The following is a 60,948-nucleotide window of genomic DNA, read 5'->3' on the forward strand; positions in this document are numbered from 1 at the left end:
TCAAAGCAGCCTGCAGTATCCATAGAGAATTGGCATGGCAACCATGAACTGATTCAGAGGCCCAATCAGATAGCCTGGGTGCACACAGTGGCAGCTAGAGCGGACTGCCTGTTCCATTTACTGATTCCACACTGCCTAACTGCCAGGCCTAACCTATGGTAGGGAAGGGGCTGTAAATACCCACCAAGCTGGGCCCCCTTTGATCCCTTGACTAGTCCAGGCTGAACCTGTTAGGTGGGAAAAGGATTGGGCCATTCTAGAGAAGGAGAATCAACGGAGCAAAAGACACACGGTATCTGAAAGGACGTGGTGCTGTCTTCAGATTTAGACCAATAACGTGCTGTGGAGGGTTTAAGGGGTGGAATGGCTAGAGGAGAGGTGGGAAAGATAAACTATAGCCAGCTTATCATGGGCCTTATATGTCATTATAAGGGGTTAAGACTGTCCTATGGGTAGTGGAAACCATTAAGGGTTTGTTTGTTTGTTTGTTTGTTTTTAGATTTTATTGATTTATTTTTAGAGAGAGGGGAAGGGAGGGAGAAAGAGAAGGAGAGAAACATCTATCAGCTGCCTCTGTCACACCCCCAACTGGGGACCTGGTCCGCAACCCAGGCATGTGCCCTGACCAGGAATCAAGGGAATCCAATCGGTGAGCCTTTGCCTTGTGAGATGATGCCCAACCCACTGAGCCATTCTGGTCAGGGCCCTTAAGGGTTTTCAATGGGGGAGTGCTGGTGTCAGATGTGTGGTTTGGGAGCTCACTCCCCAGCAGTCACACCAAAAGTAGATTAGGGACTGGGAAGAGAAGAGGCAGAATGACAAACTGTGTATAGCCCAAGTAGGGTCTGTAAGATGAGGCCAGTGGCACAAGGAATAAGAGAAGATGTGAGAGGCAGTTAAGATGTAGATTCTACAACAGGACTTGATGTCTGATTGCAGGGAGGTGAAGGAGCCCAAGATAATTGGACATTTCCTTCTCCTTCTTTGACTAGCAGATTCCTAATCATTCAAGACTCAGCTCAAATGTCATTTACTGTGTGAAGCTTTCAAGTCTCTCCCCTCCGCCACCCCTCCCCCAGTCCCTCAGCAAGAATGAGTCTCCCTCCCCTGCGGAATCTCTGCTGTACGTTGCAGTGTGTGTTGATTAGAGTCCTTACCAAATTGCGTGGTAGTTCCTTGCATAACCTTAATAGATAGAAGATGCTGAGCCTGTTTGATTAAGGGCAGTAGGGAGAGGATATAGGCACATGCCAAGGTTCAGCAGCTTGAAAGTGGAGTGGCCGCTCAGTGAGACTAGAGCAGAGAATGAGGTGGGAGGAGGTCGTGCTAGGAGGCAAGACAGACGGGGCAGGTTAGGGCCAGTTCGTGGAGGGTCTCGTATACTGTGCACAGAAGTTTGCACAGCAGTTTGAACTCTCAGCCATCACATGCAGGAACCCTTGTGACTTCAAAGCTAGACTCCTTGCTAGACTACAGGCAACTCTGTCCTCATAATTACAGGCCCACCGTGGAGATTTTCAGGAGATCCAGGTCAGGACACACCTTTGCCTAGATAGACGCATTAAGGCTGATGGTCAGCTATGGAAGAAACAGCAGTGATTTGATGGTGGACTTCAAGGAAAAAGGGTAATTTACACAGGATGGCGACAACAGATGTCCATTCCAACTGAAGTCTCTGAGAAGTCTGTACAGTACAGACTGAGAGTATGGCCTGCTGCCTACCTGTGTGACTTCGGTTAAGTTCCTTGGCCACTCTGCCTCAGTTTCCTCATCTGTCATAAAACGATAGCCCCTATGTCACAGGGCTGCAATGAGGATTAAAGGCACTGATTATATATACAGTAAAGCACTTGGGGGAGCCCCCAGTTGCTAGTAAGTTCTGTGCAAGTGCATGCTGTTCAGATTTCATTTCCCTCTGCCATCCTGCAGCTATTCATCAACTTTCTCAAACACTGAGCTGAACTCTTTGCCGCACCTAATGAATGTGCTTTCTTTCTTTCTTTCTTTCTTTTATTTTTATTTTCAGAGAGAGTGGAAAGGAGGGAGAAAGAGAGGGAGAGAAACATTGATGTGCAAGACATACATCAATCGGTTGCCTCTCACACACTGCCAACCAGGGACCAGGCCCGCAACCCAGGCATGTGCCCCGACCTTTGGGTTTGCAGGCTGGCATTCAATCCACTGATCCACTGAGCCATACCAGCCAGGGCTTCACATGCTTTCTTGACTGTTTAGTCATCAATTGTGACATGTGTGTGTGCTTAAGTGAACAAACCTTGCCCTGGCTGGTGTGGCTCAGTAGATTGAGTGCCAACCTGCAAACCAAACGATTGCTGGTTCAATTCCCAGTCAGGGCACATGCCTGGGTTCTGGGCCAGGTGCCCAGTTGAGGGTGTGCAAGAGGCAACCATACATTGATGTTTCTCTCCCTCTCCCTCCCCTTCCCGTCTCTCTAAAAATAAGATAAATAAAATCTTTCTTAAAAAACAAAACAAGCCTGCATGTTTGCATACTTATGTCACTGTACATGTGACCATGTTTGTGTATATATGTGACAGGGTGTCTGTGAAGGGCATCTTAATGCTTATAAATGCAGTTTTAATGGAAAGGGTGTGTCTTAATCAAAATATAGTCTGAAACTTTATTATCAGACCTAGAAATCACTTAGGTGGATGAAAGGAAAGGAGACTGTTTATGAAGCACAGTCTGGACCAGATTTGGTGCTAAATTAAGCACTTACATACACAATTTCAGCAATGGCAAGGTAGCTATTACTGTACCCAGACATGTAGATGATGGAATGGAAGTTCAGAGAGGGTAGGTGGCATGTCCAAAGCTGCAGAGCTAGAATTATGTAGACTTGGGCTAATCCCAAATCTGTGCTGTCTCCTCTGTACCAAAGTAACCAGTTTATGCTGCATTAGGGAGTGTTTCAGGACATAGGGGTGGGGGAGGGTGGGAGAAGCTCACTATGAAATAACATTCCTAGATATGAACCTGCTAGAAAACAAAGTGTGCATTTGTGGATCCTTAAGGTCAACGGTAAGGAATGGTGGTGGTTTCAAAAGCTTATCTTGATTTAGAGGCTTGGAGGGTAGGGGTTCTGAATAACGGTCTCTCCCCATCTGCCCTGCACTCCCCAAATTGCCTTGCTTCATGAGGATGGACAATTTCTAGATCCTGCTCCAGGCAGAGATCTCCAGAGATGCCCTTTCGCTTGCAGGCTGACCTGCCCTGTGTGAGCGCAGGGCAGCTCCTTCCTCAACTTTCACCAACTTGCCAAGGCATGCCTGGTTTTCCAGTCATAGCCCTCTCCCCCCTGTCCCTCCCCCCACCTTGCCTTGAAGGGACAAAGCCTTTCATTCCACAATTAGAGATAAAAGTCTTGAAATGCAGATGCCTTGGAGAATTCATGCCAACTAAAACGCATTCCCACTAAAATATAATCAGCAAGCCGCTGCCCAAATCTTTCTCTTCAGCACATTGTGTGCCCTCCTTCAGGCCCGGCTGATAATGTGGACAATAAAAGCTAATGTTTGGTTTTTGTTTTTGAAATTGTTGACACTATTACAGATGTCTCCATTTCTTCCCCCTTTGCCTGCCTCCACCCAGCCCCACTCTCCCTTTCCTGTGGCCATCACCGCACTGTTGTCTGCATCTGTGGGTTCTGCATATATGTTCTTTGGCTGATCCTTCACCTTCTTTCATCCAGTGCCCCCTCCCCTCTCCTCTGACAACTGTCTGTTCCATGTGTCCGTGCCTCTGTTTCCATTTTGTTCCTCAGTGAATTTTGTTCGTTAGATTCCACATGTAAGTCAGATCATAGGGCAATTAAGCACTGGCTGTGTGCTGGGCACTGCGCTAACCAGTAGCTCCCTTAATCCTCACCACTGGTTGAGGTAAGCACCATGATTTGTCCCCGTTTATAGATGAGGAAACTGAGGGCCACATAGGTTAAGTAACTTGCCCAGGCCACACAACTAGGAAAGAAAGGGCTGAGCCAGGAAATGAGCTCATGTCTGTTAGATGCCGAAGGCAAAGCGCGGAATAGTTCTGCTCCCCTGCATCCCTGTTACTGGCCTCCTGGATTTCCTCAGCACCCGGTTCTCCTCCACCTCACCCAGACATGCTAGAGTCACCTTGAAACATGAAGCATAGCCCTGGCTGGTGTGGCTCAGTCTCTTGGCGAGGACTGAGGGCTTCCCCAGGATGCTGGACTTTTGTTGCTAAAACTAGGAAGGTCCTGGGCCAACCGAGATGGTCGGTCCCCCTAGCGGAGTTTGCCATGGCATTCAAAGCCTTTTACAACCTGATCCCTATTTTCCCAGCAACACCTCTTGCCACTGCTCACCCTTTTCCCTGCACTCTCTCCACCACCTCTGCAGCCCAATCACCCTTCCCCGAAGACACTCCATGTTCCCACACCCCTCCGTGCCTTTGTGCACACTGCTCCCTGCACCTCTATTGTGCCTGACAAACTATGCCCACTTTTCACAAAAACCAAGCTCCCACGCCACCTCTGGGGTCTTGCTTTCCTGATGGAGAAGGAGTAACCATCACAATTCTACCCAGGGTCAAGACCAAGGTGAGGTGCCTTGGCTGGTGTGGCTCAGTGGATCGAATGCCGGCCTGCAAACCGAAAGGTTGCTGGTTCGATTCCCAGTCAGGGCACGTGCCTGGGTTACAGACCAGGTACTTGGTTGCGGGCAGGTGAGAATGCGTGGCCCTGGCAGTGAGCACCTCCTTGCCTGTTGGCCCCTAGGCTCTTTGACTGCCCTGTCCTTGTCCCAGCCCTGGTCCTCCCTATCAGACTAGGGACTTCTCAAGAGCAGACTCCAAGTTCTTACTCATCTTTATATCCCCAGTAACTAGCACATGGCAGGGCACGGGCTAGAAATCTAGTTGAACAAATGACATCAGAAGCTTCTCTGTTCCAGCAGGGGGAGGAGCTAGGAGAGCCAGGTGGGTTTGCGCCCTGTTGAGGACAGGAGAGGGAGAAGGCAAATTTCATAGCCCTCATCTTGGCCTGGGGTATGAAGACAGCTTGTCATCGGGCCGTTCTGCCTTGGGCATCTGGCAGCTGTGGGGCTTCTCCCACTTCTCTGGTCTCTCCCTCTCACTTCTTTTCTCTGGTTAACTGGAGATATTCTCCAAGGCACCATTTATTTTGGTCCTCTTCTCCCTTCATTCTATTCCCCCCTCAGTGATCTTGTCCACTTCCAGAGCTTCAACTAGGAGCTTTCTGCAGGTGACTTCTAAATTGACACCTCATGCATTATGCTAAGTGAAATAAGTCAGAAACAGACAAATACTGTGTGATCTTATATGTGCAGTCTAAAGAAGCTGAACTCATGAAACAGAGAGTAAAATGATGGTTTCCAGAAGCTGCGGGGATATAGATTAAATCCAGAGATGTTGATCAAAGGGTACAAACTTCCAGTTATAAGATGAATAAGTTCTGGGGACTTAATGAACACCACGGTGACTATAGTTAACAATACAGTATTATATACTGGAAAGTTGCTAAGAAAGTAGATCTACAATGTTCTCACTGCAAAAAGAAAAGGCAATTACATGATAGGAGGATGGGGGTGTTAGCCAATGCCACTGGATGGTCATCGTTTTGCCACATGTGTGTCAAATCAAGTCAACATGGTGTACACTTTGAATGTGGGCAGTGTTATATTTCAATGTTATCTCAACAAAGCTGAAAAAAAATGTCTGAAACTCATCTGAATCCATTCTCTTTTCCTTCTGTACCCCCACAGCCCCATTGAAGAAGCCCCCATAAGTCTCAGTCACACTCTTTTCACTGATCTCCTGGCCTTCAGAACTGCTTCCACCCCCACCCATCATATTGTTCTAGGGATCTCCTCCCTAAAGCAACAGATTTGATCCTGGATTCTGTAATTAATTCCCTGGCTGGAAAATCTCAGCCTTTGACTGTGCTGATCCCCAACTCCTCCCACTTACTCTTTGAGGCCCAGGTCAAACACCACCTCCCTGTAATCTTAAAATGAGTTCCTTATCCTCTGCTCTCCTACAGCACTAGATAATTTCTTCCTGCATCTTACAACTATGCACCAGTCTGTCCTCGCTGTAGCCTGGGAACCTGCTGGGGACGGTTTCATGGTCTAATTAATCTTTGTCTTCTCTGAATCTAGGTCCTTAAACATAGTAGGTCCTGAAGAGATAGCTGTGGAATATTTTTTCCCTTAGCTGTCTGGAAACGTGTTATAAAAAGGATCATATTCCTAGTGGATTCCTTCAGCGAGGTAGGTAAAAAATGACTCTCAAACAGAGGTGGGACACTTCACTTCTTCATGCCTTCAGAGATCCAAAGCTGCCTGGGATGGCTCCTACGTATCCCCCACCCCTCCAAACACTGCTCTGCCTCCCCCAGGAAAGGCAAAAGACAATTTTTAACTCTTTATTTGAAACAAACAATTCCAGAGACAGGTTAGTCGTGACAACAGTTTCTCACTACAACACACGGCGGGCATGGCTCACTGAAGGGATAGGCCAGGCACCTCAGAACAATATATACATTTTAAACAGTGGCTAAACTGGTGACAGTTATAAAAACACAAAAAGGAGGCCGGGGAACAGCAAAGCCAACAGGAAAAGAACCAGGCACCCCCTTTGCCAGACGCTAACAGTTCTCTGAAACTACAAAGGCAAAATGGAGAAGAGAAAATAGATGTAGGTAGTGGGGACAGGCAGGGCCCAAGTCCACAGCTCCCCTCTCTCCTCAAACCACAGGTTCTAACCCCATAGACTTAGCCTGACTCTGATGGTGCAAGAACAAGAGTGGGGAACCCAGCCCCAGCCCAAGTCAGAAGGTAGTTTTTGCCTTGGGAACTGTGTCCATTGAACTAAAGGGAGGCGGTTACAGAAGGGGGCTAAGCATGTTGACACATGGCTCATGCCAACCTAAGATGGCAGAGAGACAAACACAAAAACCAAGGGGACAAAAGTCTGTTCCCCATACTTAAGTCATTCTCTGCCTTTGAAAAAAAGAAAGCATGTGGAAGTTAAATGGCAGCACCAAGGGTTGGTGCTTGCAGGGCTGGAGAGGGGGAACGAGGAGGCCAGGGGGTTCCAACAACCAGTTATCTCACGGGAGGGGAAGAGTGTCTCAGCTCTGTATTTTAGGTAAATGGTCCCCCTCGTTACTTTCTGAGTTTCTTTCACGTCTCTCTTACAAGCCCCTTTAGTGTGGTACTGGGGAGGAGTAGAGAAGGGAGTGGGCACAGGGCAGAGAAGGCAGCTGGGTTCTTCCCTTGGCCAAACCTAGGAACAAGGGGCTTTACCTATGTGGGATGGGCCAGGAAACCCAAAGCCAACAGGATCACCAGAGCTATTAACACTCCATCCAGAGTCTGGCCCCAGGAGAAGGGGTTTACTCTGAAGCATAAAGAAAACGGCCTCGCTGGTTTTTGCCTATCATTGGGAGTCCAGCCCCCAAGTACAGACGACTGGGGCCCCGTGGTTGTCAAGTGGTATGAAAGAAGGTAGAAGCCAGGGGTTCCTAGGGAAGGCAGGGAATGGATGAGTAGAAAAGGGCAGTCGTGGCCCTTCAGAATGAGTAGCATTGGTTCCTGGGCCAGTCACTCTGGGGACGTGGTCACAGGCCAGACATTGGTGTGATAAGATGGATATGTTCAGTCCAGGTCCTCATCCCCGGTACGCCCCAGCTCCTCATAGATCTCACGCACAGCCAGAATGCGATTGAGCATGCTCTCCAACATGCTTCGATCCATGGGGATCACGGAGTACCAGAGAGGCGACTCGGCAATGCAAGACCGCTCGGGTTGCAAGTAGAAGACATCGTTGCGAGTCCGGAGGCTTTCAGGGCTGCAATGGTGGTGGTGGTGGGGGAACAGATCAGTACCGGGTCACAGCAGATCCCTTGGATCCCCCTGCTCATGCCATCCCTGCACATGGGCCAACTCACCATTTTGACAGATAGAACTCATAGAACTTGACCGGGCAGCGGAGGGGATTCATGCGGTTCTCACGCTGCTCTAAGATCGGGGCTTCGTCTTCTCTCTTCCGTTTTCCAGGACCCATGTCTGTAGAGGAGGCAAATGAGCCAAACTAGCTAAAAGCAATCTCAACAAACCACTGAATGCACAGTCCAGGGCGCAGTGGGAAGGCCTCAGGACACACAATACAGACTCACAAAGGAATAAAGGCAGCGGAAGAGCCACCCAGTCTCCCCACACCAACCAAACTGCAGGGCTGTTGCTCTGCTCACCGCCCCCACCTCCGTTCACACGGTTCAAGCCTTGCTTTACAGTCTTCCCCAAGTTGATTTGCTGGAGAAGTGATCTCAGAAGTTGTCCACACAAACCGACAGAACAGGCCCTGGTGCAATGCTGGGCTTGCCTTCTGGGACAGAGAAACCACATGGCCCCAAACCCCCAGGACACTAATCCAGGTAGAGGCTCAGGTCCAGAGAAGGGGTCCTGGGAACTGCACTCCAGTGGGTCAGGCTTTCAGGGCCGGACCAGAAACCGAGGTGCAGTTCCTGTTACGCCCAACAGCAAAGATCCTTGGAAAGACTGTCCTTCACCCTGTCAGCAATCTCCCACAGCCTGTCACATGCCCAACAGCTTCCCACCTGTCCACTCCCTGCCCCCCCAAAAGTAGGCCAAGTAAGTCAAGTGCCTTGAAATGAGGAAAGGCGGGAAGCAGACAGCTCAGTGACCCTCCCTATTTATGCAACGGCCACTGCCTGTCAGATTGAAACACCAGTCATTTTTATATGTTCTGTAAACACAGGAATGGAAGGACAGGAAAGGTAGTGACAAAGAGCCAAACTGGCAGTCAAGGTGTGGCACGGGAGAGGAGCGCAGAGGAGGGGGTAGCCTCATACCTCGCCCTTTCCTCTGGCGGACAGGGGCGTAGTAGCGGATGCTGACCACCTTGGTGGTGCCCCGAGGCGTGGTACACTTGCGGGACTGTCGCACCACGTTGGTGAACGAGAGCTGCATGTGTTCCTCAGCTGTCTGCAGCCCAAAAAACTTAGTGTTGAAGAACATAAGGGTGTTGAGCAGGACAAAGGGGGAGTAGACGCCCAGCTGCTTGCACTCCCAAAGGTGCTCTTCCTCCACACGGGAGAACACGGTGTCTGCAATGGTGAAGCAGGAAAGGCTGGTCAGGAGCGAGCCCCTCCCCAAGCCTGGCCACCTCTTTTATTATTATTACTATTTTTAGTATTGTTATTATTATTTAATGCTTATTTCAGCCTTATTCCCAAGCCTGGCCACTTCTGATCCCAGATGTCCCCCCCAGCCCCCATCAGCATCTCCATTCAGTAAGTGACCATTGTGTATGAAACCCCAGCAGCTGCTACATTACACAGCAGGACTGGATGGGGTTTTTTTTAAATATAGTTACCACCTGCATTTAGAGCTTCTCTCAACACCCTCAGGTTACAGGCAGGTAGGTGTGAACTTTGAGGAGTCCCGCAACTTCTTTTTTTTCAATTACCACCGAAATTCAAGCCAACTTTTGTGGTTCCAGAAATAGTTGTTCAGATCTAAGTCTTGATTCCCCTTCCTCGTGTTCAAGGTCGAGAGCTCCACACCCTCTGGCTCTAAACCTTGAGGCACCCAGATACATGTCCCTGCCCTCAGACCCTCTGTGAAGAGTGGCCGGTCCAACCCGCCCAGGACTCTCGGGATGGTGTATCTGAAGAATGGAGGAAAGGGTGTAGGGGTTGCCAAGTCCCTGTGCCTTACTGTTGGGGAGGAGTGTGGGCTGCCAGGTACTCAGAGATTTGTTGAGTTCTTGAACAAAAGTCAGGTAGTAAAGGTCCGTGAAAATGTTCACCATTCGATTATTTTCTAGCAAGTACTGGAGGAATAAAAAAAAGACACACATAAAGCTAGACTCTAGGCCCTCGAGGGGGGAAAAAAAAAAAAAAAAGGAGACTGATTTCAAAGGCCCCAGGCACAGCCACCTTGACAATTAGGAGATGGGGGAAATAGCTGCCTGATTACATGACCCGGAGTGCTTTTCGCCAGGTACACCTGCCACTGTAAGGTACCAAGGCCCTGCTGGAAGGGGAGGAAGCTTGGAGGAAATGCGTCACAGCAGGTTCTGCACAAGCCCAGAGCCCTTGCCAGGTAATGACGCATGGCTGACCTTTCCCAGTAGGAACGACATGTTACACGCAAGAAGCCCAGCTCTCCCCACCCCTCCCTGCCTGGAACAGGTTTGAGGATTACTGAGGAGACCCAGAAAGAAAGAGCAATGAAGACTGCTCCTTGGCCGCCGATCCTGGAACACAGCTTTGATTTTAGAGGAGTCCTGACATAAGTTGTCCTGCCTAGAGGAGGAGACAACAGGCTGCCTGCTCAGGGTAGCACATGAAGTGAGGAACAGGGCGTTGGACAGAATCATTTCTGGTGGGACCCTGCCTGCTACAAAGCTGTGTTCACAGTGACTGCAAGTGAGGGTGTATGCAAGGGGTACCTGTTGGATGCCGAGACACAGATAGTAGATACTGTCAGGTTCATATCGTTCACCATTGGGCCGAGTGATTTCTCTCACAAACTGGGCCAGACCGTAGTTGAGCTCAGCAGCTGAGCACGCCAGAATATCTTCTTTGATACGCATGGGTTTGGCTGCAGGGATACGTAGTGGAGGTGCACAGGGTTACGGACACTTCGCACAGAGTTTCCCACAGCTCTACCGCTAACTCCTTCGGGCCTGAGTCACATCCCGCTCCAGAACACACCGCCCACTGATGGCCAAAGGAGCCCTACAAGCCTCGAAACCTAGTGGGCCCTGGCCCTTATGCTGCAACTCCTCCCCATGTTCACGGGACACTCTTAAGTGATCACAGCCTTATCACTCCCAGACATCTTCAGCTGAATCACAGCTTGGCCCCTTCCCCTCGTCCCCTGCCCCAGCCCTTCCTTCCCTGGGTACATACGGCCAAAGCGCAGCTCGTCCCCCTTGCTGGTTTCCCCATTGGCGTATTTCGATTGCACCCAGCACTTCCAAGCATTGACACCGTATGAATAGTTGAGTCCAGTACAGCTTGGCTGGCTGCTCATGGAGTCCCGGGAACAGCTCTCCGAAAGCACCAGCCGCTTTTGACCCTGGAGGGGAAAAGAAATTGGGGGGTGGTGGGTAGAGGAGGTAAAGCCAGGAGCACCGCGGAAACAAGTCAGGACAGTGTTATCACCAGGGCAGTGGAGGACTGGTGTCAGAACACAGCAAGCTTCCATAGCACAGAGCCCCAGGAACAGCGCTGGTGACTTTGGGAACCGGGGAGAGAACAAAGTTGCGCTGTTATCTTCATACTCACGGAGATGGAGAAAGGAGGTCGGTCAGGGAAGGTCAAATTAAAGCTGCTCACTTGGCTATGAAAGCACCCCTCCCGTCTGGGCCTTTGAGCCTCCATCCCTCTTCTGTGCATACAACAGTCCCAGCCCTCACCTTCCTCATGGTCCGGGGAAGATCTTGTTCAGTAGACACGTCCTCGGGCCCTACCAGGCCACAGTCAAAGAGGAAGTCTACACTGGGGTTAATGTCCAAAGGATCTGTTAGGGCGGAAAGGAAGCAAACCAATTTTTAAGATCTCAACCCTGTAGGCCTCCCACCCTACCCCTGCTACTTGCGCACCGGACTGGAGATGAGCCCCCCAGGCAGCTCCAACTGCGCTCAGTAAGAACCGGCAAAGCCAGAGCAAGGACGTGCTCAGAGGCACACAAATGCAAAATCTAACAACCATGAGAAAGCTCCTGTCACTACTGAGTTGCACACTCAAACGTGCTCAAAATGGTCAATTTCACGTTAGGTGTTTTACCACAATTAAAACAAAACAAGGCTCAAGTGTCAAATCGGGCACCTGCCCTGGTGTCTCTGCCACCACTGTCCCGTGAGAGCCTTTTGTCGCTGGGTCACAAGGAGCACTGTTAGAGTCATGTTCAGGGTCACCAAAAAGACTCCTTTCCTTATGGCACCAATGCCACTGTACTCAGTGGGCATGCCTCGAATACCACTCACTCTTGGGGAAGTCTGCCTCCAAGTCTTGCCCGGGCTCATCCAAGACATTGGCCATCTTGACAGCCATGGCCAGAACATCATCTCGAGCTGGCCCAAACAGGTCACAGTCTTCCAGCAGTCCCTCTGCACTCTGGTTGCTCACAAGATCTGGGAGGCAGAGAAGTTGGCTTAGTCACTGCAGCCCCTACCCAGCTCCCTCACAGGCTTTTAGGGGCCGATTCCAACAATTTTCCCATCCCACTAGGTCCCAAGGCCGCCCCTCTCCAGCCCCTTAGGCAGAGATAGACTAGTAGAACCCTGACTCCCTCATCGGCGCTGTCCAGGGCGTACCACACAAGTCAGATGAGGCCTTGTCTAACTCTTCAGCCTCTGCAATCATTTCTGCCATGGCCAGGATGTCGGCCTCCAACGGATTGGAAGGGATCTTCACCTTCAGCTCCTCAATGGTCTCCACAATCTTGTCTGTGTTCTCCAAGGTAGTGGGCAGGAACATGGGCACAGGCACCTGGAGACAGGAACCCCAGCTCAACGGCAGGACCAAAGCAGGAGGGTGAGAGCGGCAGGTGGAGAGAGTAAATGGCAGGGGCGGGTCAGCCCCAGATGCGACACTTACCGGGATAGGCATGGAGAAAGGCACCGGGACTTTCTGGCAGTACAGATGCATAGGCACTGGCACGAAGATGGGCACTGGGATGGGCAGCACGATCACCTGCGGCTTCCACTCTTCTGCCGACAAGAAAGGGGTCTTCACATGCAACCCAGGACCTGGTGCTTGCCTGTCATCCCCAATGCTCTGACACGTGCTCAAGTGTCATGAAACTGCCCTTGCATCAAAGGTGGGGAGTCACTTCTGTGATTCTAGGACAGCCATATCCATGATACCCCCCGGTCGAGCTCCTAGGCCCAGGATGGCGGAATACAGCCTGTGGTGTCTAGATGCCCTGGCTCACCTGTCTGACTCCCTTTGGATTTCATCTCCACCTTGCAGGAGACCCCTCGATTCTGCATCAGAGGCTTACACATGGCAGCTTTGTTTTTGCGCGGGGTGGCTGGGGGTGGTGTGGGGGGAGTAGGGGTGGACGCATTAGGAGCCAACCGGATCTTCACAGGGATCTGCAGACAACGGAATGTTAGTGTCACCGACTGCTAGACCCTCCTCTGGGACCCATCCTCCCTTCTGGCTTTTGCCCTGACCTTGCCCAGATTCCCATTTTCCTGGGGGGTCTTCACTGTATTGCTGTTCTCCACTTTGGTTTGAGAGGGTGTCTGGGGCTTCGACTCAGGAGTCTGACCTGTATATGGAAACAAACGAATGTTTCCCTCTGTGGTACCAGCTCTCCGTTTTTATCAGCCTGTTCCAGGTAAGCTTCCACGAAGAGGTGCATCCGATGTGAATGGGACGTCTAGTGTTTCTCCTGCTCACCACCCCCGGCCTAGTCTTCTCTAGGCCCCAGGCATAGCGGCCAAGAAGCTTCTTTGCTCGTGGCCACCACAGACAATGAAAGATTACATTTCCCCAATAACCCATCATTTGAGCCCTTCCATTGACCGGCCCACGGGAGTTTGGTAACCCCGGAGCGGCAGAGGGGCTAGGAAAACGTTCTTGAAATGACAATTATCTTCAGTCTCACTGAAGGTGGAGCTTCTGCTGACACTTCCTTCTCTCCAAAAACTAACCATAGCCCCTACGTGCCCCATCATACCTGGGTAGGTACCCATTCCCTAGCTCTGGAAACCTTTAAACAAGACTCCCCCACCCAGTACCTGCACAGTACCAGGCGCTCAGGCCAGGGATGAAATGAAAGCAAGAGAGGAGGAAGAGAGGGGCTGAGCCCAGGATTGGAGGGTCCAGGCCAATTCTAACAGAGCACGCGCCCTGCCCGGGACTCACTGTTCAGGAGGCTCTCGGGCCCGCTCTGGGTGTCCAGGTTGGGTTGGTTCTGCTGGCTATAGAAGCGCAGCAGACACTGTTGGTTACAGAAATGACGGATCTGCCCGCGCCAGTGGATTGTCTCCAGCAGCTTCCCCTGGCGTTTGCAGGCATGGCACCGGGCAGCCTGTGGGCATCGACAGGACAGTCAGACCTGCCTCGGAAAAGCACACTGGGCCCTTTGCCCCGGGATAAGCCACGATGACCCCTCTTCGGGGCTGGGCCAGCTGGAGCCCCCTCCCTGAGATTGGCCCACACCCAATCTCGGTACAACAGCTTGAGTTCCCTGCCACCTTCTCCACTCTTTCTGCCCCTCTTACCTTGCAGTACCACAGTAGGTACTTGCTCTTACAGTCCTCGCTGCAGAAGTCCCAGGTGCTGCCATCCAGCTGCTCGGTGACTCCGCGCTGGCAGGTCTGGGAGCAGTAAGTACAAGTGATACAGCACAATCCCAGCTTCTTAGTGAAGTCCTGTTTGTACAGCAGCACACAGCCTGGAAAGAGTGAAGAGACACAGAGATCTGCATTGGCCACGAGACTCCCACATTTTCAAGGCGGTGTGCCTGAAACCTCTCTCCCACAGCCCCTGGGGCTCAAAACCCTAGGAGGGACAGGGACAGAGCATCCTGAGGCGAAGGCCCCTGCCCAGGGGACCAACTCCCGAGCCCTCTTCCTTTGTCTGCCATTCTCCCCGCGGTGAGGTCCAGCGCCTCCGGCCCCTTCCCCATTTCCTTACCTTCGCTGCAGAAGCTCTTCTCCACCCCGCTGAATCGGAGCTTCTCATGCAGCAGTTTCTCCTGCCGGCAGTGCTCACACTGGGACACCACACCCCGAAGCCGCTTGAAGTCCTCGCAGCAATCCCGGCAGCAGAACTGGAACACCTGATTCTGGGATGGGGTCACAGGGTGGGGAGGAGAGTGCTATGACTTCTGGGCCTGGCGAGAGCCAAACACAAGGACCCCTTCAGACAGCTGTCTGGTCACGTGGCAATATGTGGGCGGGGGGGGGGGGGTCTTACCTGCCAGTCCAAGACCTCAGGCTTGCCACTGAAGAGGCTGTGGCAGTAGTGACAGTTCAGGTGAATACCCCCCTCAGGGTTTGTGCGCTGGAGGGAAGGAAGACAAGTAAGGGAGGGGCAAGAGGTGTGTGATGGTGCTGGTGGGGAGGGGAAGTCAGGCTTGTTCTTGGCTCTGCCCGGGCCTATCTACCCCAGTTCTCATCCCCTCTCTATGGCCACACCCTTTATCCCTGGTCCAGGGTCTGAAGTACCTGGAACTTGCTCCAGCAGCTGGGGCTGCAGAATTGGTAGACCGTGCGATCAACCTTGTTGTAGTAACAGGGGTCAGAGAGGCTGCGGCGGCAGAAGCTGCAGGGTCGGGGAGGGCCTGGGGCATAGAGAGAAAGGGAGAGAGAGAAAGAGAAAGAGAGAGAGAGAGAGAGAAAGAAAGAGAGAGAGGGAGAGAGAGAGTGCACACAGAAAGTGTAAGGCAGTGCAGAGATGGAACAGGAAATCCACGGGAAGATGTGGTTGGGGCTGAGGTCAGGCAGCAGGGGTTACTTTAAAAGAGGGGAGTATGGGGAGGTGGGTAGAAGGAAGGCCAGCAGGGGTCTCAGAGAAGAGGGCTTTGCACCTACCAGTGAGCCCTGCCTGCTTCACTTTGTAAGAGGTGGTACAGCAGAGGGAACAGAACAAGCTCGTCTTGCCATTACGATCCACATGTGATAGCATCTCAAAGTTCTTACACAGGGTCTTGCACCAGACACAGGGGTACACACGTGTGTTTTTCTGTGAGGATGGGGAAGGAGAGGCTGAGGCGGGATTTGTCCCTTCACCTTTATTTTTTAACTTTTTAAAACATGAAATATTGCAAGCATACAAAAAAAGCATAATGATGATATAACAAAGACCTGTGTATCCACCAGCCAGCTTCAAAAAATAAAACATAACAGATACAATTGAAGCCCCTTTATTTGTTTTATTCCTCCCAGCCCTCGACCCGTTGGGCACCTTTATTTATCACCCAAGAACCGCACCCCCGTCCACAGCCCTCTAACGCACTACTCCCTCGGCCCCACCTTCTTGTATGCCCCCAAGCAGGTTGTGTTGCAGAACCGCTTTTGTTGGCCCTCATGGAAGAGGAGCTCGGGGCCAGGGCTGCCGGTCTTGGTGTAGATGTAGGCCCCACACTGGTCACAGCAGTTGGTTTTCAGTCCCTTGTTGGCCCGGAATTTGGAGAAGCAAGTATCGCTGCAGAGCCGGTGCACCACGCTGCCATTGCTCACCTCGTGCTGGACCTGCCACACACACACACACACACCCTGAGCTCAGGCCGGACCACCGCCACCCACCCCAGCACAAGGACAGCCCACCCCACCTCACCCTAGACCTTCACAGCAGACATTGTGCCCAGGGACCCCCCAACCTGCATATCAGGCTGCCGGCTTGCTGGTGAGGTCCTGGGAGGCAAGGAAGGCCAGCTGCACACATCCTGGAGGCGCTCTAACCTTGAATACACTCCCTCGCGATGGCTGCCTTCCCCCGCCCCCCAACTCCCCTCCTCCACAGGGCCTGGCCCCTGCAGCCCCAGGATTGCAGGGGCAGGTCAGGGCTGGCCAGGCTCTGTAAACCAGCGCCCTTCGAGCGTCCTCACCTCTCCGGTCTTCTGGCATATGCTGCAGCGAGTGGCATCGGCAGGGTCCCCAGCCTGGGGGATTGGGCGCTGCTGCTGAGCCTCATACAGAGAGAGGCAGACAGACGTGCAGAACTCGTGGAAAGAGCCTCCTGAGCCGGTCTGCGCCACAACCAGGTCCTTGGTGTTCCAGATTTCCCTGCAAGTGGGAACAGGTTTGGAACATCACTCATTCCATCCGCTTCCACCCCTTCTCTGGGATCAATGTCCACAGAGCCAAATGCTCTCCGACCCCCTCCCCAAACTGCCTCTGTCTCCCAGCACAGTCTCTGCCTCGCCCCGCACTCCTGGCCTGACGCCTGCCCACCCCCCACCCCCCAGCACGCCCACGTACTTCTTGCAGAAGGTACAGGTCTTCTTGCCCGAGGGCTTCTTGGAGAAGGTGGTGAGACAGGACGAGGAGCAGAAGAGCTGAGGCAGCCCCTTGCGCTGGTAGGCCGTCTGCCCCTTCTGTAGCGGCGTCCGGCAATGCGCGCAGGTCATCTTGGTGCCCGCGGATGAGCGCCCCGCCCTCTGGGCCACGCTGGAGCGCAGGGACATGCGAGGGGAGCGCCGGGGCCGGAAGGGCACAAAGTCCTCATCGTTGGGGTCATCTACCATGGCGTCAGAGTCCTCATCTGACACTGGAACTGAGGAGGGGGAGGGAGGGGCCATGAGGAAAGGCGCCCCCTAGACCAGGTCTGCCAGCCATCCCCAGACCAACAGGTAGCTCTGCTGCTCCTGGGGTCCTCCTTAGCTCTTATCTTTACTCCCCACCCCCACCACACCACACCGGTGTCTTAGGTCACTGGTGTCACTCTCCCTGAGGGAGAGCTCTAAGTGGGGAGATTCTTCAGGACAGGGATGGCACAGCTGAAACAGGAAACTCCATTCTCACTGCTCTTGTTTTCAATCTCCCCCACTGCCCCTGGTTCCCATGCCAACCCAGAGCAGAAACAGGCACGTCACTCTCTGCATGGAGCCAGGAGATGCATGACGGCCACTTCCCACTCATCCCCCTGGGTCACACTTCCTCAAGTCCTACTCACTGCTCTCAGTGGAATCCACAACCTCAGGTTTTGGAGGTTCTACTCTTCTAACGCGCTCGCTTCTCTTCTGCACCTTGGAAACATGGGGAGGGAAGGAAAGCTGACACCAGGGGCAGGCTAAAGGGCCAGCTGCACTAGCAGGGCGTTTAGGAGGGTATGGTGGGGGGCAGGGAGAGTAGGGACCCTAGGCCCAGCCCGCAGGAGGAGGGGAGAAAAGGAGGCTGGACTTCGCCTTAAGAAGCAGGAGAGACACAAGAGCTCCCTCCCTCCTCCTAGCCCTCCTCACACACACCCTCCACAGAACAACATCTGGGAGGGAAAATGAAGGGTCTGTCCTCCCCAGCGCTATAGGGGGAAGCAGACTCCTTGCAATCCCCTCCCCCCTCACCCTCTCAGGCGGCTTCTCACTCGCTTTCCCCATCAGGCCATCTCCTGCAAAGGAAGCAGAAAGCAGCCTGAATCTTCAGCCTGCCCTCACACCCCCTCCCTGGCCCAGCCTCCGTCACTATTCCTGGGGAAGCACTTACTCAAAACTGAAAGGGGAAAACTCGAGTGCCTGTGGCTTCTTGGGGCCCCTCTCAGGGTTACCTCAAGCTCTGTACCAAGGGGAGGCTGGTGGTGCAGCTACTCTCCAAGGGGAAACAAAATTCCTACCCTTCCCACCAGTTTTCTGTCCCAGTCGCTGGGAGCTGAGGACACGCAGGTGACATACCTTTCATTGAGACTGTCTAGCTTCCCAACAAAAACTAATGCAACCCCCAAAGGTAGGTAGCAACGGGAGAAGGCAAGTCCCCTGGGCTCAGGTGGTTATGTAAGCACTAAGACCCTGGCCACAGCCTGGCAGAGGCACACCACTAGGCAGAACCGGGGTGGGGGTGGGGGGTGGATGAGAGCCCCTCCAAGTCTAGGCTGGCCCTCCCCATTCAGACTCAATCCCAGGCCCTGCATTGCTACCATTCCCACGATTCATGATGCTGTTGCTTGTTGCTGGCTCCAGAACCTGGTCATCATCGTTCATCAAGCCCAGAATCCCCACTCTCATTTGAAACAAAATAGCAGCTGGAAAGATCTTAGAACCAAGAAGCCTAGAGTCCTCCCCAAATCCTGCAGGAACGACTTCCTACCAAACACTCCCTGGGGTTTTAAAAAAAAGGGGGGGAGGGAACCTCTCCCACTAAATCTCCTAACCTACCCCCTGAAATCTCACCATTTCTCCCCCACAGCAGCTAAGCTTCCCCGACCCCTACCTGCCTTCAGCTTCTTCACCACCTCTTCTGCCTTCTAAACCCCCAACTCCTTCTCCAAACACATCCTTCCTGTCTCTCCGCCCTCATCCTCTTCCCCGACTTCTTCCCCAAATGCACACAGCAGCCCCTCCTTACCCGCACCTTCTCTCCAGCTTTCCTTCTCCAGCTGAGTACGCAACCTACCTGGTAAGGACGGGTGTGCAGGGGGGCTACGGCCCCCAGGTTTGGTCTGAGAACTGTTGATTCCATCCCCCAGAGTCTCACCCACTGAAGGGCTGGGGGGGCCATTTGGGCTCTGTGGCTGCCCTTGGGGAAGCTCCTCCTCCTGCCCAGAGGAGCCCCTTCTCCCTGTAGCTATGGAGGTGGTTTCCTCCTCTTCAATATGTGGGGACTGAAGGGTTATTGGAGAATCTGGAGCCAAAGGTTCTAGTAGCCCCTCAGGTGGAGAGGAATTTGCCCCAGTCCCTGGGTCACGAGGCACCACCTCAGGGGTCTGGCTTCCTGGTCCAGCTACTAGGGTCTGATCTCCTGCGTCCCATGCAAGGGTCTCCTCAGGACTATGGTCCACCTCTGGAGGGGACGGGGCTTTATAGAGCAGCCCCCCCAGCCCCAGCAGCTCAGTGGCTCCATCCAGGACTCCAGGGTCTTTTTCCAGGCCAGCAGGGGTATCAAGCAGGTCCAGGGCTCCTGAGGACGGAGAAGGGCCAGGGGGGACCCATCCTCGAGTTGGGGCAGTCTGGGATTCCAGTAGGTCCTCTCCAAACTCCATGTCTACTGGAAGGTCTCCAGCCAGGGGCTTCTCTGGCAGGGTCAATGGGTCAAACGGACTGGGGAAATCACTGGGGTCCATGAGGATGGCTGGATATGGGCTGTAGATTAGGGGTAAAAGAAGGGGCAGAAGAGGTGGTCTTCACCAGAATCCCTTCTTTATAGGTTCTGGGACACACCCCATAATCCACTTGGGTTTCTCACGAACAGCCCCCACCGCAAACGACAAGCACTTCCACAGGCTTTGGTCCAAACGACCACTCCCCCCCCCCTTCACCACAAACAGCGCCCCCTGTGGGGAGAGGCTTCCCCCCCTGGCCCTGCGCCCACACTCACCCGGCACTCGTGGGCTCTACCCACCCGCCTGCCCCCGCCACCCCACTGCAACTCCTACTTTCCCTCCCTCCTTACCTTTCGGCCCCCCCAACTCGGGCTCAACGCCCCATTAGAGTCTCCTAGAACCTTTGCCACTTAGTAGCTTTTCTCGCCGCCCCCGCATATCAGTTTCCACCCCCTCCACTCGCTCTTAGAGCCCCCCCCAACTCCCCAGTCTCTACCCACCCTGTCTGGCCCCACTCACCCTCCCCGCGCTGTACGGTCCCCCTCAGCCCTTCCCTCGCCACCACAAATTGCCTTCCCTAACCCCTCCCCCCCCGTTACCTTTCAGGGTCGCCCACTTCCTCAGCCCCGTCACCCTTTCCTATTGCTCCCTCAGTTCTCCTTCTCCTGTTGCCCACCCCCCACCTTAGGCATTTACAGGAAGACATTTTGGAGCTACGAATTCTCCTCAGACCCCCCCCTCTCCCGGCTCCTGCGATATCCCGCCTGCAGGTTCGGTTCGGCTTGAAGAGGCCCGACCCCTACCTGCGGCAGGGTTAGTGTAACGGCTATAAGCCTAGAACTGCAGACAGAGACGGCCCCGCGCTCCTTCTCCACCTCCCTCCCCAGCAGCCGGGACAGGGGTCGCGGCCCCTTTAAATGGCAGCGCCGCTCACCGTGCCTAGCGTTCTGCACCAGGCGGGCGGGAGGCACCAGCAACCAACCCCATTGGCTGACTCCGGGTGGGGGCTCGCGAGACAGCGCCGGCCCCCGGCGCGAGACTCCCAGCCCAGTGGCCGCCTGGAAATTGCGGAGTGGAGTCTAGTTATTGGAGGTGGAGCTTGAGCCCCCGCCCGGGGCCCCGTTAGTTGAAGAGGAAAAGATAGGCTCTGGAGCTTTGAAGCCCGCCCCCGGGAAAGGCGGCACCCCCTTGCACCGGGGGGTCGAGTACACTAACCCACAAAAAATAGATCTACGCACCTGCTTCCCTTACCTGGCTCAAGAGTCTGCCCCCCCACCTCACACCCGTGCCCGCCCTACCTCCAGGAGCCCACTCTACCCGTGGTCCCCTCCTCTCATTCAAATGGTTCCCGGTCCCCTCCCCCTCCCCGTGTCTCTCTTCGCTTCCCACTCGTGTTCAATCCCCCGGCGTCCGCCCCCCTCAACAGTCCCTACCTACGCCATGCAGCAAGCGCCTGCCAAGATTACCCTTCCCCCAACCCCACCTCTCCGGGGCCCGCCCCCTGGGCGACTGTTGGGGTAATGAGTGACAGCAGAGGGTTGGGGGGAGGCAGGGACCCAGCCCTCACGTGCCCCTCCTCCCCTTGTCTGCAGCCTCGGGCCCCCCTAACCATTCTGAGAGTCATAGTTGTGGGATGTCTTAAGCTTACACTCCAGCCACCCAGGGCGGGTTAAATGGCCCTAGCACAGTGACAACGCCTATGCAGTAACCGTTACTGCCCGATGACTCCAAAACCAGGTCCTGCAAAGACACTCCCCCCACTCCCTCAAGGGTCTTAGGGTAAGTTCTGCGATGTTCTCCCTGAGTCTTCCTGCGGCGGCTCCCTGCGTTATCTCCTCAGTAGTTTACCTCACCAAGCCTGGCGGCTCTCCTTCGTCCTTTCTCTCTCTCTCTCTCTTTCTCTCTCTCTCCCTCTCCCTCTCTGTCTCTCTCTCCCTCCCTCTCTTTCTTTCAGTCCCGGTCGATCTCTTTCCTCATCCCCCCCACCCCTCTCCTTGGCGCGTACTCTCTCTCCGGGTCTCTTTTTGTCTTGGTCTCTGTCTCTCTGCCTCTCTTACGCACGAACGCGCAGGCGCGCGCGCGCACACCCCCGCTTCCCTCCAGGATAGTCCTTAGCATGTGGGTGTGGCTGAGGTTGAGGCTAAAGTGGGGTAGGGGGAATGGGCACCGGCATTAGGCCTGCTAGCTTTAAAATCTGTGTGCCAGGATCCATTCTCGGTCCCCATTGTAGTTTGAGCACTTTACAATCCCCGCACCCCACTTTCCTCCTCCAACACCTAAGGACTGAGGAGCATTTAGTATCTGAGATACTAGTGGAGGCTCAGGCTGGAACGGAGTCCTGCCACAGATTTCGGAACTAGAAGGTCTGGTGTGTCCAGTGCACACTCGAGCCTGCCTCTTTGCTCTGGGCCTTTCTTCCTTCCCACACTAAGCCTTTCCTAGCCTTACAGTCCTGGGAGTTTTATCCGCCCTTGTCTCACTCACTTTCCCAGAAACCTTATCCTTCCAGACTCCCCACATGGCCTTGAGGTTATCTTTGCTCTGTTCTTATGCACAGAGATAAAACCAAGAGTTTTCCCAAACTCAGCTTTCTCTTTATCTTTTTTCTTTATTTTTATTGTTGACACTACAGCAGATGTCCCCATTAGCTTTCTCTTTATCTTAAGCAGTATTCCGTGTACCTACCTATCTTCCGCCCTCTACTTAACTTCTAAGTCCCTGTTTCTCCCTTTGAGATTTCAGTTTATTCCTTCTCAGTTGAGATGCCTCTTTCATTTGTGTATTGCCTGCCCTTCTCAACACATGCTTGGATCCTTGGCCACTCTGAGTATGGAGAATGCCTGGTTTCCAGTTGAGGTGAAACATCTGAGGGGGGGGGCCTTAATGGTATGTTAATAATTCAGAGACAGCATAGTTGCATAAAACTGGCTGGGTTCTGGAGAGAGAAACCAGGATTCTAATCTCAGTTCTGCCCACTTTTTAACCAGTTGACTTTGGACAAGTCACTTGTCAAATCACCAGGTCTTAGTTTTCTCTTCTTTAGAAAGAGATGAGAAAACAACCTAAATGTCCCATCATATGGGAGCTCTGTACTTTCAGCTCATTTTTGTTGTAAACATAAAACTGCTCTAAAATATAAAGTCTGTTTAAAAAACGTAACAACACACGGAAATGCGCCTGATGCATTTTCAGAAAGGAGTTAAAATATGATACTTAGTAGGGAAATTCTATATATATGTACACATAGAAAAAGACTAGAAGGAAATAATGGAGATAATACCTCACAGGGATGCTATTAAGATTCAGTGGGCCGGAGAGGGTGGGAGGGCTCGCGGACAGGCCACCTCCTGGCGGACAGGCCACCTCCTGGCGGGCAGGTGGTGAGGCCTAGATCAAACAGCTGACTTCACCCCGCCTCCTCTTCTCCTGCCTCCAAAAAAAAAAAAGAGCCTAAGTGAGATATACACCTCTCTGACATATATAGCAAAGCAAGTGTTTAATACATACTGGTTACTATTTTCATTATAAGAGAAATATATCTGACTTCGTTGACTTCATGCATGGTCTGGGACTTCACACCCTGGAGCCCTCATATTCTTAATATGATGTTGTTTTTTGCCTTTGACTAAGCCAACAGTGCCCACAGTTCATACATTTAAGTACATATCAGTCACAAATTAAAGGCTCTAACAAAGAACGGACTGATTTTGTAAGGGAGTGTATAGGTATGAGTGTTGTCTGCCATTCACTCCTGTCTTCAGCCTTGATTTTTACAGTTACTACTTTGTGCTCATTCCCTTGTTGTTTAACATTTATAAAGCACTCCTTAAATGCTGTAACCACTACAAGGCGGGGCAAAAGTAGGTCAACGGTTTTTTGTATGGAAAATAATACCATAATTAATAAATAACAAGAATAAACTCTTTTGCATACCCGCAAATGTAAACCTATTTTGGCCCCGCCCTGTATATGACATAAAAACTCAGTCCCTGTCCTCTAGAGAACCCTTCCATTTTAATTATATATTTTCTAATTACAAAAACATAAATAAATGTTCACTGTAAAAATTTTGGAAACCATAGAAAGTCTGAAGAAGAAAACAATAATCACTTATATCCTACCTATCAGACTTGGAAATGACCATGGCTCTTTTTGATGCATATCCTTTCAGTCCTTTTTTTGCATACATATTTTACAAAATTGGAATTATCTTGTACAATATGCTCTACAACATAATTGCAGTGGTTGTATATTGTTCAAGCATTTGGATGCACCATGTTTTATTTATCTAATTACTGCTGGATGTCAAATTTTCACTTTCTCATGACAGACAAGTCTACGTATAACTTGGTCAAACAAATGGAGGCACTGTTCAGCAGCCATTGATTAGAGTAAGGGTCACTCTTTAAAACTAACTCTGGAAAGACATGGATTCTTTTTTAATTTATTTTTTCAATTACAGTTGACATTCAATATTATATTCGTTTCAGGTGCAGAGCATAGTGGTTAGACATTTATATAACTTGCAAAGTGATCCCCCTGATAAGTCTAGTACCCTCCCCCAACACCATACATAGTTATTACAATGTTATTGACGATATTCCCTGTGCTGTGTGCCTTCCATCCCTGTGACTAGAGAGTATTAAGTGAAATAACTCAGTGAAAGACAAATAGCATATATGCGAAATCTAAAACACAAAATAAACAAAACAGAAACCAACTCATAGACACAGAGAGCAAGCTGATGGTTGTCAGACAGAAGGGGGTGTTGTGGGGCTGAGTAAAAAAGATGAAGGGATTAAAAAGTACAAATTGACATGAACAGTGGTGTGAGGATTCACTGTGGGAGTGGGGGGTGGGCTGGGTGGAAGGGGGCAAAGGGGTAAAAATTGGGACAACTGTATAGCATAAAATCGACTGTGGTAATGGTTGCACATTTTCATCATTTAAAAAAGAAACCTGGCCCTGGCTGTTATGGCTCAGTAGACTGAGTGCCGGCCGGCGAACCAAAAGGTCTCTGGTTTGATTTCCAGTTGGGGCACATGCCTGGGTTGCAGGCCAGGTCCCTGGTTGGGGGCATGCAAGAGGCAACTGATCACACATCAGTGTTTCTCTCCCTCCCTTCCCCTCTCTAAAAATAAACAAATAAAATCTTTTTAAAAGTTTAAAAATAAAAAAATAAAAAAGAAACCTGTACCCTTTAGCTATCTTCCCCTATCTCCCCATCCCCCATAGCCTATGCAAGCACTATTCCTTCTCCATCGATTTACCTATTCTGGACATTTCATATAAAAGGAATCATAATATGTGATCTTTTGTGACTGGCTTTTTTCACTTAACATAATATTTTCAAGGCCCATCCACATTGTAGCTAGCTAGCATGTATGAAAACTACATTCTGTATCACGACTGAATAATATGCCATTGGATGGATATACCATAATTTGTTTAACCATTCATTAGTTGATGTACCTTTTGGCTATATTGGATAATATTTATACATTCACATATATGTTTCTATGTGAACATAGGTTTTCAGTTCTCTTGGATAAATAACGAGGAGTGGAATTTCTGGATCATATGGTAAATTTGTGTTGATTTTTTTATTGATGAGAGAAGAACATTGATTTGTTGTTCCACTTATTTATGTATTCATTGGTTGCTTTTTGTATATGTGCCCTGACTGGAGATTGGAACCACAACCTTGGAGTATTATGACAACGCTCTAACCAACTGAGCTACCCTGCCAGGGCCTGGTAACTTGATGTTTAAATTGTTTGAGTAACTGCCAGACTCTCCTCCGAAGTAGCTGCACTATTTTATATGTCCATCAACAGAGTTCCAGTTTCTCCACATCCTTGCTAACCCTTGTTATCTGATTAATCAAAGTCCACTTATTTAGATCTTCTTGAATTTCTTTCCACAATATTTTGTAGTTTTCAGAGTATAAATTTGCACTTCTTTTGTTAAATGTTCTTAAGCATTTTATTATCTTTCATGTTATTGCAAATATCCCTTAATTTAGCTTTCAGATTGTTCATTGCAAGTGTATAGCAATGCAATTGAGTTTTGTATGTTGAGCTTGTATCCTGAAACACTGCTTGTTTATTATTTCTCACTTTTTAGTGGTTTCCTTAGGATTTTCTACATACAAGACCATGTCATCTGCAAATAGAGATAGTTTTACTTCTTCCTTTCTATTTTGGATAACTTTTATTTCTTTTTCTTGCCAATTGCCCTGGCTAGAACCTCTAGTACAATGTTGGATATAGGTGACATCCACTTATAGTTCTTAAAACAGTCTTGCACACTAGGCCATTCACTTTTTTTTTTCTTTTTCTTTTGTTTAAAAAAATTTTTTTTTTTTTTTAGAGAGAGAGGGGAAGGGAGGGAGAAAGAGAGGGAGAGAAACATAGATGCCTCTCAAATGCACCCTGCCCAGGAACCAAACTTGCAACCCAAGCACGTGCCCTGACCGGGAATTGAACCGGCGACCCCCCACTTCACAGGACAGCACCCAACCAACTGAGCCATGCTGATCAGGGCCATTCACTTTTTCTTGATTGACGCTTCCTATTTATCTAGTTATTTGGGAATTTACTGAGGACAGTAATCAATCTTAGTATTGATAGGCCACATATTATTATGTTCAGTACCTTGAAAGTATTCAATAAGTATTATCTGACTGATAATGATAGTAATTAGAAAATAGCCCTGGCTGGTGCGGCTTAGTGGATCGAGCGCCAGCCTGTAAACTGAAAGGTTGCTGGTTCGATTCCCGATCAGGGCATATGCCTGGGTTGCAGGCCAGGTCCCCAGTTAGGGGCATGTAAGTAAGACAATGTTTCTCTCCCTCTTTCTCCTTCCCTTCCCCTCTCTAAAAATAAATTTAAAAAAAAACTTTAAAAAAAAAAGAGAAAATAATGACCTCTCAGAGCCTCCCTTGGGCCCTTTTCTTATGTGGCTTGGCTGACTCCTCTCACCTTGAACTCAACTTGACCAAAACTGTACTGATTGACTTTCTCCCAACGGTGCTCTTCCTCCTATATTTCCTATCCTGGTCAGTGGCACAACCAGACAACCAGGCACCCAAAACAGGAACTTGGGAATCATTCTAGTCTTCTTCTACTTACCTCCATACATTTAATTGGTTATTATGTCTGCTTGATCCTACCTTCCAAATATTTAGATTTGGTTTCCTCTTTTCTATCCCTACAATCACTGCCTTAGTTCAGGTCTTTCTCATCTTTCACCTGAAATTATTTACTTGTGTGTTCTAACATGTGTCCCTATCTCTTAGCTTATCTCCTCCAATCTTTTCTACACACCGTTGCCAGGGGGATTGTGGTAAGCTGAATGATGCACCCCCAATGATATCCCTGTCCTAATTCCTGGAGCCTGTGAATGTTACCTTATACGGCAAAAAAAAAAAAAAGTAGGACTCTGCAGATGTGATTAAGTTAAAAATCTTCAGATAGGGAGATTGTCAAGATAGGCCCTAAATGTAATGACAAGTGTTCCTGTAAGGGAGGCAGAGGGAGATCTGACACACAAAAAGGAAAAGGCCATGTGACCACAAAGGCAGAGATGGAAGTGATGCAGCCACATGTCAAGGAATGCCGCCAGAATCTACCAAAGGCTGGAAAAGACAAGAAACAGTCTCCCCTGGAGCCTTCTGAAGGGTTGTGGCCCTGCCAACACTTTGATTTAAGTCCAGTGATACTGATTTCAGACTTCTGGCTTCCAGAACTATGAAAGAATAAATTTCTGCTATTTTAAGCCACTGAGTTTGTGGCAATTTTTCACAGCAGCCTTAGGACATGAATGCAGTGATCTTTCTGAAGTTCAAACCTATCACACATGGAACAAATTTACTCTCTTTATCTCTGTCTTTCAGTCTGTTTGTCTCTCTTTATGTATCTATCTGTACCTATAGATATGAACCCCCTACATACACACACAAGTACATATATGTGATAGATAGTCTGGAAGAAAATATACCATAATGTTAACAGTTATTTCAACATAGTTATTTCAACATAGTGGGATTATGAGGCTTTTTATACTTTGGTGTATTTTCAAGTTTTTCCCCTCAAAAAGCATATATTACTTTTATAAACAGAAAAGACAATATAAGTTATTATTTTTTAAAGCCCTTCAATGTCCCCCCATCACCTACAGATTAAAGTACAAACTTAGAAGCATGGTACAGGCCCTTAATGATTTGGCCTAAGCCTATCCCTCTAGTCTAATTTCCTATTACTCAGCCTCCCACTTCTCTTCACCCATGACAAGTTACCTGGTTATTCTGCCTCATTAGGGATAGATGCTCCACGCTTAATCAGATTTCTAGGTGCTTCACCTACTGCCAGGTCTGCTCATGAAGCCCAACTGAAATAATCATCACTATAGTTATGGTTATGTTTACAGTTGTGGTTATGGTTACGGTTAGAAAAAGGGTAGGGGAGGGGAGAAAGGCTTGATGCTCCATTCTCTGTGATAACAGAATTGTAGCCAGGTACTCGTTTCCATGATAACCAGGAAAACCAGCAGTTCAAACACCACCATTTTTCCTAAGATTTACAGAGATTCAACAGATGTCATTCCCACCATAGGTACATTGTAGATCTCCAGATGAGACTGATCCTGTATTCTGTAGGACACCAATCACCTTCATTTTGTCAGTAACACCTAACTAGCCCTGTGGTTGATCAAGGGCTACAAGGCTCAACTGATAGGTCTTTGTAGTTAATTCCCACTAATTATGGGTGTGACTTTAACCTCTTGGTTAAGACCCAATTCAAAGGTGCTCTTTCCTGTAAAGACATTCCTGATCCTCTCAAGCAGAGCCTCACTTCCTTTGAGTTAGCCCTGTACCTCTAATATGCTATTGTTATTTTATTTGCTGACAGCAGTGAAATTATTTGTTTTCATTAACATTTCCCTGCTTATGTTGTGATTGCCTTGAGGAGATACACAAATGATGTACACTTTTGAATCTATAGTACCTTTTTAATAAATTTTCCCCACAACAGATATTAAAAACCATCATGTGGTACATAACACTAAAAAATCCCTATAAGTCTTTATGTATTTATACGGAAAGATAGCTAAAGTATTTTTAGTGAAGTCATGACTCAGAAAAGTATGTATAGCTTAATCCTACATATATAAAAAAAGTATAAACATTTCTGATTGATCAGGACAGTACAAACATAGATAATATAAATGCAAGAAAGCAGTCATAATAGTAACCATTGGAATACATAAAGAGACTTTTCTCTTTATACTGTTAGGTATTGTTTGATTTTCTTTCCATGAGCAGGAATAAAGATGTCTTTTTCAGAAAAGATAGAGGTAAAATTTCTTTTTACATACTAGAGGTGATATTATCAAAAAGTTTGGGCACCACTGGTCTAGATAGTATGCTCAATTATGGTAACCACTAGCTATATATGACTAAATTTTAGCTAATTAAAATGAAATAGAAATAATTCCATTCCTCAGTCACACTAGTCATATTTTAAGCCCTCAATGGTCACATAAGGCCAGTAGTAGCTACTGTACTGAATAGAGCAGACACAGAACATTTCTATCATCGCAGGAGGCTCTATGGGATAGTGCAGGTCTAGTTCACTGTGTCCCCACATAAGGTGGAGCCAGTTGGGACACCCAAAATCCAGAGTGTGAATTAGTTAATTAGTGGGAATTAACCACAAAGACCTATGAGTTAAGCCTCATAGCCATTGGTTAACCACAGGGCAAGATGGTGTCCTACAGAATATAGAATCGGTCTCATCTGGAGATCTACAATGTACCCATGGCGGGGATGACACCTGTTGAATTTCTGTAAATCTTGGGAACAATAGTGGTGTTTGGACTGCTGGTTTTTCTGGTTACCATGGAAATGAGTACCTGGCTACAATTCTGTGTCATCACAGAGAATAGGGAATCAATCCTTCTTCCCCTCTCCACCCCTTTTTATAACCATAACCATAGTGATGATTATTTCAGTTGGGCTTCATGAGCAGACCTGGCAGCAGGCGAAGCACCTAGAAATCTGATTAAGCATGAAGTTAATAGAATGCAAGTCCTAATGAGGAAGTGTGAAAAGGAAACATGGCGGGGCCTTTTTTCAGTAGGAAAAGGCTAGATCTACACAGACTACAATGACTCTTACACTCATTCCTTGCACAGGCGCAGTGCAGGACTCCTCAGATCACGCATAACACGCACATTTTCTCTACTTCTCTCTCTCTTTCCATTTTCCTCTCTCTCCCTTTTTCCCCCCCTCTCATTTCCCCCTCCCATCATTTGGTCTTCCAGTCTTTCCGTTAGCCCGTTTACGTCTCCTTCCGAGACTCCATCCCCCCTCACCTCTTCCTTTTTGGTGTCAAGAGGACGCAACTAGCGCGTGCGCATTAGGTACAAAGCCTCGCTCTTTGTCCCCCATCTGTCGTTCACACGAACCTAAGTCTTTCGCATCCGACAGCCAATAGGATCCTAGAAATGGCGGAAAACTGATTCTGCCTCTGAAGATGAACCTTGATGGACAGTTCAGATAACCAATCGAGAATGGCCCTTTGTACCCCTGGGGAGGTACCGAGCTCTGTCGTCTCGTTTCCGGCCACCGCGCGCTCTTTTCTTGGGACGGTAGAGGCCGTGTAGCGTCGCCGTTACTCTGAGAAGAGAACAGTCGGTAGAGGGTGAGTTTGGGGACGACTTACTTCTCGTTTGAGGGAGGAGTAGGATTTTCCGCGACAATCGGTGAAGGAAGAGGCTAGGGCAAGGCTACGATTGGAGGGAGGCTGGCGGCTCGTTCCGAGGCCCTTTGAGGCCTTGTCTGCGCCGCCTCATGCCGCCTCACGCCGCCTCACGGGCTTACCGGCCCACCCGCGCGCGGGGCCTTATCGCAGTCAAACTGGACCCCCGCCGCGTTTCTTTGTGCAACGTGGCCTCGAATCTTAGCCCTGTCAGTAGCTCCCTGGCCCTTGTGCCGCGTGGGCCTGAGGGTGTGGGGTCTCTCAGCCCAAAGCCCTGGAGTGGCGGCCGGAGGAGGAGGCGCTTTGTGGGGCGCCCCTCCCCTCGGCCTCCTGAGGCCTTGAATTCCGAATGAGCAACTGGGCCCCCGTAGCGATGTTTCTTTGTCAAAACTCTTATTAGCTAGGAAGTTCATCTGCTGGTCCAGACCCCGCGGCTTTCGTCCTCAGGTTCCTGTACTCCCCCTTCCCTTTTTTTTTTTTTTAAGTCTTGTTGCCTGGCTACTCGACCCAGGCGTAGCATCACTTTTTAAAAAATGAAGCAATTTTACGCATTTTTTTTATCTAGTATTTTCCACTTGGAGAAATGATTGTCGTAAGGTGACACCTTTCTTTGTGTTCTTCACAGAGAAGTCAAGGTTAGAGAAGACTGAGAGGCACTTCACTATCTTAAATCTAGGTTGAGGCAGGTGTAGGGTAGCCAGATAAAATATAGGATGCCGTTAAATTTGAATTTCACATAGACAGCGAATTGTTTTTTAGTATACGTTGCATGGGGTTTATACGCAAAAAATTAATTCATTCTTAGTCGTAAATTAAAATTTTACTATGTTGTGTATTTTTATTTGGTAAATCTGCTAACTAGTTGGGGGGGACACCTGCTAGATTTATACTGTCTTTGTCCTTCCTTGTTATTAAATAAAAGGTCCTAAGAAACTCTTGGGGGGGGGGGGGACATTACCATGTCGGTGTATTCTACACCTTTCAGGCTGGTCCATATCCAGGAGGCCATCTCAGTCTGGTAGATTTTTACCAGATTTTCCCTGCTGTTTCCACTGAAAAAGTTGATTCTTAGCCTGAAAATTAAGGTGACATTAATTATTTAGAGTTCAGATATGTGTGATATAGTACTTGGTCCTGTACATAAACGTTTGTGCCAGGTATCCCCAGTCTTTCTAAACCAACAATGCATATTTTCTCAAGCAAGTCCTTCATCAGGGTCAGTTTTTTTGGACAGAAATGCTTGCTGCTGATCTCTGTTCCTCTTCTCAGAGGTCCCATGGTTAGGGAACAGTTAATTTATTACTCAGAGATTTCTGCACATATGTCCAAGTTCTACTGGGGCTCATCATCAGAAATAGGTGATTTTATACCAGATTACTTAGTCTTCACTATTGAATGCCTGCTTGGGAAAGAACAAACTAAAGGAGAGATTATAAAGGTTAAAATTATGGTTATATTTATTTAAAAAAAACAAAAGTAGGGAATCTGGTTATACAAGTGATTTTTGCTAGAATCCAAAAGAGTGGAGGAAGAATGTAATTAATGACATTTGTCTAACCCACCATATGTAGAAATAAGCCTAATGGCTGCCAGCAGAACAAGTGTCTGCTGTGTACATGATCTCATGTAGTCCTTAAAATAACCCAACCCTGTGAATTAAGATATTGTTACCCCCATCTTGCAGGTGAGGAAACTGAGGCTCAGAAGTTAGGTGACGGGACTAGTAAGTTTGTTGGACTCTTGAAATTGAGGTGAGTTTGATTACAAAGCTTGTTTGTATAGTGGTGAGTAAAAGATTTTCCATTCTGTGCTCCATCACCCTGTGTGACCTTGGATGGGTATCATTTTTTTCAGAAGTGTAGTAGTTGTGAATATTAAATGAGATAATGCAGACTTAGCACAGTGCCTGATATATAATGGTGGATAAATATCTTGTATTATCACCTTAACCAGCAAGCTACACCTTCTAAAATCAAAACTAACCTCCCTTGAAGTAATCTTAAATGATTTAGAACATCCTACCACTTTATTCTCAAAGAGGCAGGTCATTCCTACTAAGAGGTTGTAAAATAGCTTTTTTTTTCTTCTTTTTTTTTTATTGTTTATTCTATTATAGTTGTCCCAATTTTTTCCCTTTTGCCCCCTCCACCCACCCCACCCCTAAAATGGCCTTTTTGAAATGAAATGATGAGGTATGGGTAAGAGTTAAATGTAGAGTAAGAGGGTCCTTGGATTCTAGCCAGAGATAGGAAGACGTGGTTGAAGAAATGGCTGTAAAGATAATTCAGGTTTCTGTTAATAGGCCAGGTAGGGGTCAGGGAAGGGAGAGGTAGGTGTTTAATAGCTGGGACTCAAATAGGAAAAGATATGATTCTAATGCCCACCTTACTCTGCCCCCAACTGTTGCTGGGGCAGACTTTAAATTTTGTATGTTTTTATTTCTTTTGCACATTTTATTTTTAAATCATGATTTTCCTTTTTTTTTTTACAAAAGGTATTCCACTTACTGTGAAACTGTTACACCTATTCATGGCATTTAAAATTGCTGCAACTTTTTGACAACAGTGTGCACTGTGTGACAAGTCACAGATGCACTTACTCTGTTTTTACCCTAAGGAAATAATTAAGCACAAAGACACTTGCTGCAACATTATAATGGGGAAACGTTAAAAACAACCTTAATGTTTCATAGTAGAGAGTAATTAAGTAGTTTAGTAATCCATATGAGCTTTATGTGGCTGTTAAAAAGTATAATTATGTTGACACTGTAGAAATGCAGAAAAGCTGAATATACAATGGTGCATTATGATTATAGCCATTGAACTGATAATATATGTTTTAGAAAGTAAAGCAAAAATGGGGGTGCTGGTGGAGGGGAGCAAAGGGGGAAAAATTGGAACTATTGTAACAATTAATAAAATATACTTAAAAAAAGATAAGCTGTATAGAAAAAACTTGACGTGATAAAAGAAAACTTAACTGCAGTTTTGAAATCAGCATGCCCGTTTAAGTCTAAAACAGCTGAAAAATCTAACTCAATAGGAACTATGTTAAAAATTTTTCCCCTGTGATTGGTGGAAATGTAGACAGGTGCAGCCACTGCAGAAATCAATAATCAAAAAGTTAAAAGTGGATATGCCTAGCAATTCCACTTCTGGGAAGATATCCTAAGAATCACAAGACATTAATTCAAAAGAATTTATGCACCCTTATGTTCACTGTAGCGTTACTTATAAACTAAGATCTAGAAACAACCCAAATACTCATCAGTTGATAAGTGGATATAAAGGATCAAAACTATGAACATTAAAATGAAAACTGCATCACAAGAACCAACAACAGAAGTGAGGGAATCGAAACAAAGGCAAACTAAATAGGCAACGAGAGTGGAAAAAGAACTATAGGTATGGGGAGCATATTGGGGGGAGGTCAGCAGGGAGGGGGAAGGGAGATGGTATAGGAATTAAGAAGCATAGTAGGAGGGAATGGAGTAGACAGGAAGAGGTTGAGAAGAAATAAAAGCAAAAATGGAAATAGTGAGAGGAAAATTTGCTTAGGGCTGTGCTTCAAGATTTAGCTATGAGCACTGTTTATAATGGTGAAAAATTAGAAAAATAAGTGTCTAGCACAGCAGTGGCTTGGCTGACAGCTGAATACCATGTCTACTAACAATGTAGAAGATTTAGTGACATGAAAACTGTAAGTCATATGTCCTAAAGTAAGACAAAGCATTAAAAAACTACTATAAAATAGTTTTTATAATATCCTGTTTAGAGTACCTACAACTATGTAAATCAGTTACTGGAAGGACATATACCAGAATGTTAACAGCGACTTTTTTAGTACTGGGTGTTTGGGTAACAAAGAAGTATTTTGTCATAAGTGCTTATTAATAAGAAACATAAAATTGATGAAGTGACATAAATGAGAAAATTTAAGTTGGGGTTTAAATGGCAACTTTCCAGTGAGGCTTACCTTGCAACTCTATTTAAAATTGCTGTCCTCTACCTTTCACTCTACCCATTTTGCCCCCCCCCTTTTAACACCTATTCTTAAGTACTATATAATTTAATTATTAAGTATATTGTTTTATCTCTTACTAGAGGGTAAGATCCCAGAAGGGTAAAAATCTTTGCTCTGTTCATTGATGCACCCCAAACACCTAGAATAGTACCTAGCAAGTAGTAGGCATTCAGTGAATATTTATTTGTTGAATGAAATAGTAACAAAAGTTAGTAAAAAAAATTATCAATAACCTACAGGCAGGGCAGCTATCATTTTTGACTACCTTCTGTTCCTTGTCTACATTCATGCATTTAAAAAAATCCTTTCCCTCTTAAAGCATCAACATTTTTCATGTTTACATGGTCTTCGTAATTTTTAATGCTGTGTAACATTCCACTGTATAGATATAGTATAATTTATTGAAAATTGTGCCCCCAATTTTGGGTATGTAAGTAATATTTATTTTGTTATAACAAAATGAATATTTCATGTATGTGATTTAAAAAAATTTTTTTAAAGATTTTATTAATATTCAAACCAGTAGACTTTGTTTATTTGTTTATTTTATTTTTAGACAGAGGGGAAAGGAGAAAGAGAGGGAGAGAAACATCACTGTGTGGTTGCCTCTCACTCGTGCCCCCAACTGGGGACCTGACATGCAACCTAGGCATGTGCCCTGACTGGGAATCAAACCAGCGACACTTGGCTCGCAGGCCGACGCTCAATCCACTGAGCCACAGCAGCCAGGCTGATTTTAAAATTTTAAAGTTATATTCTTAGGGTGAATTTCTAGAAATAGAATTTCTGAGTTAAAGAATATGAACTTCTCGATAGCTTTTGTTACCTGTTGTGTTATGAGACAATATTTGGATAGTAGAGTATTTCATCAATGTTCCCAGTTTTGGTGGGGTATGATATCAAAGATATTAAGAAAGTTTTTACTGTCTACATGTAAAAGTATTTTCATATGTCACTTACCCAGAATAACAATTATCAAGCTTTTGTCACACTTTCTCCACCAATGGAATATAACTTGTACTATTTTAAAGGAATCATATAATGTTGACACAGTATTCACAAAAAGATCATTTTTTATATCTTGCCTTTAGCTAAATTTGACTAGAGGGTCTTGTGTTTAGGGGAAAGGATTCAGAATTGACTTGGCCTTTTTATTTCATTTACTAAAGAGCTATCCTTGGATGCCAAAGTCTGTCCTCAGTTTGTTAAACTCATCAGTTAGAAAATTTGCAGTTTAAAACCATCAGCTTTTGAATTCAATCCGAATTGTACCAGGGCTTTCCTTTTTGTTTTCTTTTAATCTTATGTTTGTATATTTGTCTTTTTGTATTTGTTGCTCTTACTGCTTTGGTAGTCATTTATCTTTCCATTATGATTAACAATATTTACTGAGTGCTTACTATATATGTCACTACTTGAACTACTGTTTTCACATATTTATTAATTGTCATTGCCACCTCGAGAGGCAGGTACTTATTATACTCCTTATAACAGCTTAAGAGACTGATGCAGAAGTGATTTACTAAGTCGTACATAAATAATACTAGGACCATGCTTGAAACCTACATGTGTCTAACTCTACAGCCCATACTTTTCCTGCTGTTCATTCCCTAGTATCTAGTGTAGGTTAGGACTGTGCAAGGTGCCAGAGAAGAGCAAGACTTACTAGTTCTTGTCCCTGTGATAACTAGAATCTATTTGTCATTGTGTTTTTTAATGTGCTTTAATATTATGATAGGGCCAGTTTTTTAGGGGGTAGGTTCTCTTGGGAAGGTAGTTTCCTATTATGTGTAAAATTATTGAACTAGAAGATTCCTCAGGTCATTCCTAGTACAAGCTGTTCTCGTCTGGTACTTGTCTAGTTTCTATGTGCCACATAACTGCCAACGCCTGGTTGTCTTCTATATTGTATTTTTCAATGTACTCCTTTGCCATACTAGTTCAAAATAACCAATTGTTTGGACCTGGCAAAAGCCAGGATAGCAAAGGTGACTGACTGATTGCATCGTTAGCACCGAATGTATTTGACAGTTCATATTTTATTTTTAGGGTTCAAAAATGCAGAGCAATAAAACCTTTAACTTGGAGAAGCAAAACCATGCTCCAAGGAAGCATCATCAGCATCACCACCAGCAGCACCACCAGCCGCAACAGCCCCAGCAGCCCCAGCAACCCCAGCAGCAGCAGCAGCCGCCGCCACCAATCCCTGCAAACGGGCAGCAAGCCAGCAGCCAAAGTGAGTGCATGCTAAGTGACAGGGAGGAGATAGGCTCGCTCTTGGGGATGGGTTCTTGGATTTTAGATTAGTCTTTTGGGATTATAAAAAAAAAAAAAATAGGGCTTTGTTCTTCTCTATTTACCTCTTAATACTTCTTAGGCTAGAAAAGGGCTAATTCTGTGAGACCAAGGAGCAGACATGTTGTAGGATAACAGTTGAATAGCGGTCGCTTTGCTCTGTTTACACATTTTATTGTTAAACAGATGTCTGCATGTTTTACCTCAGAGCTTAGTTTCTTAGGGGTCAACTGGTAGTTAAGGAATATATAGAACAAATCTTTCAGACTTAATGGAGGAGGAGTCTGGTACTGGGTATTATTACACTTTTAGCTAGGGCCTGTGCCAGCCCATTTTTAATCCGTGGAAAGCCTTTAAAGGTATGTTCTCAGTTGTGCAGCAAACTTTGAACATGTAAGACTAGAACCTACCTCAACCCTCTTTATTTCCAGAGATTTCTACAAAGAGGACACTTTTCTAATTCATTTCTTTACATTTTGTTACCCCCAAGCGTGAAAGAATGGGAACTCTTAAGGTTATGAAGATTGGTGAGACTGGGAAACGGAGCAATTATGTTTTACATTTAAAAATCTGTCCCTTCTCACATAGAATTCCTTGACTTGCATAATTTTCTTTTTGGCCAATAGCTCCTGTATTGTCTTTCTGTCTGTGACTTAGTCCAGGTTGGGTACTGGCCCACAGTACAGCTGTTGAGACATCCCTCCAGCTCTCTTTATGCTGCTTTCACATTCTAAGGTACAATTTAAGGATAAGTGGTTAGTGGATAGATTGCATTGAGAAATAGTGTTCACTTTTCCACAGCAATTAGGTTTCCTACTCTAGCAGTTAGTTGTAGCTCTTTGAGAATGACCGTAAATCTCTTTGCTCAGTCTTTGATTGACTGTGTCTTCTCTCAGATGAAGGCTTGACTATTGACCTGAAGAATTTTAGAAAACCAGGGGAGAAGACCTTCACCCAACGTAGCCGGCTCTTTGTGGGCAACCTGCCTCCTGACATCACGGAGGAGGAAATGAGGAAACTATTTGAGAAATATGGGAAGGCGGGCGAAGTCTTCATTCATAAGGATAAGGGCTTTGGCTTTATCCGCTTGGTAAGAAACTGTAGGCTTATAGAGCAAAGCTGGAGAATGATAGGTATGGAAAATTAGGCAGTAAATAATTCTCAGATGGTCTCTTTAAAACCTTGTAGGTTTTTGTTTTGTTTCAAGAATAACAGGTTTATTTGCCTAAGATACTAGGGCTGAAGTAGAGTTAGGCCCTTTGGAACTTTTTTAATTAGGAAATTTTAAACTTACAGAAGTAGACAGAATAGTATATCAAACCTGTACATACTACTCAGCATCAGGAATTAGCAACTCATAGTTCATCTTGCTTTATCTATACTCTTCCCCTACTTACTACCTCTCATAAATATTTTAGTATGTTAGGGGTTTTTTTTTTTTCCCCAGGAAAAATGGGAAAAGGTTTTTATTTTAGTAATGGTCAGAGTTTATATAATTTATTTTCAGAGTCCTTCTACACATATTGTCTCACTTAAGACTTTTTAAAACCATAAGGGGACAGTTTTATTTTTGTATATATTTTTTAATGTAATTGTGCTAAAATACACATAACATCAAATTTATCATCTCAATTATTTTTTAAGTATAGATCTTCTTAAAAAAACTAATTTGATTTAGGAAACGTGTTAAGTGTATGGGGGGCAGAGTCCTAGGCATTATTCGTCTTCATTAATAAGGAACATGATGTGGTCAGAGCTAGTATTCCTTCCAGATCTACCACTCACTCAAGACTATATAGGCAAGTCATGTTCTCTGGGGCTCAGATTCCTCTTTAGTAATAGGAAGGGGGTCCCATCAAGGTCTGTGGTTCTAAAGAGGCCTCTTGGAGGACAGAAATGATTCTGGTTAACTTTTATATAGCTAGCTGAAATTTAAATATTCTAGCTACTGTGTTGTAAGGGTAGGTTTTAGGCTGGTCATTGTTGTCCACATGATCTGTTACCACTTGGGAGAATAATCTGTGATACTGACGACCATGTAAATGTTACTAACTTTTAGGATTTCCAGTTGGCTTATTGCAAGGCTGTCAGAGCAATTATGCTAGCCAGAGAGTTAATTGAAATACAATTGCATTCTCCCCGTTCTATCCATGTTTCTTGGTATGCTTATAGCCAGGCTCCTGTTATTTTGAGACATTTTTGTATTGAGCTATGCTACTTTAGACTCTTGATAACTGTGCAGTTGTTCTGTCAAACTGAGTTATTGTCACTTCACTCTGCTTCCTAGGAAACAAGAACCCTAGCGGAGATTGCTAAAGTGGAGCTGGACAACATGCCACTCCGCGGAAAGCAGCTGCGTGTGCGCTTTGCCTGCCATAGTGCATCCCTTACCGTTAGAAACCTTCCTCAGTATGTGTCCAACGAACTGCTGGAGGAAGCCTTTTCTGTGTTCGGCCAGGTGGAGAGGGCCGTAGTCATAGTGGATGATCGAGGAAGGCCCTCAGGAAAAGGCATTGTTGAATTCTCAGGGAAGCCAGCTGCTCGGAAAGCTCTGGACAGATGCAGTGAAGGCTCCTTCCTGCTAACTACGTGAGTGAGGGGTCGTTTGCAGAAATAGACCTTAGATAGCTACCTCTTTTGTGGTCTGGGGAGGTAAGGTAGCCTTTAGGAACCCTATTCCTTTGTTCATGTAAAAACTGTTGATACTAACATAACACAGCTTTCTAGTAGGGTTTTCAATGCAATCTTAAATTGATGTAAGTAGTGTAAGGATTAAGAAATAAGCTTTTCAGTCCTTTAGTGGGTCATTTAATCAGTGTTAAATCTCCCCTTTGAAGTTTTATAACTCTGAAAGCTGTTTTTGTTTTGCATGCAACATCTTAGTGTTTACTTCAAGTATTAGGGCTGCACTTAAGTACCATATCTGCTTGCTTTGACCATCTTTTTTAAAGCTGCATTCAGAGATCTGAAGCTTGACTTGAATGCTATCAACCCCAGATTCCACATAATGCTATTAAAAGGAGTTTGTTACTTGGAACTGGGTATAAAATCCCTTCAGAAGTTTAATTGTCTAGCCCTGGCCACTGCAGCTCAGTGGATTGAACGCTGACCTGTGAACCAGAGGGTTGCCAGTTCGGTTCCCAGTCAGGGCACATTGCCTGGGTTGCGGGTCAGGTCCCCAGTTAGGGGCATGTGAGAGGCAGCTGGTTGATGTGTCTGTCTTTCACAACATCGATGTTTCTTTCCCTCTCTTTCAAAAAAGTAAAATAATAAAGTTTAATTATCTAGTCCTGACTTCTAAAACTAGTTCATTGTGTCAGTGGCAGATGTAGAGAGGAAGCCTAGTGTATGGTATAATTTGATCTTTCTTTTTCCCAGTTTTCCTCGGCCTGTGACTGTGGAGCCTATGGACCAGTTAGATGATGAAGAGGGACTTCCAGAGAAGCTGGTTATAAAGAACCAGCAATTTCACAAGTATGTGGTCCTGACAGATTCCCTGTTAGGTGTTTGTTCTTAAGGAGGCTTGTAAAAGGATGTGTAAATGAGGCGGGTCTTTGCTGTATGTGTTCACCGGCAGCCATTATCTTGGCCCTCAGGAGGAATGCACTGCTTAGTTTGAATCTTGGACAAAGTTTTAGTAACCCAGGGACCTTGTCCTTAGGGAGCGGGAGCAGCCACCGAGATTTGCACAGCCTGGCTCCTTTGAGTATGAGTATGCCATGCGCTGGAAGGCACTCATTGAGATGGAGAAACAGCAGCAGGACCAAGTGGACCGCAACATCAAGGAAGCTCGCGAGAAGCTGGAGATGGAGATGGAGGCTGCTCGCCATGAGCACCAGGTCATGCTCATGAGGCAGGGTGAGTATAGTCCTGTAAGTCTTAAAACTAGAAGAAGAACAAAATAACTTTTCCCTGGAGTTTCTTTGTATCGATCAGAGAAAGGCCTAAACCTGTACTTTTATTCTCTGAAATATTTTGTTGATCTTGGTAGGCAGATGAGCTTGGAGATGTGGCAGAGAATACTGGATTCTGTGGAGAAGGAAATAATAGGTTTGGCTTTATTTTTGGAATCTGGATACCTCGGATGGCCACTCAGGGATTATATATCCCCTTTGCTTTCTAGATCTTTAATTATGGAAAATTATTGGGCCCATATGAGGAGAATGAAGAATACTCTTAATCAGTCTGTTGTTTTTCTAGATTTGATGAGGCGTCAGGAAGAACTTCGGAGGATGGAAGAGCTGCACAACCAAGAAGTGCAAAAACGAAAGCAGCTAGAGCTCAGGTAACTCCTCTCAGCCCCTCAGCCCCTTTGGTCTGACACCTCTAAAGGGAAGTGTCTCACTCCTGCTTCCTACCACCGTGCCACCTTGTGCATTTCTAAATATGTTGGCAAACATTTTCTGGCTGTTTTTGAAGTTCTCCCTTTGGAGAGGAGATGTTTCAGCTGCCTGTGGTTCTGGGAATTATTCAGGGCTACACTGAAGAGAAAGCAGCTGAGTGCTGGTCTTCTAAGGCTCCTTTGAGAAAGGAGGACTTTTTTCCCTGAGGGACATAATCTGGGTTGCTTAAGGGCTGGTGGGCACATTTAACATTGAGTTTCCTGGAGAACTATGATTCCCTTGGCTGAGTCCTCTATTATCTGCTCAAGTTCTGCAATGCCTCTGCTTAAATACCTTGGCGACTCTCTGTGTAGGCAGGAGGAGGAGCGCAGGCGCCGTGAGGAAGAAATGCGGCGACAGCAGGAAGAAATGATGCGGCGACAGCAGGAAGGATTCAAGGGAACCTTCCCTGATGCGGTATAACTCCTTTGTGCCCATGATGTACCAGGCCAGTCATGATATGACAAAGCCACCATGAATTGTCTACCACTAGGGCTGTACAGTACACCAGGTTATGATCATTTTTTTCCAGTCTGAAAGTCCTTTTAAAAAGAATTCACAGGAAGGAAAGGTAAGGTTTGAAGGTGAGCTCTTTTTGCTCCAGAGGCAATTTAGGATGAACATCTGGGGCCAGTATGTGCTGTTTAGACTCACTGGCTGCAGGATGAGGTATATCCAGTTCCGCAGCAGCCTTGATTAGCCATTGCTGTCCTTGCAGTTTTACAGTTTGGAGCAGTAGAAGAAATCAACTGTCCCCTTTCCTTCCAGCTCTCCTGCACCTAAGAGGAGACTCTGACTTGGGCCCTATTAGCTGATTTTGAACGCACTGCATAACTTATGAGGAGCTGTTGGTGTTCCTCAGCTTGGTCTCAGTGCGCTTGGGATTTGTTCTCACTATCTGCTTCCCTTAGTGTATGGTCCTCAATAGATTGTGGTAGAATGCAGTGCTGTCTTAGACTTTCTTTAGTGTTCCTTTGTTTTTCAGAGAGAGCAGGAGATACGGATGGGCCAGATGGCTATGGGAGGTAAGGAATCAGGAGGTTAATGCTCTGATTTCCTTTTTTGTCTCATCTCTGGTGAGCTATATAGCTTCTCTCGTAGAGTCCAAATTTAAGGGGTTCACATTTCTGAGAGCATCATTTTTGGGGGGTGGGGTAAATATGTCTTAGCCCAAGGATCTTGTTGAACTGTTTCCTTTAGCACAGAAAGAGACCAACAATATCTGTCCACTGTACTGATCACAGTACTCTGTTTTAGGTGCTATGGGCATAAACAACAGAGGTGCCATGCCCCCTGCTCCTGTGCCTGCTGGCACCCCAGCTCCTCCAGGACCTGCCACTATGATGCCAGATGGAACCTTGGGATTGGTAATAAACTGCAGGGCCTTAGAGTAACTTTAAATGGTGATAGAAGAAAGGGCTTTGCCTCCACAGCCCCTGGGCCTGCCGCAATTTCGCTGCAGATATCAGTGTTTAGAACCCCTGTTACTCATTCAGTGTAGCCTGGAGACCTTTATTTTTGAATCTTAGGCAAACCCAGTCTCAACTATACTTTATTAAGAGTAAGCAGATGCTTCTGATGGGCCAGTCCTTTTTTTATTTTATTTTTTTTAGATTTTATTTATTTATTTTGAGAGGAAGGGAGGGAGAAAGAGAGAGAAACATCAATGTGTGGTTGCCTTTCGAACACCCACAACTGGGGACCTGGCCTGCAACCCAGGCATGTGCCCTGCCTGGGAATTGAACTGGTGACCTTTTGGTTCACAGGCCAGCACTCAGTCCACTGAGCCATAGCAGCCAGGGCTGGTGGGCCAGTCTTACTGCTCTGTTGCTACCCTGGATGAACAGGTGCTTTTTTGATGAGCAGGCAATGAAGGCTAGGCATTATCATATAAAGTGGATCTGAATTCAAAAGGCTGAAGTAGTTTTAGTTCTCGTGTCAAAAATGTTAAAGCTGGATAGGTTTCAGGTTGCTTAAAGAGTGATGGCCTGCCCTTGTCCATTTACCTAGTTCAGGAAAAAAGATGTAGGTAGAACTTACCCATCCTGGGGATTTAGTATGTACTTTTGCTTAGGCAGTAAAATAGGGATAAAAAGTTAAAGCTAGCATGGTTGTGTGGCTCTGTAATTCAGGCAACCTTCCTTTCAGGGACGTCTATCCACTAGAGTTTAGGACAGGCTTAGGAACGACCAGCATCAGGAGCCTTGAAACACTGGGTGGAGGTGGCCTCCGAGCAAGGGACTGCAGATGGGTGGGAAGCTTAGGACATAGGTTATATGGTAATGTTACTCTCTTTTTCCCTTTAAGACCCCACCAACTACCGAACGCTTCGGCCAGGCTGCTGCAATGGAAGGAATAGGGGCAATTGGTGGAACCCCGCCTGCATTCAACCGTGCAGCTCCTGGAGCTGAATTTGCTCCCAACAAACGTCGCCGATACTAATAAAATTGCATTGTCTAGTTTCCCAAAACCCTTAAAAGAAGGACCCTTTTTGGACTAGCCGGAATTCTATCCTGGAAAAGTGTTAGGGATTCTTCCCAATAGTTAGGTCTTCCCTGCCTGTACTACTCTAGGGAGTATGCTGGAGCCAGAGGGCAAGGGAGGGGCGATATTTATCTAATGAGTTTTGTGTGAAATATCGTTTAATCATATCTGTGTGGTGCATTCCTGAAGTTTCATGTGATTATTGAGGGCCTGGGAGGGAGGGAACAATGACAAAGCGGATCCAGTTAGAGCCCCCATTAATCTTGATCATTCCATTCTTTGTTTATCCTGTTCTATTTGCTTTCTCATTCTTAAATCCCCCAACCCCGGAGACACTGCCACAAGTACCACAGAAACCACAAGCATCCCCCGATGACCTTAGGCCCATCACTCCGTTCACTCCCAGGTGGGAATTCAGGCAAGAGTCCACAGAGGCCACAGATAACATACATACGGTTCTGTTATATCCCATATATTATCCCTTCATGTCCTAAGGAAGACATTTTCTCTTAGAGATTTTCATTTTAGTATATCTTTTAAGATCTTGTGTTAACTTGCCTCCATCTTTTTCTTGGGTAAGGGCAACCCAGGAATGGCCCTTCTGTGTCTGATGTTGCTGTTCACAGCTTGATAGGCCTAGTACAATCTTGGGAACAGGGTTGCTGTACAATGAAGTGTCAGACAGTAGCTCTTAGCCTTGCCTATCCTAGGTAGTAACGCTGTGCTTTTTTTTTTTTTTTAATTGGTGTACCATGTTTGATTCGTCCTTGATACCTCTGGAGTTTTTCTGGAAAAATGGAGCAGCAATGAATTATTAAAGTACATTTTAAGCCTTTTAATTTTCTGTGCTGTTTTTTAAGGGGAAGGGAGGGAGGGGAGTTCTGTCTTGGGAGATGAGCAGTATGTTTTCTGAAGTATTTATTCACCTAGGCAAACATGGCAGGGATTGGATGCACACTACAGCTGGAGTGGATTGGTGCTATATAGAAAGGATAAGGATGGGAGGAAAGCTGCTTTGAAAGAAAATGGGCTGGGGGATTGGGGTACCCTTATTGAGCTGGGAGGGGTCTTGATTGCTATTTGTTTCTGAGCAGCTGCTGGTCTGTCAGAGGGTTGGAATTGGCATGGTAAATCTAAAACGGTCTCAGTGGTTAGCTGACCTCACCCAAGTTCCAAACCCTACTCTGCCTGATCCTTTTCTTGAGCCTCAGAGCTAAAATGCTCCTGTGCTCTTTCCTATTGGCTGGGAAGACCAGTTGAAGTTCCCTTGCCCATGTTAGGAGGTGTACGCCTCCTGAACTAAAGATAGACACAGCTCAGCTGGCCCTTGCAGGCAGCTAAAAGCTTCCAGACTAAGAGGTGTTCCCCACTCGGCAGCCAGACTCCTTGAAATACCCTTTCAGTAATTTATCAACGCCTCCATGTCTCTACTCTGCCATAACAAAGGCTGTGGGCAGCACTTTGATCCCAATACCAACTTTGCTGGTGAGTAATTCTGGTCTTGCCAGGGGGCTCTGTGGGTAGTCTGTTAAAGGAGTAGAAAAATTTAGTGTACCTGCCCTAGTTTAACTGGTTTGGGTGCTCTACAGTCTCCACTGGTTTTTTGTTTTATATGATATGGAAAAACCATAGCGTGTAAACCCAGAGAAGAGGTGAGAAGTGACATTTGGTATAGTTCCCTTTCTTGATCCTTCTACCGGTATCCACAGATTCCTGTTGCCATCACCCTGGGATCCCCATCTTCCATGATGCACTTAAGGTGAGGTATAGATGAGGGGGGTAGCAAGAGCCATTCCCAAAGGAAATGCACCCAGGAACCTAAGCTGAGCTGGGTCTCGTTATCAGGGTTGGTCCTGCTGCCGGAAGCGAACTGTAGATTTCTCTGAGTTCTTAAACATCAAGGTAAATTCTTTACTTCCCTAGATCCTGCCCCTCATTGAAGGATTCTATCTCTAATTCTCCTTTCCTTATCCTGTGCACTAGGGCTGTACTGTGGGACCACACTGTGCTGAGAAGCTCCCTGAAGCCCCTCAACCTGAGGGCCCTGGCACAAGCAGTTCACTTCAGGAGCAAAAACTGACTGCGATTCCAAAGTCAGCAGAGACTTTGCTTCGGGAGAGGCCCAAGTAAAGAGGCGGTCCCAGGGTTTTTGCTACATTCATGGAGCTTCCTAGGACTGACTAATGGGTCACTGGGGTTTGGGAGCCAGGGAGTAGAGATGTGAGGAGGGCCAGGTGTCGGGGCTTGATGTATATTTTGTGCCATAGAGGAGATCTGTCTGGAAATAATAATGTCCTTTGCTGTAAGGTGATTTGGGGTGATGGGATAGGTATTTTGAGTTAATAGCAGATAGCCCTTCATGAACACATACTTAGTTATAATGCTAGGGGTATTTCTGGGAAGGACTTGATTCTTTTCAAAATTGAGTAGACAGAGGATGGGGGTGGGGGCAGAGAAACGTTGATCTGTTTTCCACCCATTTATGCATTCATTGATTGATTCTTGCATGTGCCCTAACTAGGGATAGAACCCACAACCTTGGCCTATTGGAACGATGCTCTAACCAACTGAGCTACCTGGCCAGAGCTAAAATAGCTTTACATCAAGAAAAGGGTGCAGTAGTATTGGCAGCCAGGAGGCTGCAGAGAAGAGTAAGTTCATTTTGTGGAAATAGTACGAACAACAGAAGAAGGTCATATCGGGTCCACAATTAAATAGAGGAAAAGGAAATGGTGTGGCTCTACAGAGAAATGTGAGATTTAGGGCAACTGAGTAGATGGGCAAGAGAAGTCCTGGGGATTTCCCCAGGGTCAGGGATTCGGGATGCCACAGAGAGGAAAATTGGTAATGGGGTTGCTACCCAACTTCTCCGACCCTGACCCCACTTTCAGCAGACTTCTTCGACTCCGTTAGCACTGGGGAGTGTGGAGCTGTCAATCATGGTTAATGAGTCAGAACTAAATCACCCCACCCTTATCCCTAGGTCAGAGTTACCTCCAAAGCTGCTTCCACTAAATATATCCCAAGCTCTGGAAATGGCATTGGAACAGAAGGAATTAGACCATGAATCCGGTGCAGGTAACTGCGTCCTTAGTAAGATAGGCCTCACAGACTGGAATTTAGTGAAAGTGGCAGTTGCATGGAGGGAACGGATAGGTTCCTGACTCTCTTTCCCTTGCCTAGGACTTGACAGTAGTCTGATCCGGACTGGTTCCAGCTGCCAGAACCCAGGGTGTGATGCTGTGAGTGAGAGTTTGTGGGGGCCGGGACATGTGGTTGAGGGACACTACACCCTAGGGGTGACCAGGAATAGAGATGAGGTGGTACGGGCCACACTTTAGAATGACCTGATTCTTTTCCTACTCTCTACGATCTTAGGTTTACCAAGGCCCTGAGAGTGATGCTACTCCATGTACCTACCACCCAGGAGCACCTCGATTCCATGAGGGGTGAGGGAGACTGCTGGGTGGGCTGCGAGAAAGGTTTCTCCCAATGTCGATCATAAGATAGGAGTTGAGGCTTGTAGGATTGGAAAGGGATTCAGGTGAATTATCTTCCTACCTCAGGATGAAGTCTTGGAGTTGTTGCGGCATCCAGACCCTGGATTTTGGGGCATTCCTGGCACAGCCAGGATGCAGAGTTGGTAGACACGACTGGGGAAAGCAGGTAAGCTCTTGATTAGAACCCAATTCCAGGAATGACTTTTCCTCCCTGTACCTCACAGCCAAGCTCTCTACGTTCTCCCTTCTGTATGGACCAAACGAGATCCTGCTCCTCATCCCTCTACAGCCCAGAAACTTTGCTATATATGACGGTGTTAATCTTTCTGAGACCCTGTCTCTTCTCCACACAAACCACAAGAACTCTTGGGTTAAGTGTTCATTTTTACCACCCGCATTTCACATCTTCTCTTTAGCTACCAGCATCTTGCCGCCACGACTGGCACCAGACAGATTCCTTAGTAGTGGTGACTGTGTATGGCCAGATTCCACTGCCCGCATTCAACTGGGTGAAGGCCAGTCAAACTGAGGTGAGGAATGTCTGCTGCTGCACAGGAGGCTGGTGAATTGGCTGATGTTACAATCTGACAGGCAGAGCTGCTGTGTGTCGTTAACATGTGGGCTCCAATAGTCCCCTGAGAGGAAGGGAGAGCTATTAGGTCATGGTCATCTGGCTGACCTGTGGATGTGTGTGTCACTCCTCTGGCTGGTTCGGCGTCATAACGACTCGTTTTCACCTTCTTGTGTTGTTACTATCCCTGTAATTCTTTTCTCTCAGCTTCATGTCCACGTTGTCTTTGATGGTAACCGTGTATTCCAAGCACAGATGAAGCTCTGGGGGGTAAGTGAAGATAAGGGGACACAGGAGGGGAGGTGCAGGTGGGATGAAAAGAAGGGCCAGACTGTAATGAAGAGAGGGTGTCTTGAGGAAAGGAGTCGCTGTGGGAAGAAGTGGAGGTTTTCTTTTCATTTGCTTTGAAATTCTCTCTCTCACCTTCTCCCTCCCTCTTTTTCTCCTTCTGGACCTTTACCCTCTCCTCTTGTCTTTTCTTCGTTCTCTCTCTCCCCTACTATGTTGTCTCATTCCCCCATCTTTTTCCCCACCTTACATTTTGATTTTTCTCCCCATCATTTATCACACCACCCCCCCGACCTCAATCCCTTTGATTTCCTCATTTTCTCTTTTTTTTTTCTCTCTCTGTCCCTCTACCTTTCCCTCTTCCTCAGGTCATAAACGTGGAGCAGAGCTCTGTCTCCTTGATGCCATCTCGGGTGGAAATCTCCCTGGTGAAGGCTGACCCAGGATCCTGGGCCCAGCTGGAGCACCCTGATGCACTAGCTGAGAAGGCTGAGGCAGGGGTTGGGTTAGACATGGATGAGGAAGAATCTGAGGATTCAGATGATCTGAGCTGGACAGAGGAGGAGGACGAGGAGGAAGCGATGGGGGAATAGTGACACCAGTCAGTCAGGTATCTAGACAGGACCTCAGTGACTCTCTTAGCATCTCAGAGACCAGGATATGGTTGGCCATGTGGTATTGAACAGCAGGAGGCTGAAGGAGGGGAGAGCGAAAGTATCCAAACCATGCTGTTTTTTCCCTTAAATAAATCTTGTATTCTACAGTTTCACATAGTGTCGTTCTCTCACCCCACCATCTGAAGTTGAATTCATTCCCCCCAACTTCTGTGTGTGTTCGACACACATGTGTGAAAACAAACACATGGACATTCAATCTAGTCTTCACAAACACCAGGTATTTACTGAGTACTTACTATGTGCCCAGTTATGTGTTTGGTGGTTTAGAAACAGAAGACTTACTCATTCCTCTCAGGAAAATTACAGCCTGGCTCACAGGTCATGGCTACTATACATGAAATGCTAACAAACATTATCAGGTAGTTAAACTGAGTGCTAAATTGCGCAGTACAGTTTTTAAGAGCCGTAGGAATTGAGAGGATGGAGAGATTAATGTGGAAGAAGTACTTTCTTTTACAGCTTTATTGAGATACAATTCATATATCATACAACACCCATTCGAAGTGTAAAATTCAATGTTGTTTTTTTTATTTTAGCATACTCAGATTTGTGTGACCACAATCAATTTTAGAACATTTCCATCACTCCAAAAGAAACCCTGTACCCATTAGCAGTCACTCCTAATTTCCCTTCAAACTCATAGCCCTGGGAAACCACTAATCTACTTTCTGCCTCCATGGATTCACCTCTTGTGGATGTTTCATATGAATGGAATCATCTACTATTTGTTCTTTTGTGGCTGACTTCTTAGCATAATATTTTCAAAGTTCAACCATATTGTAACATGTATCAGTACTTCATTTCTTTTTATGAACAAATAATATCCCACTGTGTGATACACCACATTTTGTTTATCCATTTATCATTTAAGGGACATTTGTTGTTTTTGCACTTTTTGGCTATTAATCAGTAATGCTGCTATGAACATCCATGTACAATACAAGTTTTTCTGTGGATGTATGTTTTCATTTCTCTTAGGTATATACCTAGGAGTGTAATTTCTGGGTCAAATGGTAACTTTAACCTTTTGAGCAACTGCCAAAGTGTTTCCAAAGAGGCTGCACCATTTTACATTCCCACCAGCTGTGTAAGAGGTTCCAGTTTCTCCACATCCTCAATAACACATTTGTCTTATTTCATTATAGCCATCCTAGTTGGTATGCAGTGGAATCTCTTTGTGGTTTTAATTTGCATTTCCCTGATGGCTAATGATGTTGAGCATCTTTACATTTGCTGATTGGCAATTTGGGTCTCTTATTTGGACAAATATCCAGTCATATAGCCTTTGCCCATTTGCTAATTGGGTTATTTGTCTTTTTATTAAGTTGTAAGAGGTCTTAACATATATTTTGGAGACAAGTCTCTTGTCAGATACACGATTTGTAAATATTTTCTCACATGGTGTGTGTTGTTATTCCACTTTCTCGATGGTGCTTTATGAAGTCCAATTAATCTCAATTTCCTTTGGTTTCTTATGCTTTGATATCATATCCAAGAAACCATTGCCTAATCTAAGGTCATGAAGATTTGCTCCTATTTTTCCTTCTAAGAGGTTTATAATTTTAGCTCTTACATTTAGGTCTTTGATCCATCTTGAGTTAATTTTTATATGTGGTCTAAGGTAGAGGGTCTAACTTTACATTTATGCATATGAATATGCAGTTGTCCCAGCACCATTTTTTTAAGACTCCCCAGTCCCCACTGATTGTCGTGACACCCTACTTGAAAATCAATTGACCATAGCTCTGGGCCGTGTGGCTTGGTTGGTTTGGTGTCCCCCTGCAATCTGGAAGGTCACTGATTTCATTCCTAGTCAGGGCACATGCCTGGGTTACGGGTTCAGTCCCAGGTCGGGGCATAAAGCGCATTGATCTTAATGTACATCTTTTTTTCTATCTTCTTGTCAAAATCAGGGGACCAGCAACTACCCAGAAATCCAAGAGAGGATGGAGGTGAGGACTCAGAAAGTTCAAGTAACCCTTGTTGCATATAAACTTCATCTATCAAATTTCAAATTTATAGCATTGCTACAGTAGGGTACTAGTTCATTTTACATAGCCCAAAGCCTAAAATGTAAGAAAATTTCAAGCAGGTGTATAACATTAATAACACCAACAGTAACCTTAGCTGCCATTTCTCATACAAACTAACCTGCCAGGCACTGTGCTAAGTGCTTTGCACGCATTACCTGATTTAATCTCCCCACTTCCCACCATGAAATCTTTATATTTGTTCACGTTAGTAGAAATCCTCTCCTTATCTCCTGGTCTACTTCTCATTTCTTCCTACAGTGCTTTGTGTCCTGTCCCCTCACATCTTCCCAGAAACCTTACACTGTTAGTTATCCTTTCTCTTTCCTGTTTATTCAACCTTTCCCTCTAGTTGGATATTTTCATTGGCATTCACATGCACTCCAGCCTCTCCAATCTTACAAAAACAATTTCCCTTGAGGTCACATCCCTCTCTAGCTACTACTTAACTCTCTTCTCTCTTTTATAACTAAACTTCTTGAAGTAAAATAACTACTTTTTCCATTTCCTTCTTCCTGATCCCTTCACAACACACTTCAGTCTGTCTTCAACCGCCTCAATCTGTGGTGATAAAGTCACCACTAGCCACCAAGTCACTGAATCCAATGGATACTTACTTTTAGTCCTCATCTTGCTTGATAGCTCAAGCAAACTTGGACACCCAGGATGGTTTCTTCCTTGAAATACACTGGCTTCTGTGGCCCGTCGCTCCTCTTGGTTGTCCTCCTATATCTCTGGCCGTTCCTTCCAGTCTCCTTTCCAGGTGCCTCCTTTTCTACCTGGCCATTCCATGAAGAGGTTCTTGAGGACTCAGTCCTAGGCTTTCTCTCTTATATGTAACTCTTCTAGACATCCTCATCTATGCCCATGATTTGAAATATCAACCATATGCAGATGACTCACACATTTTTCTCTCTAGGACATATCTTTCCTTTGAAGTCCAGAACTATAGTACCAATAGCTAACACATATTTGAAACAGTGTCTGGCATATAGCAAGTACTATATAAGTGTTTGCTATTATTAGTACTATTACTCCTCTTTCTCTTCATCCAAAGCTTTCACCTCAGACTATTAGGAACATTGGGATGATTTTTCTTAGGAAGGACACATCTCCAGTATCCAATTTTATATTTATAATGTTTCAGTGAGAAAAGAGCTTTTTCTTTACAGTCAGATTTTGCAATTCTATGAAGTGATAATGTGTTTACCATAGCATTGCATCAGCTTCAGGATCAGTGGATATTGTATTCACCTGCTGAGGGCGAATAGACTAGAAGGCCACTTCTACCCACATTATTTCACTAGCTCCTCATACCTGTTCTATGAAGTATGCATTTCCCCAATTTTTTATAAATGAGGAAACCAAGGCTGAAAAAATAAAATAGCTTGCTTGAGGTCACAAGGCTACTGATTAAAACCTCAGTCATTGCTAAGAGCCATCCTAGAGCCATCTGAGAGCACCCCAAGCCTAAGGGCCCCACGGAGACCCTAGAAGAGGATCTTGACACCATGCCCCTCTAACCTAGCAGAGTCCCTTTGACAAGCCTAACTGGAAACCAGCAAAGCCTCAGTTAATCAATGATATCTCACCCTGATATGACACTTTCCCAAACAACTTTTATGTCTCTGACCACATCTATAACCCTCGGTGAGACTCCTATGTACTTCGCCTTTCACTGCATCCAGGTCAATAATTATCTCCCAGTTACACCAGATTCAGTGCTACTGCCTCCACTGCCCTCTTTCTCCCTTCCTGCTCCCCAAGTCCCAGACCACTGCTAGAAGGAGAACCACGCCGAGCAGGAGGAATTCATGCTGTCCAGTTTCAACACGGCCCTTGCAGCAGCTCAGCAACCCTTGTATTTGTCTCATGCATTCCCTGGCACTCTCCCCCCAGAGGCTGTTCCAGACCTTCCTCTTCTCAAATTCCAGCTCCTCCTGTTCCACTCCTTCAGAATAACACACACATTTTCATCAGATCCTTGGCAATTCAATAACATGGTTTTAAAACTTTTTGTATGCAGAATTTAAAACATGTACAAAAGTGGAAGATAATGCAATGCATCCTCATTTACCACTCTGCTTCAACTAGTATCAGCTCTTGGGCATTCTCGTTTCGTCTATGTCCTCCCTCCCTTATTAGTTGGAGCAAATCTCAGACATGATATCATTCTATATCTAAATATTTCAGTATTTATCTTTAAAAGGTAAGGATCCTTCTTTAAAAAATCACAGTTGTTGCCCCTGCCGGATTCCAACCCCACTCCCCCTCTCGTCCCCCTTCCCTGCTTTTCAGCACCGCCCTTCCCCCTCCCCACCCCTCCCTCTGCCCCGCCCAGCCCTAGCACCGCCCTTCCCTCATCCCAGCACCTCCCCTTTCCTCTGCACCCCCTCCCTACACCGCCTCCTGAAAAAAAAGGAAAAAATAAAATAATTAGGAAGTCACAATTGTAACACCATTAGCACACATAAAATAAACAAGCAATAATCCCTTCATTTCATCAAATAGCAAGTCAATATTTAAATTTACAATAGTTTCATAAATGTCCAAAGAAGTTTTTAGTTTTTTTGTTTGTTTGTTTGAATCAGCCTCCAAATAAAGTCCACGCATTGTGATTGGTGGATACGTATTATATGTCACTTTTAATCTAAAGGTTCTCCATTTCTTCTTTTCCTTATAATTTGTGGTTGAGGAAATTGGATTGTTTTTCAGTAGAGTTTCACACAGCCGGGTTTTGCTGATTATATCTCTGTTGTATAGTTTACCTGTTTCCTCGACCTCTGTTGTATGTATTGGTAAAATCAATAACATCTGTACAATGCATCTTCTTTATTTATTGTCCTGTTTTCAGTGGTGTGAGGAAATGGTCCTCGTGACCAAAGAAATGGAAGGTTTCTGGCTTGGAGAGTGACTCAGGAAGGAGCTAGGACCTCTTTATCAGGACTGAAACAGATGGTTGGGGTCAAAGCTCAATAAATAGTAACAGAAGTCCAGGCAAGATAGGACGGGTGAGGGGCCATGTAGTGTCAGATTTCCACTCTGCTGGTATGTGGAGCAGGACAGGCAGGGAAGGAATGATCAGGCTGAAGTCAGAACTGGAAAAGGAGAGGTAGCACTGGAGGCAGCAGCTGGGATTATTTCTCAGGGGATTACTCTATTTGCTATACCCTGTTTTCTAAATATATCTTACTCATTTCCACCTCTGTGCTTTTGCCCAGGATGTTTCCTCTGCTCAGCATATCATCTCCTTTCTCTCCACCTATCCAAAGCCTGCTTACCTTTAACGACTGGCCAACCAGCGCAAGACCAGCGCAAGTTCCCTCTTTTCTGTATTTTCGCTTGTAGAGTCATAAAATCTCTCTGAAAAGATAAATAAGAGATCATAGATTGCTTTCCCTAGAAGGGAATTGGATGGCCAGAGGACAGGGTGGCAAGGGAGAAACCTACTACGGGATGTGTTGCAGGAGGTTTCAGTTAATCTGATGAAAGTATCTATGATCATACGAAGCCTGTGGAAGGAGAGGTATGGATATTGGAATTTGTAGTTTGAAGGGAGAAAGAGGAAGGTCTGGAACAGCCTCTGGGGGGAGAGTGCCAGGGAATGCATGAGACAAATACAAGGGTTGCTGAGCTGCTGCAAGGGCCGTGTTGAAACTGGACAGCATGAATTCCTCCTGCTCGGCGTGGTTCTTCTAGCAGTGGTCTGGGACTTGGGGAGCAGGAAGGGAGAAAGAGGGCAGTGGAGGCAGTAGCACTGAATCTGGTGTAACTGGGAGATAATTACTGATCTGGATGCCGTGCAAGGTAAAGTACATAGGTAGTCCCGCCGAGGGTTATCGATGTGATCAGAGACATAAAAGTTGTTTGGGAAAGTGTTATATCAGGGTGAGATATCATTGATTAACATTGATTAACTAACTGGTTTCCAATTAGGCTTGTCAAAGGGACTGCTAGGCTAGAAGGGCATGGTGTCAAGTTCCTCTTCTAGGGTCTCCGTGGGGCCCTTAGGTTTGGGATGTTTTCAAATGGCTCTAGGATGGCTATTAGCAATGACTGAGGTTTCAAGCAGGTGGAAATCTTCACTGAAACTGGAGCTTCTTCAAGAGGCATGATGTAAGGTGTCCTCGCAAAATTAAATAAATACTCCTTATTGAGCTTTTACTATATGTAATTCAAGCACTGTAATAAAGATATTTTTCTCTGTTCTCTCTGATATATATATATATACATATCGCAAATGAAAATATATATTCTCATGAAATCTCATGACATTGTATTTTTTTAATCCTCACCTGAGGACATGCTTATTGATTTTAGAGAGAGGGGAAGGGAGGGAGAGGGAAACATCCACGTGAGAGAGTAACATTGATTAGTTGACTCTCACATGCACCCAGACTGGGGACCGAACCTGCAAGCCAGGCATGTGCCCTGACCGGGAATTGAACCCTAAACCTTTCAGTTCATGGGACAATGCTCCAACCAGCTGAGCCACACTGGCTCATGACAGTGTATCTAAAAGCATTATCATTTTTTTTTAATATATGAGGAAACTGAAACTCAGGGAGGTCACATAATGTCCCCTTGGTCACATAGATGTCAACTGAGTGTCGGAGCTGGGACTCAAATTCAGGTCTGACCACAAAACCTGTGCTCTTTTCCTTTTCATTTATTTATTTATGTTTTGTTTTATTGTTTTATTGTTTTTATATTACAGTTGTCTCACTTTTAAGCCTGTGCCCTTTGGTGTCAGCCACACTTTGCCCTAATAAATGAATCTTATTTTGCCAGTGGCATCTTTTATAAAATTATAGATGCATTCGCAGCAAAAAGAATCATACACAGAATTGCAAGCTTTTGGTGAGTAAGGAGTTAATCGAGTAGGTTGGAAGAGCTGCTTGGATGCAGTGAAACTACTTGGATAACTGCAGTTTGCAGTATGACTCCCCAGACTACATTGGTGTGATATTAACAGTGGAGGAGAGAATAATGGATTTAAGAGGTACAGTATGTCTTAATTCAGGCTGCAACAAAGTGCCAGAGGCTGGGTGGTTTATAAACACAGAAATACATTTCTTTCAGTTCTGGTGGCTAAAAAAGTCCAAGATCAGGGCGCCCTCTGCCAGGTGGAGAGCAGAGAAAGCAAGCTCTGTCCTGACTCCTCTAAGGGCACTAATCCCATTCATGACCTCATGTAGTCCTGATTACCTACCAAAGGCAGCATCTCCTAGTTCCATGAGTGGGGATGAAAGGACGTAATTTGGCTAATGCTGGCCTTCTGTCAGCAACTTTCTCCTTCCTCAGTGCCTCAGTCCCATCTGATTCCCCGGCCTGAGGCTAGTCTTTCTCCGGGTCTTTGAATATCTGACTTCTTCTTGTCATTCCTGTCTTAGCTCAAATATCACCACTCATAATAGAAAGCCAATTCATTACCTTGAAAATTCAACAATAAAGGGAGAGAATCAAGCATTTATCCTGCCTTTCCTAGATGAACTAGGCAACAAACTAGTGGGATGAGAGACATGGCTTTTCACAAATCTATTCTGATGAAGACAAATAATAGTAAAATTAGAATATCACCATTCTGCAAACCTTGATAAACAGATCTACATAGTAAACATTAACAGCTTCTAAGATGACAAAAAGAGAGACATCAAACATTATGTCTGTCCTATAGGCATATCAAAGGGATGGAACCCGAGTGTGATCTAGTCTCTGGACCCAGTTGCCAATTTGCAGGAAATACAGAGGAGCTGCACTGTGCCTGTGCAATTAGCAAAATCCACAGTGACAAACTTGAGTTCTTTCACACACACAAAAATCACCTCTCAGAGAGGCCTTTCTTGACCATACTCTAGCACCTACTATCCAAGTTACTGTCACATTACTCTGATTTTGCGGCTGGTTTGGCTCAGTGGATTGAGCGTCGGCCTGCGAGCTAAGTGTCGCTGGTTCGATCTTCCAGTCAGGGCACATCAGAGAAGGAAAACTCTGACTCCAAAAAACCTCCGCTGCCTTGCGGCATACCTCTTCAGGGGAAAGGCTAAGGGAGTAAACCCCGACAGAAAATCCGGAGCCGGAGTCCCTAAGGCGGTTTGACGCTGTAGTCAACACCGGCAACTCCTGCGGCGCACCTGAAGCCAAGCTGTATTGACTCCGTCTTTCCCTTGGACCCTTCAGCTGCGAAGAGAGGGGGGGTCTGCTGCATGGGCAACAGCAGACCCTCCATATCACCCTGCCCAGGCTCTGTAGCTTCAGCTTCACTGGAGAGGACACTCTAGCGTCATCGCAAGATGTCGATTCAACACGGGAGGAGACAGATACCGTGTCACTCCTGAGTCGGACTGCACAACCATTCTCGGCGGTGCAGATAGACTCTTAAGAAGCTACACCATCGTCTCTCGAGACGGACGGCTGCCGACGACTCTGATTTTGCCATAGCCTGTATCAACTGAGGTTTCCCTACATAAGAAGCCATATAGCATTAATAGTTAAGAAGACAAACTATAAATAACATCAGGCTGCCCGAGCTCAAATCTTGAGTCCTCCACTTACTAGCTATCTGACCTGAAGAACTATGTGCCTCAGTTTCCCCAATTATAAAATGGGACTAATAGCAGTGTGTATATCATAAGGTCATTAGGAGTATTCAATGAGTCAACATGTCTAAAGAGCTTAGCACAGTGCCTGGTACAGGATAAGCATTATAAAAGTGTTAACAATATTATTGCATAATTATTTTTCCTTGTACATTATTTCTCTTTTTCGCTAGTATATAAGTCTTTCTGCATGATTCCCAGTACATAAAACTGCCTAGCAAATACATAATATATAAAGATTTGTTGAGTGAAGGATCTGAATGAGGGTGGCAAAGAATAGACAGGAAAGAGACATGTCAGATATTATTTAAAAGGAAGAAAAAATACCTTAGACTTGATTTTTTCCTGATAGGGGAGGGAAGGATATAAGACGACTATTCCAAGGCTTCAAGCTTAAGTAACAGGTAGAAGGATAGAAGGCTAATGCTAGGGGACTAACTGGTAATGGAAAATAAATACAACAAAGATTAAATTTTAAAAAATAAATAAAAGCAATTGAAAAATGTCACACACAAAAAGAAGGCTCATGCTTTTAATAGAAATAGGCAAACAAGGAACTAGAACTAGTACTATTTGGATATTCTGATAATGAATTTTATTTTAGATACAAGTTTGGAATGATGGCAAAACATGAGTGAAAATGCTACCAGGCAATTAATTACAAATGCAGAACTGGCATTCATGAGAAAAGTCAGGACTGAAGATAGATTTGAGTGTCATCTGCATCAATGTGACACTTAAATGAATATTCAACTTTCTGGTACAAGCTTCCTTCAGCTTTACAAAACAAAACCTTGCGGAAGTGAATACAATGAGAAGGAAAATATTTGAAGAGAAACAAAATATTTGAAGCCTTAAACTTATTCGTCAGAGGAAGTCACTGCTAGTACTTCGGTGTGTATCTTTTAAGCACTCTCTATGCATTTGCAAACATACTGGTATACAGCATGCAGAGACAGTAAAAGTCTGAGTGGAAACCTACATACATATGAAGTTTTTTTTTTCTTTTTTGGCTAATCTGGAATCATTCTGTAATATCTTTCCATAACTTGCTTAGTCTTTAGGCATATCACCTTATAGTCCTTGAAGATATTCCCATGTTAGTATCTATAGATCTCAAAAAATATGTAGAGATCTCTGGCATCCTTTCCTATGCTGCATAGTACTTTATTATATGAATATGCCATAATTTATTTAACTATTCCCCTATTGATGAACACTCAGGTTGTTTCCAATTTCTGTTATTATGAATTATGCAGCAATGAAAATCATTTACATGTATCTTTGAATATTTGGGCTCATATTTCTTGAGGATAGAGTTATAGAAGGAGGATTGCTGGAAAGAAGGCATACACATTCTTTTCTTAAAAGAGATTTTATTTATTTCTAGAGAGAGGGGAAGGGATGGAGATAGAGAGGGACAGGAACATCATTGTGTGGTTGCTTCTCACATGCCCCCAACGGGGGACCTGTCCCATCACCCAGGCATGTGCCCTGACTGGGAATCAAACTGGCAGGCCTTTGGTTTGCAGGCTGGTGTTCAATCCACTGAGCAACACCATCCAGGGCAAGGCAAACACATTCTTATGTATCTAAAATGTTAATACATGATGCTTCATTTTCCTTCATAAAGGCTGTTGCAATTTACATGGCCACCCAACAGTGTATGAGGAACCAGTTTCCCCATGACCCTCATCAATACTGTATGTTATCAATTAAAAAACCTTTCTGCCTTTTCCGATCGTCATCTGTGGTGGACTTGCCGCCAAGATGCAGATTTTCGTGAAAACCCTTACAGGGAAGACCATCACTCTTGAGGTTGAACCTTCAGACACAATAGGAAATGTCAAGGCCAAGATCCAGGATAAGGAAGGAATTCCTCCTGATCAGCAAAGACTGATTTTTGCTGGCAAGCAACTGGAAGATGGGCATACTTTGTCTGACTACAACATTCAAAAGGAGTCCACTCTTCATCTTGTATTGAGACTTCGTAGTGGTGCTAAGAAAAGGAAGAAGTCTTACACCACTCCTAAGAAGAATAAGCATAAGAAAAAGAAGGTTAAGTTAGCTGTACTGAAATACTACAAAGTGGATGAGAATGGTAAAATCAGTTGCCTTCATCGGGAATGCCCTTTGGATGAATATGGTGCTGGAGTTTTTATGGCCAGTCACTTTGACAGGCATTATTGTGGCAAATGTTGTCTGACCTATTGCTTCAACAAACCAGAAGACAAGTAATTGTATATGGGTTAATGAAACACATGAACTAACATTAAAAAAAAAAAAAAAAAAAAAAAAAAAAAACTTTCTACTAACCAAATGTGCAAATAATGGTATCTCATTTTTATTTTACATTTCCTCTGATTATAGAAGAGGGTGAGAAATTTTTACTGACTACTTATGTACATACTTTTTTAAAAAAGATTTTATTTAGCTTTAGAGTGAAGAGACAGAAGGGAGGGAGGGAGAGAAACATCGACATGCAAGATACATTGATTGGTTTCCTCTTACATGGCCCCCAACTGGGGACCTGGCCCACAACCCAGGCATGTGCTCTGATTGGGAATCAAGCCAGCGACCTTTGGGTTCGCAGGTCAGCACTCAATCCACTGAACCACACCAGCCAGGTCCAGACTTTTAATTCAACTCTCTTTTCAGCTCCCATGTGTCATGTCCATCCTCTGCTGTACCTGATGTCTTGGATCCTGGAGCTTTCCATAGTTTTACTGATAAAATGGCAATTCTCATCTGTGTCCTTCTCCACACTAGACCAAAATTTCTTCCCAGCTACTATTTGAACTACCATTTCTCAAATGGCTTTCCTGTCTCTAGAGAACCCTTGGAACGTTTTGTCCTTTGGGGTTTGTGCATATTTTATATATTATTTTAGTGTACTTTTAGAGGCATCTCAGAAAGGATCTGAAATGTTATATTTGTCATATACGTAATCCCCATATGTAACTGCCTCTCTATTCCATTCCATCAATCTGTTTGTCTATTCTTGAACCATATCACAACTTTATATAATAATTTGATATCTGATAGGTAAGTCTTCCCTCGTTTCTCTCTTTTAAAAGTTTCTTAGCTCCTTTTGCCTATTCTTACAGATGAAATTCAGAACCAACTTGTTGAGTTTTTCCACCCTATCCCTCCAAATCCCAATGGGATTGTTATGGAAATTTAGTTATTTGAAATTTTTTAAATTATGAAACTTCTCCTTCAGGAATATTGTACATCCATCCATTTGTCATATTTTCATAGTTGTAGGCTTCAATAATATTTTACAAGTTTTATTCTTGTAAGTGCTTTGTACATTTTTTGTTAGGTTTATTCCCATCATTTTTTCTTTTTTAACTACTGTAAATGAGATCTTTTTTCCTCCATTTGGATAATTGGGGTTTTTTGTTTTCATTTGTTTGTTTCTTTAGAGAGAGAGAGAGAAAGAAACATTGAGTTGTTGTTCCACTTATTTATGCACTCATTAATTTATTCTTGTATATACCCTGAACCGGGGATTGAACCTGCAAACTTGGCATATGGGGATGATGCTCTAACCAACTGAGCTACTCGGCCAGGGCCAGATATT

General features: G+C 45.8%; 3 protein-coding genes and 1 pseudogene across 13 annotated transcripts; 3 read left to right on the forward strand and 1 right to left on the reverse strand.

Annotated features, from left to right (window-relative positions):
* Positions 1-6,774: 6,774 nt before the first annotated feature.
* Positions 6,775-23,103, reverse strand: ZMYM3 (zinc finger MYM-type containing 3). 8 transcript variants are annotated; one of them, XM_090265146.1, is made up of 25 exons: positions 20,685-20,966; positions 19,105-19,790; positions 18,063-18,106; positions 17,675-17,747; positions 16,981-17,275; positions 16,608-16,785; positions 16,033-16,251; positions 15,592-15,742; positions 15,226-15,341; positions 14,975-15,061; positions 14,693-14,843; positions 14,278-14,450; positions 13,919-14,084; positions 13,222-13,319; positions 12,978-13,140; positions 12,641-12,753; positions 12,358-12,532; positions 12,028-12,174; positions 11,458-11,561; positions 10,949-11,117; positions 10,486-10,637; positions 9,750-9,864; positions 8,882-9,136; positions 7,958-8,075; positions 6,775-7,857 (listed from the first exon to the last, which is right to left on the reverse strand). In XM_090265146.1, exons 2-25 carry the CDS (start codon positions 19,769-19,771, stop codon positions 7,665-7,667), a joined length of 4,122 nt encoding a protein of 1,373 aa, XP_090121272.1. In that variant the 5' UTR covers positions 19,772-19,790; positions 20,685-20,966; the 3' UTR covers positions 6,775-7,664. The 8 variants fall into 8 exon arrangements, with proteins under 8 accessions (XP_090121272.1, XP_090121273.1, XP_090121271.1 ...); XM_090265147.1 differs by lacking the exon at positions 20,685-20,966 and adding an exon at positions 20,554-20,675 and having other exon boundaries at positions 17,675-17,741; XM_090265145.1 differs by lacking the exon at positions 20,685-20,966 and adding an exon at positions 20,554-20,675.
* A 7,262-nt stretch (positions 23,104-30,365) lies between these two features.
* NONO (non-POU domain containing octamer binding) lies at positions 30,366-44,458 on the forward strand. 3 transcript variants are annotated; one of them, XM_090265154.1, is made up of 12 exons: positions 30,366-30,456; positions 32,198-32,264; positions 36,586-36,772; positions 37,728-37,921; positions 39,119-39,420; positions 40,210-40,305; positions 40,493-40,689; positions 41,032-41,116; positions 41,528-41,630; positions 42,181-42,238; positions 42,471-42,580; positions 43,521-44,458. In XM_090265154.1, the coding sequence occupies exons 3-12, from the start codon at positions 36,595-36,597 to the stop codon at positions 43,653-43,655; spliced, it is 1,458 nt and encodes a 485-aa protein (XP_090121280.1). In that variant the 5' UTR covers positions 30,366-30,456; positions 32,198-32,264; positions 36,586-36,594; the 3' UTR covers positions 43,656-44,458. The 3 variants fall into 3 exon arrangements, with proteins under 3 accessions (XP_090121280.1, XP_090121282.1, XP_090121281.1); XM_090265156.1 differs by having other exon boundaries at positions 42,199-42,238; XM_090265155.1 differs by lacking the exon at positions 32,198-32,264.
* Positions 44,459-45,008: 550 nt separating this feature from the next.
* Positions 45,009-48,825, forward strand: ITGB1BP2 (integrin subunit beta 1 binding protein 2). Of its 2 annotated transcripts, XM_090264010.1 has the most exons (11): positions 45,009-45,182; positions 45,407-45,456; positions 45,543-45,599; positions 45,681-45,823; positions 46,681-46,775; positions 46,881-46,939; positions 47,076-47,146; positions 47,264-47,363; positions 47,614-47,727; positions 47,976-48,038; positions 48,425-48,825. In XM_090264010.1, exons 1-11 carry the CDS (start codon positions 45,119-45,121, stop codon positions 48,647-48,649), a joined length of 1,041 nt encoding a protein of 346 aa, XP_090120136.1. In that variant the 5' UTR covers positions 45,009-45,118; the 3' UTR covers positions 48,650-48,825. The 2 variants fall into 2 exon arrangements, with proteins under 2 accessions (XP_090120136.1, XP_090120137.1); XM_090264011.1 differs by lacking the exon at positions 45,543-45,599.
* A 10,294-nt stretch (positions 48,826-59,119) lies between these two features.
* LOC149990508 (ubiquitin-ribosomal protein eS31 fusion protein pseudogene) lies at positions 59,120-59,606 on the forward strand (annotated as a pseudogene).
* The last annotated feature ends 1,342 nt before the right edge of the window (positions 59,607-60,948 follow it).

The sequence above is a fragment of the Furipterus horrens genome, unplaced genomic scaffold (genome assembly GCF_987537825.1).
Source record: "Furipterus horrens unplaced genomic scaffold, mFurHor1.1.pri manual_scaffold_17, whole genome shotgun sequence".
NCBI lineage: Eukaryota > Metazoa > Chordata > Mammalia > Chiroptera > Furipteridae > Furipterus > Furipterus horrens.

Coding starts and splice junctions, on each gene's coding strand:
- ZMYM3 (XM_090265146.1), bottom strand. CDS start 19,771: ATGGACCCCAGTGATTTCCCCAGTCCGTTTGACCCATTGACCCTGCCA. Junction 15,062..15,225: donor GCTGCTGGAGCAAGTTCCAG/GTACTTCAGACC, acceptor CCTTCCCTCCAG/CGCACAAACCCTGAGGGGGG. Junction 14,085..14,277: donor ACCTACTGTGGTACTGCAAG/GTAAGAGGGGCA, acceptor CGATGCCCACAG/GCTGCCCGGTGCCATGCCTG.
- NONO (XM_090265154.1), top strand. CDS start 36,595: ATGCAGAGCAATAAAACCTTTAACTTGGAGAAGCAAAACCATGCTCCA. Junction 42,239..42,470: donor GGGCCAGATGGCTATGGGAG/GTAAGGAATCAG, acceptor ACTCTGTTTTAG/GTGCTATGGGCATAAACAAC. Junction 42,581..43,520: donor CAGATGGAACCTTGGGATTG/GTAATAAACTGC, acceptor TTTCCCTTTAAG/ACCCCACCAACTACCGAACG.
- ITGB1BP2 (XM_090264010.1), top strand. CDS start 45,119: ATGTCTCTACTCTGCCATAACAAAGGCTGTGGGCAGCACTTTGATCCC. Junction 45,824..46,680: donor TTGCTTCGGGAGAGGCCCAA/GTAAAGAGGCGG, acceptor CCTTATCCCTAG/GTCAGAGTTACCTCCAAAGC. Junction 46,776..46,880: donor AGACCATGAATCCGGTGCAG/GTAACTGCGTCC, acceptor TCCCTTGCCTAG/GACTTGACAGTAGTCTGATC.